The 72,089-nt window shown below is 44.7% G+C and overlaps 2 protein-coding genes across 4 annotated transcripts; one reads left to right on the top strand and one right to left on the bottom strand.

Annotated features, from left to right (window-relative positions):
* Positions 1-6,472: 6,472 nt before the first annotated feature.
* On the top strand, positions 6,473-9,261 carry LOC106580877 (frizzled-9). Its single transcript, XM_014162401.2, has one exon. It carries the CDS (start codon positions 7,007-7,009, stop codon positions 8,759-8,761), a length of 1,755 nt encoding a protein of 584 aa, XP_014017876.1. The 5' UTR covers positions 6,473-7,006; the 3' UTR covers positions 8,762-9,261.
* Positions 9,262-35,150: 25,889 nt separating this feature from the next.
* Positions 35,151-70,723, bottom strand: LOC106580871 (tyrosine-protein kinase BAZ1B). 3 transcript variants are annotated; one of them, XM_014162387.2, is made up of 21 exons: positions 70,471-70,723; positions 68,694-68,813; positions 67,162-67,278; positions 66,160-66,304; positions 65,744-65,960; positions 63,618-63,739; positions 63,151-63,348; positions 61,449-61,625; positions 59,651-61,223; positions 58,470-58,608; positions 58,096-58,241; positions 48,482-48,596; positions 48,222-48,320; positions 47,888-48,068; positions 47,460-47,645; positions 46,641-46,788; positions 42,219-42,366; positions 41,767-41,885; positions 38,274-38,410; positions 38,036-38,142; positions 35,151-37,741 (listed from the first exon to the last, which is right to left on the bottom strand). In XM_014162387.2, the coding sequence occupies exons 2-21, from the start codon at positions 68,810-68,812 to the stop codon at positions 37,132-37,134; spliced, it is 4,803 nt and encodes a 1,600-aa protein (XP_014017862.1). In that variant the 5' UTR covers position 68,813; positions 70,471-70,723; the 3' UTR covers positions 35,151-37,131. The 3 variants fall into 3 exon arrangements, with proteins under 3 accessions (XP_014017862.1, XP_014017860.1, XP_014017861.1); XM_014162385.2 differs by lacking the exon at positions 70,471-70,723 and adding an exon at positions 69,359-69,749; XM_014162386.2 differs by lacking the exon at positions 70,471-70,723 and having other exon boundaries at positions 68,694-69,748.
* Positions 70,724-72,089: the final 1,366 nt, after the last annotated feature.

Below are 72,089 nucleotides of genomic sequence, written 5' to 3'. Positions count from 1 at the left end.
AAAATTGCAAAGCAATTAACTTCTTGTCCTGAGTACAAAGCGTTATGTTTGGGGCAAATCCAATACAACACATTAGTAATCGCTGCCAAAGGTGATTCGAGCATGTGAATATTTTTGTATTTCATTTTGTAAAATCATGTTTTCATTTTGTCATTATGGGGTGTTATGTGTAGATGGGTGAGAGAAAAAAATCTATTTAATTAATTTTGAATTCAGGCTGTAACACAACAAGATGTGGAATAAGTCAACAGGTATGAATAACTTTATGAATACTTTCTGAAGGCACTGTATATATTCATTAAAATAGTCTATGCTGCTCATGTGCCATTCAGTCATGCACACATATCCATGTTGATTCTCTTTCTGTTGTAATATAATAGTTGATACTCAAATAATTATCAAGGTTTAAGATATGGATTGAAACAACCCACGTTCCTCTCCGGGAGATGTTGGTGGCAGGTGCCACTACCCCCATTTATAGTGTAAGGACCTGACAGTCTAGTCCAGTATAGAAACACGTTAGCACAATACATGGGTCCCTATGTCATTTGACTCTGTAACCAACCCCTTCCTCCTGCACATGTACATGCAAACCGCCACCTCACACACATGCGTGTTAACACACACACACACACACACACACACACACACACACACACACACACACACACACACACACACACACACACACACACACACACACACACACACACACACACACACACACACACAAGCACACACAAGCACACATACAGTTTATTAATAGGCCTTGTTTGGCCAATCAAACTTGCTGGTAATTCTTAGGGGGCAGGAGTGAGAGGGGGTCTGGGTGGGGGGTCTGAGAAGAGGGTTCAAAGATAGATGCCGTCCCACCCACTGCTTGTCCTCCAGCTGATCCCTCCCTCTGCCCTCTATTCCTTTACCCCCTTGCCTCAATGTTGCCATTTTCCTCCAGCTGGAGATGGTTCTAGGCCATAGGTGATAACAACCATGAGAGATTACACAGATATAGTATCTATCTCTATGATATTGTACCTCTCTGTAAGATTAAGGGAGACACTGAGGATCTTCACAGGATCTGTGAGAACACTCTGACGGCTTTGATTGCCATGGCATAGTCTTCCAGACTTTTACACCAATAGGAAGGGAGTGGGGGCAAATTATGTCATTCAATCGCCACATGATTGGCTTGTTGACCTGTCTGTCAACCTTTCACTATATAGAAATCCTCAGATATAGTTCAAGTCCTCTGATGTCCTTTTATCTCCCCAGACATCAAAGTGGGAAAGTATGATTGAAGAAGGAGTACTGGACACATATATATTAGAGAGGCCTTGTTTTCCCCATGTGCGCTGCCAGGTTGTGATGTATAAATAGGTGGGCTGTGTCAGTGTGTGTGACCACGGCGCCGAGGGGGGTTGTGTGTGTGACATGGGGGGAGGGGGCTGGGGAGTTGTGGCAAGGGTCCGGAGGCTGGCGGTGCTCTCTTATGTGCTGAGACCCGAGAAGCCGCCCCCGGGAAGGTGGTGATGGGTGGCCAGAAGGGCACGGATTCAGAGTATTTGGGTGTTAATTGAACTTATTGGTCCGCTATTCACAGCCTTGACGTGATGGTGATTTAAGAGACTAGTGTGAGAGAGAGTGAGATAGAACAGGCTATCTGATGATCGCGGCTCCTCAGAGGTGAGTGGGGCACAGCAAGGCTGGGAGGGCGACGAAACGTAGCCTCCATTTTGTTAGCGATGAGATAAGGAAATAACTTACTTACTGCTTCATGCCACTCTGATAGTACATTGAGTGTACAAAACATTAGGAACACCTGCTCTTTCTATGACATAGACTGACCAGGTGAATTCAAGTGAATGATCCCTTATTGGTGTCACTTGTTAAATCCACTTAAATCAGTATAGATGAAGGGGAGGAGACAGGTTAAAGGATTTTTAAGCCTTGGGACAATTGAGATGGATTGAATGGGCAGAGGGTGAATGGTCAAGATATTTAAGTACCTTTGAACGGGGTATGGTAGTATGTGCCAGGCGCACTGGTTTGAGTGTGTCAAGAAATACAATGCTGCTGGGTTTTTAATGCTCAACAGTTTCCCGTGTGTATCAAGAATGATCCACCACCCAAAGGATATCCAGTCAACTTGACACAACTGTAGGAAGCATTGGAGTCAACATGGGCCAGCATCCCTGTGGAACGCTTTCAACACCTTGTAGTCAAATTGAGGCTGTTCTGGGGGCAAAAGGTGGTGAAAAACAATATTAGGAAGGTGTTCTGATTTTTTTTCTCTCAAACCCAGGTTCATTCTAAAATACAAAAGAGAGAAAGGTATTTAGAGGGGATATTAGAAACTAATGTTCATTCGAGATGTATCGTTTTTACTATGTCTGGAATTTTTAAAGCAGTGCGTGACAGGTCTTGTGAAGAGAGGTGGCAAATGCTAGTTTTACATTGATTTAGGAATATTGCTTATTACTTTATAGCTACACCTGACCTTCTTGGCTCCATTCCCTTCCAGTCCAATTTTAGTCCTTCCACCTCAGCCTTAACACTGGAGTAGTTTACTCCTGCACTCCGACCCATAGCGAAATCTAACCAAGCCTAGGATTCACTATAACGGAGAATGCCTGCTGAGAATTCATATTCCAGGAAAGCAGAATATAACATATTCTCCAGTTATACGACCTTGGCAAACAGGCATAGTTTTTCTGTTACCCGTCCACAGAAATGTGAATAATCCAAGTTTGCGAGTTGCAACAACAAACTTCCCAATATAATTTGTATGACCCCCATTGAAGAGTTATCTTTACACTCTTCCAAAGCCTTTCTAACCCCACTGTACTGCCTTACAACCACCCAGTCACTCAAAACACCCCTGTTCCCCTTTCACTAGACCTGCGACCACACAGTAGTATTGCTTTCCATTGCATTTCTCCCCCAGGACCAGTGAAAGTAGACGTGTGTATGCCCAGAAAGTTCAGCTTTTAAAAACAAGAGGGGAAAGATTAACTCTCACAAATTGAGCTATTCAACATCAGGCTTCCCTTTCCTACCTCTCTTTACTACATATATCTGTCACAGACTACACACACACCCGTACACAGGCAAACACACACATGCACGCACGCAAACACACACAAATGAATGAATGCATGGACACACACAATTAGACATGTATTGCATAACTCCGCGAACACATACACACACACGCAAACACACACACACACACACACATTCTCTCTCTTCCTTTCACTTTGGACATGGTTAAAGGATAGATGAGAGTCAGGGGTTGTGGATTGGAATCCCTGTTTGTAGAGAGATTATATTAAATCTCCTTTAGTTTTCTCTACAGTATCTGATATCACACGTATCTTGACATAATAATGTGGTTGGATGCTTTGTTTGGACCCTTTGAATGAATCCCTCATATAGGACTGAGACCCCCGTTTATTTTTGAAATCCTTCAAAAATATTTGCTTTGCTTGGCACCTCACATTCTAACCATTCTTCTGAGGAGCCTGTCTGTGCTGCCTGGGTCCCTTGACTTGGAAAAGTGCTGGGTTTTGCCTACCTCATTAAGTGCCTTGTTCCCTCCCCGCCCGCCCGATCGAGGGATATGAGAGAAGAGGACAAGGAATAGAAATCCATTCGCTCATTTTGTCTACCTGCCACCACCAGAGCTGTAAAGAACATTATCTTTCCACATCCCTGAGAGATGGAGAACACAGATGGGTTGTGATGATGAAAGAATTCATTCCTTTCAATTCTCTTACAATTCTCTTAACCAGTTAAAGAATAGCAGGACAATAACAGTCCAATACTGTTCATGAGAGTTCAAAATATTCATAGTGCAGTAGAGCAGTAGAGCGTAACAGTGGGTTAGTCACTTTTGCACTCACCCACTGCAGGAAATTAAATAACATATTTCCTGCTACTGAAATGGTTCTGAAACTAACTGAGCGCGATGCCCAAACATTCAGTGAACACTCTACCCCACCCAAACCTACAAGGGATGGCCCCTCATTCTATACGGTGAGACTAGGGTATCAGAGCAGTAGAGGATTGGGACTGGATGAGCAAAGAGTTAATTGCATGATTAACAAGCATTTCGCAACACCCGCAATAACATCTGCTGAATATGTGTATGTGACCAATAAAATGTGACTTGATTTGATCCGACCTCCAACTATATGCCATTGTGCTCCCTATCAAGAGCAGTATGGCCGTCCAGATGTAGATCTGTAACAGAGAGCTGTCTCTTATTACACCCAGAACGACCTCAGACAGCCAGTGTCTCTGGGAGAGTAATGTCAACCCAAGCGGTGCCAAGCTCTCCCATTGTTCTCCACAGTGCGTTTATGGCTTGGTGTCTGATATATGATAACCAATAAGTAAGAGGAGTAATAATTACAAGGCCCACGTTGGATCATCTGATTACTGTATGTAATACAAGATGGCGGGTTTGTTTGAAGGCTAGTTATTATAAAGACATACAAAAACCTGGCAATGGCAAGCTTTGTTATATTGCAGTGTTGGAAAAGGGGGAGTGTGTGTGTGTGTGTGTGTGTGTGTGTGTGTGTGTGTGTGTGTGTGTGTGTGTGTGTGTGTATATATATATATATATATATATATATATATATATATGAGGGATTAGAATTAACCTCAACATTTGTACTTTCTTCCAAAAAGTGGGAAATCAATTCTGGGATTAGGTGACACCCCCCACCTCTCTCATGCCTCCCTGTTTGATAGGTCATTCCAGTCACTGTGCCTTTCTAATGGCTTCCATGAACCTACAGTAGTATTTCAAATGGACTCACAACTGTTCTACGGTGTGCACTTTACCCCTTGAGAAGCTATATCTAGATAAATATATTTTTGTTAAGCCTTTTTGACTCTTAGGCCCTGTCACTTTGCCTCATGGCTTTGAAACCTGGGCCTTTTAGAAGGGCTAACACATCTGAATGCATAAGCTAAACAATGACATGAAAGAACTGTGAAGTATCATACTAGATTTACCAAAAGCATCATGCTGACGTGGAGCAAGATAACATCTCTGTGTCTGGAATGCACTTCCTCTCTGGCTAGATGAGTATCAAGCCCCAATTTGAATTTGAAGGCAAAGTGACAGCATATTTTACCAACTGCCAAATCTGATACAGCACCACATAACACCAGGGGATACGTGGTTTTATTGCCTACCTTCACCACCATTTGTCAGAAAAGAAAGCAAAATAGTAAAAGCTTTTCTTCCCTCTCTCTCTCTCTCTCTCCCTCCCTCTCTCGATTAAGAGGAGTTCAAAGACAATCCAGGCTTGGGCATTGCCTTTGATGCAGAATAAGCACTGCTGCAATGGACCAACATTCCTTCACATCTAAAATGACTTCTTGGTGAGATCTCTTTCAGATATTTGTGGCTGATTTCAGGAAACCTTTTCATAAACTCAAGTGTTGGTGAAGCTGCCTATTTAAATATTTGATGCATTTTGGCCTTGAAAGCTCAAACATCTCAGATGTAGCATCATGTGTCAGAGGTGCACCTAGTTCATGGGCCTAATGTGCACCTAGTTTTTGAGCATGTCGGATATTTTTACCAAGACCATCATTTATTATGCTGTGTGTCACTGTCATATTATAAGCTGTTGGATCATACTGTCTCTTTGATATTTTCTTGTCTCTCTTTGGCCTTTCCCAAGATAGCCTCATCAATGGGATTTTGTGCATGAGTAGTCAGCTATATCACATAGTGAATGAAAAGATCAAACACTTATTTGAGCTGTCAAAGGGGGCAATTGTAGCCTACCACTCAGCCACTAGATGGTAACAATAGTCTTTTTCCTAGGCACAAACACTGACCACATAACATGTGCTATGTTAGTGATACCAAAGAGTATAATATACATTGTGATACTGTATGATAAATAGTGACCAATTCACTAGTCACTTAAACCATTGCAGAAGCAGAAGATTTGTAGCCTCTCATAAGATGCCTTATAAACTATTTGGACATTTCAATTTAACTAGGCAAGTCAGTAAAGAAGAAATTATTGCTTATGATGGCAGCCTACCCCGCCGACGCTACGCCAATTGTGAGCTGCCCTATTGGACTCCCAATCACGACCGGATGTGATACAGCCTGGTTTCGAACCAGAGACTGCAGTGACGCTTTTTGCACTGGTATGCAGTGCCTTATACCGCTGTGCCACTCAGTAGCCGGTAGCCCAATAGAACATAGCCGATTGTAAAAAAAATACAACAGTAGCCTAAGGATTATGATCACTATTATAAGATTAACATTTATCCAAACCTCACTCACCACTTTCAAATTCCCAAATAAAGAAATGTGGAATCAATATAGTCGTGCGTGCGCTTAAAGACGCTTCTCAGGTCAGTGGTGGGCGGTGCGAGATGGAAGCGTCGCGTCATGGAAATGCCCACCCTCACAACGGGTAAGAGCCGCAGATAGAAGAGAAAGTTCAGTGTTCTCAAACGATGGATGGGGAGCGGTTGTCCGAGGTAGAGTGAAATATATCTACTGCTGCAAATAGCTGCACCGATTCAGCTTTAAACCGTTTTTATTCAAAACTAAGAAGTCAAGGATAAGGAGTAAACACTTTCTATAATGAACGTTATTTGAGCTCACCACCGTTATTTCCTTATTTCATTACGAACTTCATTTTCTAGATTGAACTGCCGTCCTCGAATTGGCTCGGAGGCTGCCTTCTAAGAACATTTAAACATCTAATTCTGGGGAAGCTTTTTAAAAAATAAAAAATTATATCATAGACTAATGTTTACCTACTGGAATTATTTTTGTTATATATTACCTGCATTTGCGTTGTGTACCAGCATGGAATGCATTTGTAACAACGGATTTTTAACGCTACTTTTTGGGGCTGTGCTTACAATGGTAAAATAATATGGAAATATCCTCTTGAATTTACATTTTTGGTCTGAACAAATACAACTATTTGTTAGACTAATCATATGACTGAAAATAAGCATGGAGGGGTCTCCTTTGAAGATACTGATTTCTCTCTGGTGTCCACTCATGATTGCTGCCTACAGTGTGGAGCTAGGAACATACGACCTAGAACGAGACAGACCAGCCAAATGCGAACCCATAGTAATTCCCATGTGCCAGGGCATTGGCTACAACATGACCAGAATGCCCAATTTTATGGACCATGAAAACCAAAAGGAGGCTGCCATCAAGCTGAATGAGTTTGCACCTCTGGTGGATTACGGCTGTGATGTGCACCTCCGTTTCTTCCTCTGCTCTCTCTACGCCCCAATGTGCACTGATAAAGTGTCTACCTCGATCCCAGCCTGCAGGCCCATGTGTGAGCAGGCCAGGCAGAAGTGCTCACCCATTATGGAGAAGTTCCACTACGCATGGCCTGACTCGCTGGATTGCTCCAGGCTCCCGACCAAGAATGACCCCAACGCGCTGTGCATGGAGGCTCCAGAGAACGACACCAAGACGGATATCAAGAAGGGAGAGGACATGCCTTTTGTTCCCCCTCGGCCCAGGCAACCGGGTAGCAGTAACGGGCGCTCCATGGGCAGTCTTGGTTCCTGCGAGAACCCAGAGAAGTTCCATTACGTGGAGAAGAGCCAGTCGTGTGCTCCTCGCTGCTCTTCTGCAGTGGACGTGTTCTGGTCCAGACGGGACAAGGACTTTGCCTTCATCTGGATGACGGTGTGGTCAACACTCTGTTTTGTCTCCACGGCCTTCACCGTTCTTACCTTCCTCCTGGACCCCCACCGCTTCCAGTACCCCGAGCGGCCCATCATCTTCCTCTCCATGTGTTACAACGTCTACTCTGTGGCCTTCATCATCCGCTCAGTGGCCGGGGCCGAGAACATCGCCTGCGACCGGGAGAATGGTGAGCTCTACATCATCCAAGAGGGGCTGGAGTCCACAGGCTGCACCATCGTCTTCCTCATCCTCTACTACTTCGGTATGGCCTCGTCCATCTGGTGGGTCATCCTCACCCTCACCTGGTTCCTGGCCGCTGGTAAGAAGTGGGGCCACGAGGCCATTGAGTCCCACAGCAACTACTTCCACATGGCCGCCTGGGGCATCCCAGCTCTGAAGACCATCGTCATCCTCACCATGAGGAAGGTGGCAGGGGATGAGCTGACGGGTCTGTGCTACGTGGGCAGCATGGACTCTGGCGCGCTCACCGGCTTTGTGCTCATCCCTCTCTCCTGCTACCTGGTCATTGGCACGTCCTTCGTCCTAACCGGCTTTGTGGCGCTATTCCACATCCGCAAGGTGATGAAAACCGAAGGCACCAACACGGAGAAGCTGGAGAAGCTGATGGTGAAAATTGGCATTTACTCCATCCTGTACACAGTGCCCGCCACCTGCGTCATCATCTGCTACTTCTACGAGAGGCTTAACATGGATTACTGGAAGTTCATAGGTCTGGAAGTCAAGTGCGTGTCGTTCCCCGGGCGCCGGAACGAGGACTGCTCCCTGGAGGCGTCGGTGCCCACCGTGGTGGTGTTCATGCTGAAGATCTTCATGTCTCTGGTGGTGGGCATCACCAGTGGTGTGTGGGTGTGGAGCTCCAAGACCCTGCAGACCTGGCAGGGCCTATGCAGCAGAAAGCTGGCATCAGACAGGACTAGCAGGAAGCCCTGTGGCAGCGTGAGCTGCAGCAGCACACACTGTCATTACAAAGCCCCTGCCGTGGTGCTCAACATGCCCAAGACAGACCCTTACTCAGACAGCCCCACACATGTCTGACGCTGACAGTCAGTATATTACCAGTATGCAGTTCATTCAATGCTCTGTCTAAACGCAAGGAGCTACTGGGGTGACATTGTAATATATAGAATGAGATTGAGAGGAAGGAGAGAAGTTATAATTCAGCTGTCCATTGTTGCTTTTCTGTGCAACTTTCCTTATTTCAGTATTGATGGGAAATGTTCAGTATTGCTCTCTATAAACACACAAGATGTGTGGACTGTATTGCATAGAGATGCTCAGCTGTAATGCAGAAAAGGACTTGCATGGACATTTTCTCCCCTGAACTGAGTATAAATAACTACATAAATATGTTTAAATGTTAAACAGTCTATTTATTGTATATATATTTAATTGAAGTTTACTTTGGTTTCTCACAAGTTTTGATTGGAGTGAACATGCATCCATTAGGCTAAAGAGTAAACTACTGAGCACCAAGGAAAATACAGTGCCTTTTATTAAGTTCTAAAGAATAATAAAATCGGGTATACATTTTCAAACTGCCTTTTAATTGTATGTTTTTGGTCATGGTTTATTTACTATTATTAAATTGAGTGTGAATCCTATACATTTTTCAATATGGCTTAGTTTCATTGGATTGATTGAGAAAATTATATTGAGAGACTTGGGAGGAAAATGCATTGCAAAAAATATTAAATTTTACATTATCTTTGATAATAATTTGGCTCTATAATAAATAAATATAACTCTTACAAAATGAGAACTTTGTTAGATTATATATGGCTATAGATATTCATGATTCTTTCATCTCATTATCCCAGGACGACCAGACTGAATCAGATGTGCTAGACTGGGTGAAGTAGACTGTAGTAGAGTTCATTCTCTTTTCGGTGAAGTAGACTGTAGTAGAGTTCATTCTCTTTTCGGTGAAGTAGACTGTAGTAGAGTTCATTCTCTTTTAGGTGAAGTAGACTGTAGTAGGGTTCATTCTCTTTTCGGTGAAGTAGACTGTAGTAGAGTTCATTCTCTTTTCGGTGAAGTAGACTGTAGTAGGGTTCATTCTCTTTTCGGTGAAGTAGACTGTAGTAGGGTTCATTCTCTTTTCGGTGAAGTAGACTGTAGTAGGGTTCATTCTCTTTTAGGTGAAGTAGACTGTAGTAGGGTTCATTCTCTTTTAGATGAAGTAGACTGTAGTAGGGTTCATTCTCTTTTCGGTGAAGTAGACTGTAGTAGGGTTCATTCTCTTTTCGGTGAAGTAGGGTTCATTCTCTTTTCGGTGAAGTAGACTGTAGTAGGGTTCATTCTCTTTTAGATGAAGTAGACTGTAGTAGGGTTCATTCTCTTTTCGGTGAAGTAGACTGTAGTAGAGTTCATTCTCTTTTGGGTGAAGTAGACTGTAGTAGGGTTCATTCTCTTTTCGGTGAAGTAGACTGTAATAGGGTTCATTCTCTTTTAGGTGAAGTAGACTGTAGTAGGGTTCATTCTCTTTTGGGTGAAGTAGACTGTAGTAGGGTTCATTCTCTTTTCGGTGAAGTAGACTGTAGTAGGGTTCATTCTCTTTTAGGTGAAGTAGACTGTAGTAGGGTTCATTCTCTTTTCGGTGAAGTAGACTGTAGTAGGGTTCATTCTCTTTTAGGTGAAGTAGACTGTAGTAGGGTGCATTCTCTTTTAGGTGAAGTAGACTGTAGTAGGGTGCATTCTCTTTTGCAAATGAAAGGTAGCCTAGTTCCTATGGTAATGCCAACATGCAAGTATCAACTGTAATCATTTGGAGAATTCTTCTCAATATAAGGATAAATGCAACAGTTTATATTCCTAACTTTTGTAGCCCAATATGCCCATTTCTTCTTACTCCAAAGTCATAGCCTCTTTGAACACATTTATCACAGGACAATAAGGCCAACATTTGTTGTTTATTTTCCCGTCGACCATTTGGTCCTTCATTTCCTATCTTGCTTTGATGCAATTTTCTACAGTGAGAATCGCGCGCCAAATGTTCAACTGCATAGGCTGCGTATAGGCTACATCCTGGAAGCAACATCGACACACTATTCCTCAAAGAAAATTGGAGATGAATAGAGTGGCAATCTATGGTAAGTAGTCTCAAGGTTCGGGTCATCATTTTTAAAGAGATACTTCATGGTTTTGACAATGAAGCCCTTTATCTACTTCCAGTCAGATGAACTCATGGATACCATTATGTCTCTGCATCCAGTATGAAAGAAGTTAGAGGCAGTTTTGCGATCCAAGGCTAACCAGCATTAGCGCAATAACTGGAAGTCTATGGTGTCTACTAGCATACTAGCAGTTACCATAGATGTCCAGCCATTGCGCTAACACTAGTTAGCAATTGCGCTAACGCTTGTTAGCAACTTTCTTCAAACTGCAGGCAGAGACATACAAATGGTAGGCCTATTCAAGAGTTCATCTGACTCTGGGGAAGTAGATATAGGTCTTCATTGCCAAAACCCTGAAGTATCCCTTTAACATGCAGGAGCTGTTCACAGAGAAATATATTTAATGGGTGTGCTAATCCTTTCCCTGAACCACTATTGTGCCCTCTCCCTCTCCTCCTCTCTGTTTGATCCCCATGCAAATACACGCACTTTGATCCAGGAGGACGAATTTGAAGTAGGCCAACTAGATCTCAGCACTAGTCCAACGCTTTACACCTAAATTGGGAGGAAATGAATTGAAGATTTGTATTTGACCAAAAAGTTTCACAAATTTCATACTACATCCTACATATTGGTCATTGGTTGCATGGGTTTGTCTCAGTTTGAATTTGGTACATTCAAGCCTTATGTTGGCAGCAACTGTTCTCAGTAGATTACACACACGCACAATTAGGGTGTCAATGTCAATTATAAGCACACACGAATATAAGACACCATTTGTTTCACAGCAGGATGCATGGTGTTGAACAGAAAATGTAATTGTTTATTGTGTCTGTGTAATTGTATTCCGTGTCAGGCAACATATGGGGTGATGGCATGGAAAGATGTTAGGACCAGGAGTTACATTTCACTTGTGGTGTCATTACATCATCAGACTACTGCTCACTTTGAGGTTTAGATTTTGTCAAGCTTTATATACGGTTGTGTTGTGGTTTTTAATTTAACCTTTGTTAGACACCATCAACTTTAAGATTACAATTTAACAAAAGCGTTTAAATTGAGAAGATTGTGGCAGGTCAAAACTAAAGGGATTTACTCATCACAGTCTTTGCAGAATCGTATTGTATTATAGTGTGTGTGTGTGTGTGTGTGTGTGTGTGTGTGTGTGTGTGTTATGTGTGTGCTCATATGTAAGGAGGGAGAGGTAGATGGGGGTTAACCTCTGTGTTTTCCTTGCTTGGCCATTATAGACATTGTCCATTGCTTAGCAGAGAGCTGAAGTCTGACATTGCCAACCACATTTAACTATTAAAAGTGAGTGTGAGTTTCCTTTGAAGCATGTCGCTGGGACACAATAACTGGAGTTAAAGCCACATGGACCAGTTCACGTACGGTTGAACGAGCTGCTGGCTTCCTCTCGGGTTTATGCTCTGTGACATGACCCAGTGAGGTGAAACACTTGCTATAAAAAAAACAGCCAGTCCCACCTGTGTTTTCTGTGATTAGATAGGAACTGCAGTCTGTTTAGGACAAGGGCTGAGTGAGGAAATATGGAGGTACTTGATGTATTTGTGTTGCTGGACAAATCCCCAAAGACAACATGCAGTGATTGGAGTAACAGAGAGCGTTTGCAACCGTTTGTTGTTTATAAACCTTGTTCAACGAGGCTTGTTCCATGCTTGAATGCTGTCCGAACATGTTAGTGCCAGTAGCTTGTGTATTTTCTAGCTGTCTCCAGAGGAAAAACTTGTTCAGACTCACAACACTACTGAACTTCTATGTAGATGGAAGGGAGTTTTGGGCTGGGCCCAGAATACCTAAAACAGTTTGTTTGAGCTGTGTGTCCTGTGGGGGCGCCATACCTGTGGTCAACAGCGTAAAACTGAATTTAAATACAAACGAAGTGGTAGCAAAAATACATTTAAATTCCTCAGAGGAATCAGGTAAAAAAAGCATCCGACGTGCCGACTGCTCTGAACTCTACTTCATATTTAGAGCAAAACACACACCTCTGGTAACACCTGCCCTTCACACACACACACACCTGAGGTCAGCACTCTAGAACCTGTGCCAGCCAATCAGCACAACCCTGGAAAGAATCCCCACAACCTTTTTTTTTTACAGAAATGCTCAATTTCAAGAGTGAGTAAGCTTGGCCTTGGTCGAAAGATTTTGCTTGACCAAGGCACTGTTTGTTTTTTTCAACCACAAGGCTCAGGGGGTTAACCTGAGTTAGTATCTTTCAATAACGGCAGTCTGAGGGACAGAACGGGTCTGTCTGTCTCTGCACCTATCTGAAAAAGTTCCAAATTAAAGGGGACTTCAACATACTGTATCTACCTTGTCTATGTCTCTAGCTACTCTATGGAATGCGACAGTGTATTGACTCAGACTGGAGAATCATGGCATAGGGATCTGTGATTGGTTTGTTTTTGCGTGGGAGAAGGTTGATTTATCAAACAGTGGAGTATTACATGAACTATTTAGTCTGGGTGAATAAGATTTATCTTCAAGGTGGGTTTATTAAAAGTTAAGGTACTACTTAGCTGACAGTGTTTATGTGATTGTCTGGGTGGGTGTGAATAGAAATCCTCCTCTATGGTCATGCGTCTGATTAGAGAGGCGATCGTTATGGCACCGAAGCCCCTCCCTCCTGGCCCTAAACCGCTGCCTACCCCTCAGGGGGTGTGGGGTGGTGGGGTGGTGGGGGGGGGGAGAAAAGAAAGCATCCTTCATTACCCTGCTGCTGTTCCCTCCTCTGCCCTCCCCCACTCCGCCGCAGCACTATCCCTTTCCTGAATCTGTTTGATGTGTAAATGAGTGTATTGAAAACCTGCAGGCCCCAAAGAGATGCTTTCCATGAAAATGCCCCAGTCTGAGAGCAGCAGCAGAGTTCACACAGCTCAGACCCTTCACTACTGGCCTCCTACTGGGCTCCCTGTCTGAGAGCAGCAGCAGAGTTCACACAGCTCAGACCCTTCACTACTGGCCTCCTACTGGGCTCCCTGTCTGAGAGCAGCAGCAGAGTTCACACAGCTCAGACCCTTCACTACCGGCCTCCTACTGGGCTCCCTGTCTGAGAGCAGCAGCAGAGTTCACACAGCTCAGACCCTTCACTACTGGCCTCCTACTGGGCTCCCTGTCTGAGAGCAGCAGCAGAGTTCACATAGCTCAGACCCTTCACTACCGGCCTCCTACTGGGCTCCCTGTCTGAGAGCAGCAGCAGAGTTCACATAGCTCAGACCCTTCACTACCGGCCTCCTACTGGGCTCCCTGTCTGAGAGCAGCAGCAGAGTTCACACAGCTCAGACCCTTCACTACTGGCCTCCTACTGGGCTCCCTGTCTGAGAGCAGCAGCAGAATTCACACAGCTTCACTACCGGCCTCCCTCTGGGTTCCCTGTCTGCCAATTCAACACCGTCTCCCTCACTCTCTCTTACCAACACACACACACACATTCGCTAACCAGCACACACACACACACACACACACACACACACACACACACACACACACACACACACACACACACACACACACACACACACACACACATATACAGATTTTCATATATACAGCACATACAACTTCGAACAAAATCCAATCGAAACTTCTGATAAAGAGACTAGTGTGAAAGAAGAACCTTACTGTAGATTGGGTTGAAAAAAGAGCAGAATTTGAGAGACAAGTCCATTGCTGAAAATTGTGATATTTACCATGTAAATGTTATTACATTTTATTAAATCAGAGGAAAACACAAAGATTTAGAGCATTCATTTTCTGCTGTATAGGGCTTTGTCCGTATTTTTTCACTGCCTTGCAATTTCAGAAACATTTCAGATAATCTTGAGCTATTTAGTAAGTAGGAAGGATATTGCTGCGCCACAGAGCTATTATCTCTGTTATAACAGATGGTTACCCAAACCATCTATGTCTTTAAAATATGATGCTGTTTTCCCAACTACACGATAGGTATGAACAATCATAACTCATTATAATGTAATGTCTTCATCTCTGTTATTTTCTGGCTTGCCAGTGATGTATCGTATCATGTGCCTTTTCACGTCTGAAAGCCCTGATCTCTTCACGTTGTTAGAAGCCTCAGTCGCAATCATCATCTCCGATCCTCATTCCTGTCATCCCAATCATCAACACTTGAGACATGCATACCAATGGAACGGTCAAATGTGATGTCAATATGAGAAATTAACTCTAGAGCCGGTAAGGATCAGCACAAAGTGCGTACAGGAACCTTTACCACAGACAGCTGTTTAGTTGGATTTGGAACAGACAACTCCATTATTATAATTAGTTGAAATTTTCCAGTTTTCCATCTTTCCAGTTTTATTTTTTGCATGTTTTTTTCACAGTCAAAAAATCAGAGACAGAACTCTAAAAGCGTCTCATCCATTTTTCTCCTGCCTCTGGACTGGTGGATGAGTCAGAGAAGATGGAGGTTCTGCCTCTCTTGCTGTGAAGCCGCATATAAGCTAACAGCATCTCTGGGATCATAATCGTCATTGCCTTCTTCTCAGAAACACTGATTTCATTGCATGTTTATTTAATTTCATTGCATGTTCATTTCATTTTAGTGTTGCTTATACTCATGCTATATTTAGATTTAAACTCATCCTTTGATACGACCCGGGGTGCAATGACTCGGGGTGGAGGCTAGCAATGGCAAGCATTTGTTTGAGGGTTAAAACATAATTTTGCCCCTTTCATCATGTTGTTGTGTTGTGCCATAGATCAGAGGCTTGGGATAATGTAGGTCAGACGTTTGAGAGAGAGAGAGCACCCCTTTTGTAGCTGCCATTTTGAATCGGTTGCTAGGCAGCACCCCTCTCTAATCGCCAGTACCATAGAGTCTCCTTTGAGAGGAGATAAAGAGAGCAGGAAGTACAAAAGACAACAAAATCAACAACAGCGACAAAGAACACAAAACCATGCTGCATTACGACCTGCTTTATAGAAACTCTGAAAAGGAGAAGGGAAGTGTAAAGGCCAGGATGTGATTCTGAGTCTAGACCCTGCAAGCCTTTCTACACTACCCTGCTTCGTTTGTCTGTCTGCACTTTACGCCTCTCTCTGTTTGTCCCCATTACTTTCAAATGCGAGAACACAACCCTGTTTGTCACACTAACTGTCTCTTACCTCCTAATCCCAGGAAACAACATGACACACCATTTCAAAATGGCTGGCAGGTGTGTGTTGACAGGTGGGTGAAGAGGATGAGAGCTGCTTGCATCTCTGTTGGCTGACAAGTGTGGCTGTCACACTGTTACCCTGTCCAAAAATGTGCTCATGTCACGCTCAGCCATCAAAGGTTCCCCCCACGGGTCTATGTTCCTCTTAGAAAGCCAGCCCAGCACAGCCTTCCTCATCTCCCCAGGGTAGACTAAACTCTTCCAAGTTCCTCTCCCTTTGAATTCACTCCACACTTTTAACTTGAACTTTTTCATTTCTGAGCATTGTTTCATATTTATGGACTCCAAAGAACATTATTTCAGTCAGAGCATTTTCAGAACCACCCGAAAAAAACACCTGAGAACTAAGGTCTACATATATTCTGACATATTTTGTAAGGTTACCTTGGCACGCTGACCCAACAGTGTCGCTAACAAACCAGAAAGAACAATGCATTGCGATTGAGTGACTGAGATGAATGAACTGCAGTGGTGTGATGTTCAGCATAGCAGTGATTTTTGGAGGACTATAGACCCATTGTGTTCTCTGGCCCATTGTGAAGCGGCTGGTAGCTTTATAGAGGGGTGTAATGAAAGCGACCTCCCTCACCTCAGCAATACCAAACCCCCAATCACTCCAACCCCAAACCTCTAACACTGGGAGGGCAGAATGGGGACTGGGGAGGTGGGGCGCCTACTTAATTAAGCACACCCCCAGGTGGAAGGAAGGTGGGGGAAGATTGTCATCCCCCTGCACCAATTTTATTTTTATTTTATTTCACCTTAATTTAACCAGGTAGGCCAGTTGAGAACAAGTTCTCATTTACAACTGCGACCTGGCCAAGATAAATCAAAGCAGTGTGACACAAACAAAACAGAGTTACGCATGGGATAAACAAACATACAGTCAATAACACAATAGAAAAATCTATATACAGTGTGTGCAAATGTAGTAAGATTAGGGAGGTAAGGCAATAGGCCATAGTGGCGAAAGCATTACAATTCAGCAATTAACACTGGAGTGATAGATGTGCAGAAGATGAATGTGCAAGCAGAGATACTGGAGTGCAAAGGAGCGAAAAAATAAATAACAATATGGGGATGAGGTAGTTGGGTGGGCTATTTACAGATGGGCTGTGTACAGGTGCAATGATCGGTAAGCTGCTCTGACAGCATGCTTAAATTTAGTGAGGGAGATAAAAACACTCCAGCTTCAGTGATTTTTGCAATTCGTTCCAGTCATTGGCAGCAGAGAATTGGAAGGAAAGGCGGCCAAAGGAAGAGTTGGCTTTGGGGATGACCAGTGAAATATACCTGCTGGAGTGCGTGCTACGGGTGGGTGCTGCTATGGTGACCAGTGAGCTGAGATAAGGCGGGGCTTTACCTAGCAAAGGCTAATAGATGACCTAGAGCCAGTGGGTTTGGCGACGAATATGAAGAGGGCCCAACTAGTCGTGACAGTACCCCCCTTGATGCGCGGCTCCAGCAGCGCGCCGACACCGGCTTCGGGGACGACCCGGAGGACGAGGCGCAGGGCGATCCGGGTGGAGACGATGAAACTCCCGCAGCAATGAAGGGTCCAGGATGTCCTCCACCGGCACCCAGCATCTCTCCTCCAGACCGTACCCCTCCCACTCCACGAGGCACTGAAGGCCTCTCGCCCGACGCCTTGAGTCCATGATGGCTCGAACAGCATACGCCAGGGCCCCCTTGATTTCCAGAGGGGGCGGAGGAACCTCCCGCACCTCAGATTCCTGGAGTGGACCAGCCACCACCAGCCTGAGGAGAGACACATGGAACGAGGGGTTAATACAGTAATCAGGGAGAGCTGTAACCTATAACAAACCTCGTTCAGTCTCCTCAGGACTTTAAATGGCCCCACAAACCGCGGACCCAGCTTCCGGCAGGGCAGGCGGAGGGGCAGGTTTCGGGTTGAGAGCCAGACCTGGTCCCCCGGTGCGAACACTGGGGCCTCACTGCGGTGGCGGTCGGCGCTCGCCTTCTGCCGCCTTATGGCCCGTTGCAGGTGCACATGGGCGGCGTTCCAGGTCTCCTCCGAGCGCCTAAACCATTCATCCACCGCAGGTGCCTCGATCTAGCTCTGATGCCACGGTGACAGAACCGGCTGATAACCTAGTACGCACTGGAAGGGAGATAGGTTAGTGGAGGAGTGGTGGAGTGAGTTTTGGGCCATCTCTGCCCAGGGGATGAAAGTCGGCAACTTCCCCGGCCGGTCCTGGCAATAGGACCGTAGAAACCTACCCACATCCTGGTGAACTCTTTCCACCCACCCGTTACTCTCGGGGTGAAAACCTGAGGTGAGGCTGACCGAGAACCCCAGACGTTCCATGAACGCCCTCCAGACCCTGGACGTGAACTGGGGACCCCGATCAGAAACTATGTCCTCAGGAACCCCGTAGTGCCGGAAGACGTGGGTGAACAGGGCCTCTGCAGTCTGTAGGGCCGTAGGGAGACCTGGCAAAGGAAGGAGACGGCAGGACTTAGAAAACCAATCCATAACGACCAGGATCGTGGTGTTTCCCTGTGACGGAGGAAGATCCGTCAAGAAATCCACCGACAGGTGTGACCACGGCTGTTGTGGAATGGGTAGGGGTTGTAATTTCCCTCTGGGCAGGTGTCTAGGTGCCTTGCACTGGCCGCACACCGAGCAGGAGGAAACATAAACCCTCACGTCCTTAGCCAAGGTGACCAACCAGTACTTCCCACTAAGACAGTGCACTGTCCGACCGATGCCAGGATGACCAGAGGAGGGTGACGTGTGGGCCCAATAGATCAAACGGTCACGGACAGCAGACGGAACGTACAGACGCCCAGCTGGACACTGGGTGGGAGTGGGCTCTGTACGTAACGCCCGCTCGATGTCCGCGTCCAGCTACCACACCACCGGTGCCACCAGGCAAGAAGCCGGAAGTATGGGAGTGGGATCCATTGGTCGCTCCTCTGTGTCATACATCTGGGACAGTGAGTCTGCCTTAGCGTTTTGGAAACCTGGTCTGTAGGATAGGGTGAAAACAAAATGGGTGAAAAACATGGCCCACCTTGCCTGGCGAGGGTTCAGTCTCCTCGTCGCTCGGATGTACTCCAGATTGCGGTGGTCGGTCCAGATGAGAAAAGGGTGTTTAGCCCCCTCAAGCCAATGCCTCCACGCCTTCAGAGCCTTTACGACAGCCAACAGCTCCCGGTCCCCCACATCATAGTTTCGCTCCGCCGAGCTGAGCTTCTTCGAAAAGAATGCACAGGGGCGGAGCTTTGGTGGCGTACCCAAGCGCTGAGACAGCACAGCTCCTATTCCAGCCTCGGACGCGTCCACCTCCACTATGAATGCCAAGGAGGGATCCGGATGAGCCAGCACGGGAGCTGAGATCACAATGTGTCTTTTGATTGTATACACATGTCTAAAATTGTAGGCACAATCAGAATGTGGACAAGATCAAGACAAAGGATGCAAGTTACAACTATGGCTGTGGCGGTCCTGAAATGTCATCAGCCAGTGATTGTCAAGCAAATAACTGCCGGTCTCACAGTAATTGACCGTTAATTTAACATAAACACATTTAGCATCGGCTGACTTCCGGACATAGCTTACAAGCCACTGAGACAGACTTTAGGAAGTAGAATAAATCCATATATATGTTTTGATTTTTAATACATTCTAAGGCTGCATGAAAAAAGTCACATGAAAGGTATGAGCTCTGCTTAGTTTTTTGTGTGCAGACTGTACACACTTCATCAGTTTCTCATTCACAATTTGACAAGCACTTGATAATGCCTCGAATGTGTTGCGTGCTCCAAAGCACCTCTCACTCACATTGCTCCGAAGCACCTCTAACGCACATGGCTCTCCAACAAGTGATCGGTTCTTTCTCACAGGCTACAAGTGAAGACAGTCACATCTGGGACACAACTGCGCGCGTCCTTATCCAATTCCAAGGTGCATATTGAAGATATTGGAAGAGCTGTCCACATTTTCTTTTCATCAGCTAACAAGATGAGTAGGGCTAATGAACAACAAAAGCACTAGCCTATGTCAATCTACTATCCTCATACTACAAAAGTTGTCCAATTATATTCTGTGTGAGAAATACATATTCCAAACAGTCTGGGACAGTTGTGGGATGCGATAGATCCCAAATTAATACAACTACTAGCATCAACAAAACATTTTTAGGCATTGAGGCTGACGCAACAGATCAGAACGTTTAGCTTGAAATATTGATAAACTATTAGGCTATTTCTTCACATTATAAGCACAGCAATGAGCACACGGCAGTGCGACTGTGCCATTAGCAGGAAAGCAATTATCAGAAGTGACCGCAAATGTGATTATGCATATAATGCTTTCATTATAAAGGTGCATTTTTATAGTGAAAATGATCTTCCCCAAACTTGAAACTCATACGCTGCCTATGTATGCCAGTTAGGCTGTTGTAAAGCGAATTAATGTGCTTAATTTTAAGAAGTTATTTGGCCACTTTAGTTGTGATACAAACCTTATCAAAACATATAGACATATGGGCTAGGCTACATGAGGTGTGCGACCATGATTTGAAAAAGTCACAAAAAAAAGGTATGCATTGTTTCTTGCCTTACGCTGGGCATCATTCAAAAGTGATTATACATAATTCACAAGTGATAGCCTAATATTGTCACCTTTGCCATAATGACAGATTTTGACACTCTTGGCATTCTCTCAACCAGCTTCATGAGGTAGTCACCTGGAATGCATTTCAATTAACAGGTGTGCCTTGTTAAAGGTTAATTTGTGGAATTTCTTCCCATCTTAATGCATTTGAGCCAATCAGTTGTGTTGTGAAAAGGTATGGGTTATATACAGAAGATAGCCCTATTTGGTAAAAGACCAAGTCCATACTATGGCAAGAACAGCTCAAATAACCACAGAGAAATGACAGTCCATCATTACTTTAAGACATGAAGGTCAGTCAATGCGGTACATTTCAAGAACTTTGAACGTTTCTTCCTGTGCAGTCGCAAAAACCATCAAGCGCTATGATGAAAATGGCTCTCATGAGGACCGCCACAGGAAAGGAAGATCCAGAGTTACCTCTGCTGCAGATGATTAAGTTAATTAGAGTAAATTGCACCTCAGACTGCAGCCCAAATAAATGCTTCACAGAGTTCATCAGACACATCTCAACATCAACTGTTCAGAGGACAGGAGCCTTCATGGTCGAATTGCTTCAAAGAAACCACTACTAAAGGACACCAATGAGAAGAAGAGACTTGCTTGGGCCAAGAAACACGAGTAATGGACATTAGACCGGTGGAAATCTGTCCTTTGGTCTGATGAGTCCAAATTAGATATTTTTGGTTTCAACCGCCATGTTTTTGTGAGACGCAGAGTAGGTGAACGGAGGATCTCCGCATGTGTTATTCCCACTGTGAAGCATGGAGGAGGAGGTGTGATGGTGTGGGGGTGCTTTGCTGGTGACACTGTCGTGATTTATTTAGTATTCAAGGCACACCTAACCAGCATGGCTACCACAGCATTCTGCAGCGATACGCCAACCCATCTGGTTTGCGCTTTGTGGGACTATCATTTGTTTTCAACAGGACAATGACCCAACACACCTCCAGGCTGAGTAAGGGCGATTTGACAAAGAAGGAGAGTGATGGAGTGCTGCATCAGATGACCTGGCCTCCATAATCACATGACCTCAACCCAATTGGGATGGTTTGGGATGAGTTGGACCACAGAGTGATGGAAAAGCAGCCAACAAGTGCTCAGCATATGTGGGAACTCGTTCAAGACTGTTAGAAAATCATTCCAGGCGAAGCTGGTTGAGAGAATGCCAAGAGTGTGCAACACCACACTCTTTTGATTACTACATGATTCCATATGTGTTATTTCATAGTTTTGATGTCTTCACTATTATTCTACAATGTAGAAAATAGTAAAAAAATAAAGAAAAACCCTTGAATGAGTAGGTGTGTCCAAAAATTGACTGGTACTGTATATTAAATACCATATGTGTGAAATGTCTGTTGATTTAGAATGGACCATTATCATGCACCTGTCTCGAAACAAGGGCAGGGGAAAAATACATGTCATCTGTGCACTTAAATAGTGAATGGAGGATGCATTTCCTATGGTTCATTTTCATTCCAGCCAGGTAGGCTGTACTTCTGTTGTAAAGAGAAGCAATGTGCTTAATATTAGGAAAGTTGAGAAATAAATATAGTAGGCCTAGCCTGCAGCATGCTGAGGGGATCCTCCTCTTTTTAATCGAGGCCACCACTCTGTTTTCTCATGAAATTGCATAGCCTATAGAAATGCTGCTCAACATGAGCTCATGTGCTCTCATGAAGTGTTTGATTACATTTTGGATTACATTTGTATTGATGTCAGAGTGATTAGAGGGACAATAGAGTGCTGAGTACCAGGCAGTTAGCAAGTTTGGTAGGCTACTAATGACCATCAGCAGCATCAGAGTTTGGAGATGCCTAATTATCGTGACTAAACAGTCACATGGAATTTGACTGCCTTCATGACTCGTGACTGCCGGTGTGACGGTAAGGGTTGGGTAGGTTACCTTCGAAATGTCATCTGTTACAGTTACTACTTACCGGTCCAAAATTGTAATCAGTAACTTTTGGATTACCCAAACTCAGTAACGTAATCTGATTACATTCCATTACTTTTAGATTACTTTCCCCATAAGAGGCATTACAAGAAGACAAAAATGTATGTTTCCAATTGAACGACATCTATTGCAGGATAAATCAGTGTTAAAGTTTACATAGCTGGCCATATAGGGATGTTACATTTTATTTTATGGGTTGGTTATGTAGGCTTTTTCTAACCCATCGATTTCTACTACATATAATACGATTAAATTATACATTTTTATTAGCTAAAATGGCGCTCGAAGAAATGGCAGCAGTTTTACGGGCACCCAACCAATTGTGCAATTATGTGTTTTTCTGCGTTATTTGTAACTTATTTTGTACATAATGTTGCTGCAACCGTATCTTATGGCAAAAAAGAGCTTCTGGATATCAGGACAGCGATCACTCACCTCAGATTAGACAAAGATTTTGTCTTCAACAAACAAGACGCACAAGACATTCTCCAAACACCCGGCAGGGCTGACATCCCCGTTATTTGCAAGAGGAAGCGACGTAGGTACAGAGGACAAAGAGCCAGATGCCTGATCAGGACCCGGAAAAGGCGAGTGGGAAAGCTGAAATGACCGTCAATACTACTCGCCAACGTGCAATCACTGGACAATAAACTAGACGAGGTACGATCATGAATATCCTCCCAACGGGACATCAAAAACTGTAATATCCTATGTTTCACGGCATCGTGGCTGAATGACGACATGGATATTCAGCTAGCGGGATACACGCTGCATCGGCAGGATAGAACAGCACACTCCGGTAAGACGAGGGGGGGCGGTCTGTGCATATTTGTAAACAACAGCTGGTGCATGAAATCTAAGGAAGTCTCTAGATTTTGCTCACCTGAAGAAGAGTATATTGTGATAAATTGCAGGCCACACTACTTGCCTAGAGAGTGTTCAGCTATATTTTTCGTGGCTGTTTATTTACCACCACAGACAGATGCTGGCACTAGGACCGCACTCAGTCAGCTGTATAAGGAAATAAGCAAACAGGAAACCACTCACCCAGAGGCGGCGCTCCTAGCGGCCGGAGACTTTAATGCAGGGAAACTTAAATCAGTTCTACCAAATCTCTATCAACATGTTAAATGTGCAACCAGAGGGAATAAAATTCTAGATCACCTGTACTCCACACACAGAGACGCATACAAAGCTCTCCCTCGCCCTCCATTTGGTAAATCTGACCACAACTCTATCCTCCTGATTCCTGCTTACAAGCAAAAATTAAAGCAGGAAGCACCAGTGACTCGGTCTATAAAAAAGTGGTCAGATGAATCAGATGCTAAACTACAGGACTGTTTTGCTATCACAGACTGGAACATGTTCCGGGATTCTTCCGATGGCATTGAGGAGTACTGGCTTTATCAATAAGTGCATCGAGGACATCGTCCCCACAGTGACTGTACATCTCCACAGTGACTACAGACCCGTAGCACTCACGTCCGTAGCCATGAAGTGCTTTAAAAGGTTGGTAATGGCTCACATCAACACCATTATCCCAGAAACCCTAGACCCACTCCAATTTGCATACCGCCCAAACAGATCCACAGATGATGCAATCTCTATTGCACTCCACACTGCCCTTTCCCACCTGGACAAAAGGAACGCTTATGTGAGAATGCTATTCATTGACTACAGCTCAGCGTTCAACACCATAGTACCCTCAAAGCTCATCACTAAGTTAAGGATCCTGGGACTAAACACCTCCCTCTGCAACTGGTTCCTGGACTTCCTGACCGGCCGCCCCCAGGTGGTGAGGTAGGTAGCAACACATCTGCCACACTGATCCTCAACACTGGAGCTCCCCAGGGGTGCGTGCTCAGTCCCCTCCTGTACTCCCTGTTCACCCACGACTGCATGGCCAGGCATGACTCCAACACCATCATTAGGTTTGCAGCCGACACAACAGTGGTAGGCCTGATCACCGACAACGACGAGACAGCCTATAGGGAGGCGGTCAGAGACCTGGCCGGGTGGTGCCAGAATAACAACCTATCCCTCAACGTAACCAAGACTAAGGAGATTATTGTGGACTGCAGGAATCGGAGGGCCGAGCACACCCCCATTCTCATCGACGGGGCTGTAGTGGAGCAGGTTGAGAGCTTCAAGTTCCTTGGTGTCCACATCAACAACTAACTAGAATGGTCCAAACACACCAAGACAGTCGTGAAGAGGGCACGACAAAGCCTATTCCCCCTCAGGAAACTAAAAGGATTTGGCATGGGTCCTGAGATCCTCAAAAGGTTCTACAGCTGCAACATCGAGAGCATCCTGACTGTTGAATCACTGCCTGGTACGGCAATTGCTCGGCCTCTGACCTCAAGGCACTACAGAGGGTAGTGCGTACAGCCCAGTACATCACTGGGGCTAAGCTGTCTGCCATCCAGGACCTCTACACCAGGCGGTGTCAGAGGAAGGCCCTAAAAATTGTCAAAGACCCCAGCCACCCCAGTCATAGACTGTTCTCTCTACTACCGCATGGCAAGCAGTACCGGAGTGCCAAGTCTAGGACAAAAAGGCTTCTCAACAGTTTTTACCCCCAAGCCATAAGACTCCTGAAGAGGTAATCAAATGGCTACCTGGACTATTTGCATTGTGTGCCCCCCCTCTCTTTTTACACTGCTGCTACTCTCTGTTTATCATATATGCATAATCACTTTGACTATACATTCATGTACATACTACCTCAATTGGGCCGACCAACCAGTGCTCCCGCACATTGGCTAACCGGCTATCTGCATTGTGTCCCACCCACCACCCGCCAACCCCTCTTTTACGCTACTGCTACTCTGTTCATCATATATGCATAGTTACTTTAACCATATGTACATACTACCTCAATCAGCCTGACTAACCGGTAGCCTCGCTACTTTTATAGCCTCGCTACTGTATATAACCTGTCTTTTTACTGTTGTTTTATTTCTTTACCTGCCTATTGTTCACCTAATACCTTTTTTGCACTATTGGTTAGAGCCTGTAAGTAAGTATTTCACTGTAAGGTCTACACCTGCTGTATTAAGTGCACGTGACAAATAAACTTTGATTTGATTGAGCAATAAACGCCCCACTTTTATTCCATAAACTGGGATCCGCACTATGCAGCTGTTACAAGAGAGCATTTTTCACTGGCTGTCCACTGGTTTGAAAAACAATGATTGATAGGCAGCTTAAACTTCTTGAATTCAACCATTATTGGGTTCAAATAGACATTTAGATTTGTGAACAGCCATCCACAACAACCACAACAAACAGTTAAATGACAGAGCAGCAGCGTGATTCACATCAATACGCTGTGTAGATATCAATAATAAGTGATATCCGTATCGCCGTAGGCTCCACCACTGCTGTCATCCTTACCTCCAAGTGTTTATTCAAATTGGATAATCTTTGAATGCCGACAGAAATCTCACAATTGGAAGACATAGCTTGGACTGTAGCCTAAAAAAGCCTATTTCTGCTCTTTTCCCGTGATCCATCAAACACATTTGGTATATCATCATAGTGGTCTCTTTTTTCAAAAGTATCTGTAATCTGATTACAATATTTTTGCTGGTAACCTAACGGATTACAGTTACCGTTTTTTTGTAAACCCTTACATGGAACGGATTACATATAATTCGTCACTCCCCAACCCTGGTGGTGGTAATATGGTCACCGTAACAGCCCTAGTTAGAACCAGGTATAGATGGGGCTATTGAGACAGTTCTTTAGGCAGTTCAGACATACTGGCTCCAATTTTTCCTATCATCAATTAAGCCCGTTCTCCGGCCAGGGGTGTTGATTTAGGCTGATCACTGTACATTAGACTGCTCAGCACTAAGAGGAACTAGCAGGCGGCCAATAGGCCACAGTCAGTCATACACACTAGACCTTTTTTGTACCGCAAATGAAAGAATGCTCAACCACCCCAAACCTAAAGAAAACAACTGTTCTTGCATGAGAGGTGTTCTTTATGTTAAGATGAACATGGTTCTCCATTGTGGCGTGTCGAACATTACATGCCAGCTCGATGTAGAACTGGAATCAACTGCCAAACAATATAGGCTTTGGAAACCGAGAGGTGGTTGGTCGGTGATGATTTTGGCGGCAGGTGATGGTTGGGTGAATTTCCAGGTCTAGCTGCAGCACTTGCGATCACTAAGTTCGATACCTCAGTCTTCATTTTTTCTGTCGTTACAATTCATCCTGCGTTGACATGAGGCATGACTTGCCTTGTTCTGGTAATAATACATTTCCTGTGTAGTTGGTCTGCTCTGCATCTGGCCTTGTTTACAGGCCAGAGAAGAGCCTCATTAAGGCTGTCACACCGCTGGGCGGATATGTCCATAAAGTCCCTATTAGTGGCTCCAGACTGCAGGCCAGAGCCACAGTCACACTGGGCCAGGTGCTCATCAACACTGGTTGGCCTCTAGCTCTATTACACCATGCCAGGCCCTTCAGCACCAACAGGGAACCAACAGGGAACATGGCTAATATTGTTGTCCAGCTGCAGGGTGTCAGGGATAGGGCTGCATTTCTCTTGTTAGGTCAAGCGTGTGTGGGTGTGTGTGTGTGTGTGTGTGTGTGTGTGTGTGTGTGTGTGTGTGTGTGTGGAGAGAGAGAGAGAGATTTCCGAATGATACCCTGAGAAAGAGAGATAGAGAGGGCACTCTGAGACCAAGCCCTCATTGAAGCCTGTGAGATGAATTCCACAAGTGTTTTCAGTTTGAAGTGTCACAAAATAGTTCCTTGGACGGGAGACAGAAGGGAAGGAGGGATTAGCAGTATCCCCTGCGCTCTCACGAGCTGCGGTCCTGCTCTCACACACACACACACACACACACACACACACACACACACAGTAATCGACAGCACTATCTAACACTCTCCGTGTGTGACACGCAACACAACCAAACACTCCTCCAGGGGCTCTGCTACTAAAACAAATGGCCACGGGGAGCCGGGAACTCTGCAGCCACAGAATGCTGCAGCAGAGGTGGAAGTGATCCCCACGTTTGACTCTTAACACAGGGGCCCCCCAGGGGTGTGTCCTCAGCCCTCTGTTGTTCACCCACGACTGCATGGCTTTAAAAAACACCAACTCCATAATCAAATTTGCTGATGACACCACGGTTGTAGACCTGATAACCAACAACGACGAGTCAGTCTTTCGGAAGGAGGTAATTGAACTGGCATTGTGGTGCCAGGACAACAACCTCTCCATCAACTTCAGCAAAACAAAGTAGTTGACTTCAGGAAGCTGAGTAGGGAACATGCCCAGATCCACATCAATGGGACTGCATTAGAGAGAGACAGCCGTTTTAAGTTCCTCTGCGTCCACACCGAGGACTTGACGTGGACCAAGAACTCCACCACTCTTGTTAAGAGGACACAACATCGTCTCTACTTCTTAAGGCGGCTGATGAAATTCAGCATACCACCCTGGGTCCTCTCCAAATACTACTGCTGCACCATCGAGGGCTTCCTGACCGGTTGCATCTCGGCCTGGTACAGGAAATGCTCCGTCCACGGCCGCAAGGCCCTCCAACATGTGGTTAAGACAGCCCAATACATCACTCGGACTGTGCTCCCACCCATCCAGTACATCTACTAGAAACGCTGCCTGAGGGAGGCCCGCAGCATCATCAAGGACTTCTCACACCCCAGCCATGAGCTGTTCACTCCCTTATCGTTGGGCAGACAGTATTGGAGCATGAGGTCTGATAACAACAGGTTTAATGTTTAAGAGACAGTTTCTATCTATAGGCCGTTAGACTGCTGAACACTTGAACTGGACCTGCTCTGATCCTGCACACCTTAGCACATACAGTATGCACTCACTCATGTACACACCCACACAGACATATACATTTATGCTACACACACATCACAACTGCTGCTACCAGACACTTATTATGATGGCTAAATACTGGACAATTTAAACACTTGCTCCCCAATCCCTCCTTCCCCAAAAACACGTGTTATACTTACGTAAAAATGTTTATTCTATTCTACTGAGACATTTACTTTATATTCGTATTCTTATCTTTTAGTATTTCTTATGGTTGTTGTATTGTCGAGAAGGAACCTGCACGTAAGCATTCCATTGGATGCTGTGTACCATGTATATCCCGTAAATACAACTAATAAAACTTGAAACTTGAAGTGAGGGGAGGCTGAGGCCTGGGGTGTTTACACAGAGCGGTTAGAGAGAGAGAGTGGGAAATGCCACGGGAACACAATCCCCATGTTTGCCTTACCCTCGTTAATCCGACAAACGACACAGCGAGCAGATTGCCTTACAGAGAAAGCTAGCACTTGGATATTTATCCGAACTAAGGCGAACATCTGGCCTACCGGCTCCACTTTCTCCATGAGGCAGGAATGAGGGGGCAGTGGGGTGGCGATCCGCTCGGCCAAATTTATTTTGGGTGTTAAGTTTTAATTCAAAGTGATGCCCGCTGGGTCCCATCTGTGTGGAGGGACAGTGGGGCATGAGGAGAAGTTTGTGTGTGTGTGTGTGCATGCGTGTGTGGTAAGGGACGTGGGGACGGTAATTACACGGAAGGTGCTGATGGTGTGAAACTTCTCTCCTGGTTGTTTGTTTTCATTATCGGTCAGGCGAGGCGGAACATCTTGGGTCACAGACCAGGCACAATAACGTCTCCCTCTCCCCTCCCCCTCACTGGGAGTAGGATATGTTACTATCGTGTTAAATAGGAACTATAGCCCCCCATTCTAACCTCATCCTTCATAGGTTTGATCTGTAACTGAACATTTTACTAGAGATATCTTCACAAGAGTGAGACCTGTAATATTACTACTGATGTATCGTATTTCACTGATTGTCCCATATTTCACTGCTTTTCCAAATCAAAGGAATCACAGGATTAAAATAACTTCAGTCTGTTTGTACTTCGTAAGCAAAGGTAGTTGTACAGTACAGCCAGTGTTTATTGTACTCTAGTCAGAGGTGTTTGAATCATCTGTCTCTCCTGTGATCACCTGGCCAGTGGCCCTATTGACAGATGAAAGTGTGTGAGAGGGAACAGCGTTCAGGTTATGGTGTTCTCAGATGATCTTACCTGGCCATGTCGCCTTCGCGTAAGCGGCTCAGGTCAGACGGCGAACGTATTGTGTGTAACCTGGCCATGCTAATGACATGAGAGCATGTTAATTGTCCAAAAGGCGCCGTCCTAGCCCCCGCTGGCATCAAAGCCAGGAGATGTGGCATAAAGCCTGCATAAAGCTCAGACCTCCAGACTCGGTGGGTCCAGAGAACCAGAGTGTTTGCCCGCCATCTGGCTGCCTCCCCTGGACAGGGCTCCTGTCGCCTGGCGGCAGAAGGCCACTCAACCTAGGCAGATATTCTTTCCTCCACATCTGCTGTGCATTAGCCAGTGCCTCGCCATTCAAAGGGTCCTTTATGGAACCGTCAGCAGCACCTCTGACCGCTTCCTATTAAAACACACACACAAGCACACACACACACACCAGAAGGGCTCTGTTGCACATGCTCACACCTCTGTAAAAGCCCTCCCTTTTCTTTTACAGGAATCTGTCAGGATCCAACAGCTGCAGCCTGTTTTTTTAATGAATCACCAGTGTTTGGTTCTGCTGTGTAGGAGGTGAGAGTCCTGGGGTGGTTGTTATGCTGTTGCACGCTTTAATGGTTTTCTTTCTGATTGAAGTCTTCTATCTGCCGAGAGCACACTCAGGATTAGTTTAACTCAGGACTTAGCGGAACTAAATCCGCAGACAAATAAGATGAAGACTATGTTGAAGACTAGATGTGTTTCTCGTGACACATGTACTGTCATATGAGTGAAACACTAGGAAAATGTTGAAGAACAGAAACCATTTGACAAGTGAAGAGACTGGTCTAAAAACTGTATTGAAACTTTTGTCATTTGTTTTCACACCTTAGACAGACTTTCAATAGCAACCTGAACTGCTATTCTAATCCTGCCAACACAACAGCTGCAACATGTAACATGTCTAAAAAGCCCCGCCAAATGATCAAAGTGCCAGGATGTAACATGCAAAACCAGTAAACACCACAGCACATCCAGGACAGGAGTGTAACCACTTCTCCGTTCAACTTTTCAAATGGAATGCGAAATGGATTCAGCCAGTAAGCTGGCCAAGACTGTTTGAGCTGATGAGGGCTGTTTATTGTCTGTCACTTTATTCTTAGTTCTATGTACATATCTACCTCAACTACGTCGTGCCCCATGAATATAGCCAAGTTTTCATTACTCAGTGTATTTATTCCTCGTGTTATTTTTCTATTATTTCTCTCTGCATTGTGGGTAAGTAAGCATTTCACTGTTAGTCTACACCTGTTAACGAAGCATGTTACAAATACAAATTTGATTTTATATTATTGTCCATTTCCAGATCCAGCCGCAGCAGTGCATATATCAGTGATGTAAATTCTGGGTGAGTTTGAACTAGTCTGGGATGAGGGAGGGAAGGAGGAACATTTCAGAGGAGAGCAGAGACTCCCATCGGGATGATCTCCCTGTCTTTCCCCAGGAGGAAGCTCAGCCTCAGAACTTCTCTATTTCTGCATTCTGCTTTCTTTTTTTCCTTTTTTACTTCGTTTTTTATCATCAAAGGGAGAGAAGGACGTACTTTTGTCGAGAAATTTGGGGTGAAGGAGTATGTTTTGTGAATAATGCATTAGTACTCCTCTGAGCTCGCGTTGAAAGGGAGAAGAGGATTCAATTGGGTGCATTGATGTTGCTGATACAGAGGTCAGGGGAGTTGGTTCGGTCTCTCGTTTTCAGGTCCTTTTTGTCCCTCTGTATGGTTCTATGGTTCTGTGGCTCAGTCTGGCTTCAGTCTGCATAGTCAGGCTGTCAAGATTTTTCTTGTCTGTTTATTTTGTTCCAAAGCAAACGTTTCATCACCAGCCCTTACATGAAGATTTATACCCACCAAACCACAGCCACATGACGCACAGACACAAACATACACACACAATCCCCTGTGGATTCACCTATGAAATATTTTTGGTTTGCTGCTGCCTAATGCCCTCCGCACTGAGCAGGACCTTGGACAGAAGTTGTGGGTCAATATTTGCTGAGCGCCACACTGCCCCCCACACGCACAGTCTGCGGCTCGCTCACTCCAATTGGCAGGTTGCACAAGGCATGGTTGGTCAAAGGTGACTCGGCGCGTGGCGAGTGTTTACTTGTCGATGGCGATATCAAATCAAACTTTGTCACATGCGCCAAATACAACAAGTGTAGACCTTACCGTGAAATGCTTACTTACAAGCCCTTAACCAACAGTGCAGTTCAAGAAGAGTTAAGAAAATATTTACCAAATAAACTAAAGTAAAAAATAAAAATAATAAAAAGTACCTGCCACAAATTAAACCTAGTTATTGTTCATTAACTATTAAGAAACACATTTTCTCTTTCCGTTGCAAAATGTTAAAACATTTTCCGTTGAGTGCCCTAATGAACACAACTTGCTGTGTAAAACTTCAGATTTCATGATGTCTTCAGCTTGAAGTCCTGCTAGTGTGTTTCCATGACTGTACTTTATAAGGGGGTCACGTTGATGTAATGAAGATAACATTGACATCGATTATCAGTTTAATAACACCCTGTGGAGAGTAAAACCTCAACCGACACAATATCCCAACAGGGCAAACACCTGGTCATTAGAACGTTATGCGGAGTCTGGCCACAGCAAAACATATGGCCTGGAGTGACCTAACACAGGAAAAACTCTGGGCTCTATTCTAGTTATATAGCCTGTAACATTAGAGCCTAAAGTTTTTCCTGGTCAGGTCACATCAAGGTCAACCTACCTAAAGGCCTGTAACCAGAGCTGTAAACAGGTTTGTTTGCTCCGTCCTCTCATTACTGGAAGATGTCTGTAGACACTGGGTTTAGAAATGAGCATGCTGTCTGAGGATACACTTTTCCAAATTTCATCTAAGCGAATTTACATAAAAAAACTAGAGTGTATTCAGGTACAGTACATTCCATCTGAGTTTGATCAGTTTGGCTGTTCTGAGGAATCACAGGGCTTGTCGTCATACCAAGATGCTCAGAAGACGTGTAGAGCAGGTCCACACCCACGCAAGTGAGCAGACTCAAGTGTACACCGATTGGTCTGACCTGACCAGACAGAGTATAGTCTCTCTAGACAGACGGGTTGCCTTCTACAATATGCTGTTTCCCTATGTCTGGGGTTTCCGAGATTAGAGTGAATATGGCTGAAGGTATTCCATGGCTGAACCACAGTACTGGATGAGGCCAGAGGAATGCTCTTACCTTTGTAAGGGAGTTTCAGATCAACTGACACATCCCAAAGGTTTTGGGGTGGTTGGACAACCCATCTTGAATATAAACAGAAGCCATGATGAGCCATACCAGATATAGAACACGAAGTATATCAACAGTGGCTTTCATAAGCCCCCGGACAGTCAGGTCAAATAATGTGTACTGGCAATACAATCAAACAATCTGGATTTAGTATCAATGAGTACAAAATTACCTTGTCTGGATAATTCCCTGTATGGTTAAACATTCTTGACTCTCCAACTAGAAACTTGGGAGCTATCACTTCCTTAACCACATTATCCACTCCATAGCAGCCCCTCTCCCCACCATCCCCCCTCTCTGCCACAGGCCCTCGTCCCACCAACCCCCCCTCTCTGCCACAGGCCCTCGTCCCACCACCCCCACTCTCTGCCACAGGCCCTCTACTCACCATCCCCCCCCTCTGCCACAGGCCCTCTACTCACCATCCCCCCCCTCTGCCACGGGCCCTCTGCCCACCATCCCCCCTCTCTGCCACGGGCCCTCTGCCCACCATCCCCCCCCTCTGCCACAGGCCCCTCGCCCCACAGGCCCTCTGATCACCATCCCCCCCCCGCACTCTTCCACAGGCCCTCGCCCCACCACCCCCCCTCTCTGCCACGGGCCCTCTGCCCACCATCCCTCCCCTCTCCGCCACGGGCCCTCTGCCCACCATCCCTCCCTCCCTCTCCGCCACGGGCCCTCTGCCCACCATCCCTCCCTCCCCTCTCCGCCACGGGCCCTCTCCCCACCATCCCTCCCTCCCTCTCCGCCACGGGCCCTCTTCACCCCCCCCCCCACCGGCCCTCGTCACCCCCCCCACCACAGGCCCTCGCCCCCCCGCAGACCCTCGTCACCCCCCCCCACCGGCCCCTCGTCACCCCCCCCACCACCCCCCACCACCACAGGCCCTCGTCACCCCCCACCACAGGCCCTCTGCCCACCATCCCTCCCTCTCCCCACCATCCCTCCCTCTCCCCACCACCCTCCTCCTCTCCGCCACAGGCCCTCTGCCCACCATCCCTCTCCGCCACGGGCCCTCTGCCCACCATCACCCCCCTCCCGCCACCGGCCCTCTTCACCCCCCCCACCACCCCCCACCACCACAGGCCCTCGTCACCCCCCCACCACAGGCCCTCTGCCCACCATCCCTCCCTCTCCCCACCATCCCTCCCTCTCCCCACCACCCTCCTCTCCGCCACAGGCCCTCTGCCCACCATCCCTCTCCGCCACGGGCCCTCTGCCCACCATCACCCCCTCCCGCCACCGGCCCTCGCCCCCCACCCCACCACAGGCCCTCGCCCCCCCCACCGGCCCACATCACCCCCCACCACCACAGGCCCTCTGCCCACCATCCCTCCCTCTCCCCACCATCCCTCCCTCTCCCCACCACCCTCCTCTCCGCCACAGGCCCTCACCCTACCACCCCCCCTCTCTGCCACAGGCCCTCACCCTACCACCCCCCCTCTCTGCCACAGGCCCTCGCCCTACCACCCCCCCCTCTCTGCCACAGGCCCTCACCCTAGCACACCCCCCCCCTCTCTGCAACAGGCCCTCGCCCTACCACCCCCCCCTCTGCCACAGGCTCTCGTCCCACCACCCCCCCTCTCTGCCACAGGCCCTCTCCCTCCATGCAGCAGTGGAAAGTCTGGAGCATGTGTGCCTCACGAGTGACTAGGGATAATTACCTGGTGCCTCTGGAGAGGTCCAAGAACAACACAAGTGTCTGTAACTAAAAGAATGGCATGCTTCTCTGGGTGAGAGAGTGCAAGCCTAGTGAGACCGGACCAGAGAGCCCGACTGCAGACAGACTGATGAAGCCCCACGTCAGTGTTCCAGCCGCCCCGACGAGGCAATGAAACCCTACAAACCTGAGACAAGAGTTTCACTTGACTCCACAAAAGCTGCCTTAATAGGACAGTCTTTCAGGTAAAGTCTTGTCCCCCCTCAGATGACTAGAAGCAGTTTTAATTCTGCAAGAGATCTTCAAACTAAGCATACATGTACTGGGTTGTAACCATCTTTCACAATGCATAGGACCTTTATCAACATTTACATTTCAGTCATTAAGCAGACAACTTAGAATCAGTGCATTCAACCAAGGAAGCTAAACCAACCAAAGTATAAAGACAGAAATAAGCAAGACACTAGAAAAGCGATACCATTGTATGATGTTTTATTAAAATGTAAAGAAAACATACGTCAGCCTGGCTAACTCCTCCCCACAGGCAATGATGGATCAGAAGGTGTACCATTGGCAGTGATGGCTAGGGGAAGATTATTTACCTAAAAAAAATAAAGAAGAAAGGGGAGATCTAAACTCCCATAGCCTTTATTGGGAATTCTTTACGTGAGCCCCACACCTGTCCAACCAATCCCGACCCCAGTTGAGACTATTAATATAAAACAAACAACAAAAAGTGTAAAATACTTTTTTAGTTCCTCCAGAAAGAAAGCATTTACAACAGACAGGCATCCTACTGAGGGCAGTCACTTTTGCAGTCATTTAGATTTGCACTTCCATCTATATACTCAATGTAATTGAACAGCCAACAATGAAATCCCAATCATCTCAGATACAGGAATTGAGTAGTACAAACAAAAACCTCAAAGCACTTTATAAAACTGGCCAAATTATAAAAAACAAAATGAAATCAGATCGTAGGATTGAGGATTCAATGACAGTGTTGGAAAACCTAACGTACTGCATAGAACAGCACATAACTGCATATACAGAACAGGGCATAGTCAAGACATCTGCATTGTAGATCACTACCTAACCTGCGACCTGTACATAGATACCCCAACACACCATCTGAGAATTACTATAAGGATCTTAGCCCCTTTCCAAGGTGTCAGTATGGTACACACTCTAGTGATAGTAGAATGTGCATGAGGTTGTTAAGGAAAGGGATACGAACAAGACAAGAGGTTCTCACGAGACCATGGCTTGCACTATGCTGGTTAAACGTGCAGGAGTATAGCGCCACCTGGTGCTAATGAATGGAAACAGACAAAGGAATTTGAAGCACAGGCAACCTGCTGCTGAAGAATGTGAACCTAACAACTCGTCCCATGGTCCACGAAGATGACCACTGACAAATCTTTGTGAAGGAGGAAGTGGTTACAGCTCACAAGTATTTCTCATACACTGCGTTTGAATCAAATTCAGCCAGATGTGCAACAAAACAAACACTGGACATGAAAATTACATTTAAAATCAACAAGCACGTTTCCATGCATCAACAAGCACATTTCCATGGTTATCCTTGTATGTGGTTTAAACAGTGGTTTCAAATAATAAAAGCCTATAATGTCAATGAGACAGTAGACATGTGAAAATAAAGGCAGGCATAGTTTTACAAGGAGAGAACTCCAGGGCTGAGTTGAAGGAGAATCAACTACTCAACCTGAGGACATTATGAAGGTGAAAGGTACCGCGGTGGACCAGGAATGAGACACTGCAGATCAACATGTGTTTCTGCATCCAGAACAGAGCCATCTGGAGAAAGAGGGGACTAAAATGTACTGTTGTTTTTACAATAGGTCCTTTCATTGTCAATAACACTGGAAACTGAATTGCATATGTAAAAACCTGGATTATCTGGTTCAATGCTTAGGCAGAGTGATGGCTAGGCAGTGTGAGTGTGTGTGTGGCCTGAAGAAAGAATTCAGACGTATACGCCAAGGGCTTTGGTGGCCTCACACTGCTGGGTTGCCCAAAGGCCAGTGTTAAGTCACGTCAAAAAAAGCAAAACCAGAGAATGATGACTGTACATCGACATAAATTAGTTCTATCCTGGACAACGGTTACCAGCCCATCTCTCACAGCCCAAGACACAACTTTAAACCTGGGAGGAAGACCACAATGTAAGGTGTGGGGGTGGTTTGGGGGGGGGCTCTGACAACTCCTCTCGTCTTAAATGTAAATTTCTTGGTTTGAAAAATGTCAAATATTAAATCGCATTACAAATATAAATCAGTTTCTTTTTTTTACTAAAAAATATGAACAAAACCAAAATCACAAAAAACTCCATCTGAGAAGTTGAGCCCCATTTCCTCAGAATTGGGAGGTGGGTTCTGCTTCATTTAGGGGCAGAAATTTGAAAAGACAAAACAGAAAAAGCACCCTGGACTTCATTATGAGCGTTTTTGCCGCTTGGAATGTCGGTGGCCGGCCCTGTTCTCCTCGTCACTATCCCCGCCATCAGCCCCCCGCTGCAGAGTTCTCCCGTTGTTGCACTCCTCGCCATCGCTCTCCTGCTCCCGGTAGTCCCTCCGGCAGGAAGAGGCCCGCTTGCTCTTCCTCTTCGCGCTTCCCTCTTCCTCGCTCTCCTCCTCCTCTCTCCTCCTTTGCTCCACTACTGCTTTCCTGGGCCGACCCACCTTGCCTTTCCCATTCGGCATCTTCCGAACCTTCGGCATCTCCTCTTCCTCCTCCTCATCCTCTGAGACCTGGGGGGTCCGACTAACTCTCTTCCGCTGGCGGCGGCGCAGGTAGCTGAGGCCGGGCAACAGCTTGTGGAGCAGCTCGGTGAAGCTCTGCTCCGTCTTGGCCATGCAGGAGAGCACCGAGCTGCCCGGCTGGTTGTACTCCTCGGCGTTGGAGAACACCAGCTTGACGTCCTCCAGGAAGTCCTGGGCGTGCCGATACTGGCCCTCGCTGAACTTGGCCTGCATGGTCTGGAAGTCCATGGGGCTGGAGATGATGTCAAAGTAGTCCTCCGCCTCCTCTACTGACACCGGCTCTCTGGAGAGAGGACAGAGAGGTTAGGGGTCAGGTCTACCGTCTCAGATCTAGTTAGCTTGTTACCATTGCCATGGAATTCACATGGACACCTACATTGAAAATCTAAAATCAACTGTCTGATATCTATATAGTTAATTTCAATGTACGTTGTTACATTGAGATAGGAGTATAAGTCGAAAGTAGGTTGTACCAGTCAAGCCATAGTTTAAACACTTTCAGGAGGCATTTCCCAGCTTCACAAATGTTTCACTGCATGCCGGTCTAACTAACAGACTAGTAGTGCATCAGTCTCACCTGAACGGCCAGCTGTAGCGGAATTTGACCAGCTTCTGCAGAATTTCCTCGCTCCTCTCCAGCTCCAGGGCTTGCCGACGCACACCTGTCTTTGAACTCTGACGTACCTGCAGCAAACCAAACACACCATAGTGTTGGGAAGGGGTCAAATGATCTGCATAGAAGCTGGCTTGCACCAGCGCGTCAGAGTCACCAGACCAAAGTCTTTATAATCATGAGCAATAGGGTGTGTTCTCACCAGCTCGTCGAGGTCTGCAGGGCTGCTATGGGCAGCCCTCTGTTTCTTGGGTTTACTGGGGGGAGAGTGCTTCTTAGATCCACCCTTAATGGACGCCTTCGATGCTTTAGAGTGCTTGGTCTTCTTCCTTGATCTCACTGAGAAGAAGGAGTCTAGTTAAACACACACACTACCAGGAAAACATTTCAGTCAGCCCCATTTGTTGTACCTGTATGAACTGTAAGAATAGGGTTGAAGATATAAATCAAAAGTTAAAATGGTCAAACATAATTCTTTTTTTTTATATATATCTTTCAATAGACATCCTAAAAACAGATGTCCTCTGGTCTAATAGGCTCATCAACGAGTCCAACTTCTCAGAGGGAGGGAGCTGTGTCTAGTCAAGAGACCTCAAAATGCACGAGGCCGTATCCTCTCTGTTTGGTTTGCAATGTTATTGCAGCACTATAACCACCAACCACCCCTGTCTTCCAAACCCAGTTGTGTATGGTTGCCTTACGTGCATGCCTAAACTCAGAGGATCCCTCTGCCACATACTGTCAGCCAAGCCGGGGGTGAACAGCCCGCCAGATCAAAAGGGGGTGGGGGACGACGACAACACTCAGACAATGAAGAGGGAAGAGAATGGGCTCAGAATACTGCACCACATTCCTGTCATTCCCATCTCTCTGGACACGCGAAACGGAAACGTGTCCATTGTTCGGGCTGTTCAGAGTTTTCCCTGGTCTCCTGGTCAGGATAGGAGACACTCTGGGCCCTAGTATTTATGTAAAACCACTGCTCCACAACAGGCCCTTCCCACCCAGTCTTAGACCCCTAGTCCACAGTTTTTCACTTCAGAGTTTATGGGCTTCCTGCCTTGGATTTTTTCACATTTTGTTGAGTTACAAGGAGGGATTGAAATAGATTTAATTGTGAATTTGTCATTAATCTACATAAAATAGTGCGTAATGTCAAAGTGAAAATAATTCTAAAAATGAATACAAATTAAATAATTTAAAAAAATAAACCCCTTTGCTTAGGCAAGCCCAAATTAGTTCATGGGCTCACTGTGTGAAATAGAGGTTGACAGGATTACTGAATGACCAACCCTTCCTCTATCCCTACCCCATACATAGTGCCTTCAGAAAGTATTCATACCACTTGACTTATTCCACATTGTGTTACAGCCTTAACTGAAAATGTATTAAACCCCCCCCCCACATCTACCCACAATATCCCAAAATGACAACGTGAAAACATGTTTTTAGAAATTGTTGCAAACTTAATGAAAATTAAATCCAGGAATATCTCATTTACATAAGTATTTACACCCCCTCCGAGTCAATAAATTGGCAGCGATTACAGCTCTTCCTGGGTAGGTCTCTAAGCGTTTTCCACACCTGGACTGTGCAATACTTGCCCATTATTCTTTAAAAAAATTCTTTAAGCTGTAAAATTGGTTGTTGATCAATGCTAGACAAGAATTTTCAGGTCTTGCCACAGACTTTCAAGTAGGTTTAAGTCAACAAAATAAATAAACAAATACAATAAATAGGCCACTCAAGAACATTCACCATATTCTTGGTAAGCATCTCCAGTGTATATTTGGCCTTGTGTTTTAGGTTATTGTCCTGCTGAAAGGTGAATTCATCTCCCAGTGTCTTGTGAAAAGCAGACTGAACCAGGTTGTCATCTAGAATTTTGCCTGTGCTTAGCTCTATTCGATTTATTTTTTTTATCCTGAAAAACTCCCCAGTCCTTAACGATTAAAAGCATACCCATAACATGATGCAGCCACCAATATGTTAAAAAATATGAAGTGGTACCCCGTAATGTGTTGTATTTGCCACAAACATAACACTTTGTATTCAGGACAAAAAGTTAATTGCTTTGACATTTTTTGCAGTATTACTTTAGTGCCTTGTTGCAAAAAGGATGCATAAAAAAAAGAAATTTAAAAAATGTATTCCTTATTTTCCCTCTCAATTAGGTTAGTATTGTTGAGTAACTACAATGTTGATCCATCCTCAGTTCTCTCCCATCACAGCCATTAAACAAACTTTTAAAGTCACCATTGATTGGCATGAGCGGTTTCCTTCCTCTCCGGCAACTGAGTTAGGAAGGACACCTGTATCTTTGTGGTAATTGGGTGTATTGATACAACATCCAAAGTATAATTAATAACTTCACCATGCACAAAAAGATATTCAATGTCTACTTTTGTTTTTACCCACCTACCAATAGGTGCCCTTCTTTGCGAGGTGTTGGAAAATCTACCTGGTCTTTGTGGTTGAAATTCACTGCTCGACTGGGAGACCTTACAGACAATTGTATGTGTGGGGTACAGAGATGAGGTAGTCATTCAAAAATCATGTTAAACACTTATTGCACACAGAGTGAGTCCATGCAACTTATTAACCACATTTTTACTCCTGAACTTATTTAGGCTTGCCATAACAAAAGGGATGAATACTTATTGACTTGAGTCATTTCAGATTTTCCTTTGTAAAAATGTCTAAAAACATAATTCCACTGACAAATCTAAATTTAATCCATTTTAAATTCAGGCTGTTACAACAAAATGTGCAAGTCAAGGAGTGTGAATCAAATATTGAATTTCAAGCACAGATTCAACTACAAAGACCACAGAGTTTTTCAGAAGCCTCAAAGATGGGCAGTGATTGGTAAGTAAGATGGGTAACAATAAAAATCAGACATTAAATATCTATATTAAGCATTGTCAAGTTAATAATTATGCTGTGGATGATGTATTAAACCACCCAGCCACAAAGATAGTCATCCTTCTGAACTGAAGGACAAGAAGGAAACTGCTCAGGCATGTCACCAAGAGGCAGTAGGTGATGGGAGAAAACTGGAGATGGATCAACAACATTGTAGTGACTCCACAATGACCTACATGACAGAGTGAAAAGAATACAAATATACATAATACAAATGCTTCCTTTTATCACAGCAAGGGAATACACTGTTTGGTCTAAATGAAAAGCCTCATGTTTGGGACAAATCAAACACATCACTGAGTAACTGCCTCCTTATTGTCAAGCATGGTGGTGACTGCATCATGGTATGGGTATGCTTGACATCCGCAAAGACTGGGGAGTTTTTCCAGATAAAAATTAACGGGATGGAGCTAAGACCAGGCAAAATCCTAGAGGAAAACCTTCTTCAGTCTGCTTTACACCAGACACTGGGAGAGAAATTCACCTTTCAGCAGGACAATAACCTATAACACAAAGCCAAATCTACACCAGAGTTTCTTACCAAGACAGAATATTCCTTATTGGCCAAGTTACAGTTTTTTGTCAAGACTCCCACTAAAATGTAATAATACAAATTTAAAAAAGAAATCACCAAGGGGGTGAATACTTATGATAGGCAATGTAGCTAGGTTGGAAAATAACCCTGCACATGATAGCCACCCTGCTCTCGTTAGTACTGTTACATTGGGTTATGATAAGTTAGGCTCCTCACAAGGGTCAATAATACTCACAGCTGTGGCCCACGGCCTTGTAATCAGCATCCCCCACGTCATCTTCATCAGAGTCCTCCGATTCAGACTCCTCTTCTTCCTCTTCATCCTCCTCTTCCTCAGTGTCCTCGTTGTAGTTTCTGGAACAACAAGTAGCCACCAGCATTCTATGTTAAAGAGCATTCATCCAATTGGTACCCAACAACCACCCAACCAGCAAAAACAGGCTTCTTTCTTTACAGGCTTTAGCTTTGGAAGAACATCTGAAACTAGGAACAGAATTGTATGATTTTGGGGGGCTCATCAGTGGAGTCAAAATAATAAAACAAGTATTTTCCAAGTGGCCTATACAGTACCATCTTCAGATTGAAATGGCTTGCTTGTCGTGTTTGACGAGGAACAAGAAGATTTAGACACAGCTAAGTCTTTAATCCTCCAGTGAAGTGATGTGTTTTATTGTGTGACCCCCCTACCTTCCGCGGGAGCAGCGTCTTTGCACGGCAGGCTGGCAGGCGGGGCACAGCCACTCCCCCTGGGGGATGCGGTAGAGGGCGGGGCGCAGACAGAACAGGTGGAAGGCCTTGTTGCACTCGTCACACAGGATGAGCTTGTCATCCTCACCTGAAGACAAGAGAGATTATCATCACAAACAGACTCAGTAAAGAGTCATTAACTCAAGACAATGAAATGTGTATACATAAAGTCATTCATATGAAATAAGGAGAAGCCTCTGTACGGAGTGCGTGTGCAAAAGCTCCAACTGAGCAAACAAAAAATACCCGCGCTGCATCCCTCACAGCCCAGGACTCACACCTACAAGTTAGGGCCAGAGGTGGTTACTGATTAGAGGTGGAGGAACTATTTGACAGGGACAGGTGTGACAAAATAAATCTGAGTGGTACACAAAAAGGGCTAGGGAGTAGGGGATGATATGGAATTGGGCCAAGAAGATGCCCCAAGACATCCAGGGTCATTTGGCTAGGGCTCAGTTTGCAATGAGACAGGTGGTCAAACCCCCAGGGAGAAGGGGCCCAGAGTGACTTTTGTTTCACTCATTAGCTCTACCAAAACAAGCATTCACCATAATCATTTGTAACCTATATAAAATCAGTCTCATTTCCAAATATTTGCAGTTTAAGATAAGGCAACAAGTCATGGCTAACCTGAAATCACTGGGTAGGTTTCCACTACACCAACTCTGCTAATGTCAGATCAGCAACATGGATAGGAGGGAGCGGTGTATTTTCATACAGGGCCTTGAGTATTGTACTTCTACTTACAGTAATTGGTGCTTATATTACATCATTACTTACATTGCCTTATACTGTAGTATCCTACTGCTAGTTCACTGTTAGTGACACTACCCTGTCCCTGCTCTGGGCTCATCCCCCTGCCCTGCCTGGGACTGGGGCTAACTATGTCCCGCAGCACGAGGACTGGAGGTATCAGCCCTGTCCCTGGAGAGAGTACAGGTTGTTATTGGAAGAGAGAATGTGTTCCAATAAGATAACTGGTTAAATCAAGGTAATATATTTACTAGAGCAAAGGTCAACACTTAGCTGATGATAAATTCTCTTCTGTCATTCAAAGACTCCATATATTAGTTCCTCATGTCTTTCTGCCTGTTCGAGGTCTGACTCCAAGGCCGAAATGTGAAAGATATTGTCCTCAATCCTAGAGGTCGATAGATTAATCGGAATGGCTGATTAATTAGGGACGATTTCAAGTTTTCATAACAATCGGTATTTTTGGACACCGATTTGCCAATTTTTTTTCTTCCTTTTTTTCTTTAACTAGGCAAGTCAGTTAAGAACACATTCTTATTTTCAATGATGGCCTAGGAACGGTGGGTTAACTGCCTTGTTCAGGGGCAGAACGACAGATTTGTACATTGTTAGCTCGGGGATTTGTTTTTGCAACCTTCCGGTTACTAGCCCAACGCTCTAACCGCCTGCCTTACATTGCACTCCACGAGGAGACTGCGAGGAGGACGACTACCTGTTACCTTGGCTTCTTGCTGCCCTCGCGTAAGTTGCTAGCTAGCATTAAACTTACCTTAAAAAAAACAATCAATCTTAACATAATCACTAGTTAACTACACATGGTTGATGATATTACTAGTTTATCTAGCGTGTCCTGCATTGCATATAATCGATGCGGTGCCTGTTAATTTCTCATTGAGTCACAGCCTACTTTGACAAACGGGTGATGCTTTAACAAGCGCATTTGCGAAAAAAAGCACTGTCGTTGCACCAATGTACCCAACCATAAACATCAATGCCTTTCTTTAAAATCAATACACAAGTACATATTTTTAAAACGTGCATATTTAGTTAATATTGCCTGCTAACATGAATTTCTTATAACTAGGGAAATTGTATCACTTCTCTTGCATTCCGTGCAAGCAGTCAGGGTATATGGAGCAGTTTGGACCGCCTGGCTCGTTGCGAACAGTGTGAAGTCCATTTATTCCTAACAAAGGCTGTAATTAATTTGCCAGAATTGTACATAATTATGACATAACATTGAAGGTTGTACAACGTAGCAGCAATATTTAGACTTAGGGATGCCATCTGTTAGATAAAATACAGAACGGTTCCGTATTTCACTGAAAGAATAAACGTTTTGTTTTCGAAATGATAGTTTCCGGATTCGACCATTTTAATGACCAAAGGCTCGTATTTCTGTGTGTTATGTTATAATTAAGTCTATGATTTGATAGAGCAGTCTGACTGAGCGATGGTAGGCACCAGCACGCTCGTAAGCATTCATTCAAACAGCACTTTTGTGCGTTTGCCAGCAGCTCTTCACAATGCTTCAAGCATTGTGCTGTTCATGACTTCAAGCCTATCAACTCCCGAGATTAGGCTGGTGTAACCGATGTGAAATAGCTAGCTAGTTAGCGGGGTGCGCGCTAATAGCGTTTCAAACGTCACTCGCTCTGAGACTTGGAGTAGTTGTTCCCCTTGCTCTGCATGGGTAACGCTGCTTCGAGGGTGGCTGTTGTCGATGTGTTCCTGGTTTGAGCCCAGGTAGGAGCGAGGAGAGGGACGGAAGCTATACTGTTACACTGGCAATACTAAAGTGCCTATAAGAACATCCAATAGTCAAAGGTATATGAAATACAAATCGTATAGAGAGAAATAGTCCTATAATAACTACAACCTAAAACTTGTTACCTGGGAATATTGAAGACTCATGTTAAAAGGAACCACCAGCTTTCATATGTTCTCATGTTCTGAGCAAGGAACTTAAATGTTAGCTTTCTTACATGGCACATATTGCACTTTTACTTTCTTCTCCAACACTTTGTTTTTGCATTATTTAAACCAAATTGAACATGTTTCATTATTTATTTGAGGCTTAATTGATTTTATTGATGTATTATATTAAGTTAAAATAAGTGTTCAATCAGTATTGTTGTAATTGTCATTATGACAAATAATACATAGAAAAAAATTGGGGGAAAAAGAAATCAGCCGATTAAATCGGCATCGGCATTTTTTGGTCCTCCAATAATCGGTATCGGCGTTGAAAAATCATAATCTGTCGACCTCTACCCCACTTTTGGATTTTTCTATGCTACCCGACTGTCTAACTTTCATTCGATGACTGTAGCAAGCTTCAGAGTAAAACACATTTCACTGTAGCGGGTGTATGTGACAAAAAATATATATTTTTAAAGAGACTAAATCTAGGTCATTATTTTATTTATTTATTTTAACCCCTTATTCCTCCCCAATTTTGTGTTTTCCAATTGGTAGTTAGTCTCGTCTCAATGCTGCAACTCCCGTACAGACTCAGAGAGGCAAAGGTCGAGAGCCGTGCGTCCTCCGAAATACAACCCAACCAAGCAGCACTGCTTGTTGACATAATGCCCACTGAACCCGGAAGCCAGCTGCACCAACGAGTCGGAGGAAACACCGTACACCTGGCAACCGTGTCAGCGGGCACTGTGTCCGGCCCGCCACAGGAGTCGCAAGTGCACAATGGGACAAGAATATCCCTGCCGCCAAACCCTCCCCTAACCCGGAAAACGCTGGGCCAATTGTGCGCCGCCCCATGGGTCTCCCGGTCGCGGCCCGACTGCGTCAGAGCCTGGACTCGAACCCACAACCTCTAGTGGCACAGCTAGCACTGCGATGCAGTGTCTTAGATCACTGCGCCACCCGGGAGGCCCAGGTCATTATTTCTACAGTCTCCATTTACTTCTAGTAATTTCAATGTCGATTGAGATTGTATTTCCCCTGAAATGTTTGTTTATACATTTTTTTACTCAAACTACCTCGCGGGACAGATTGAAATGGGCTCGTGGGCCTTGTTGGACACCCCTGCTTTAGTGGGTAGTTGTTTGGATGCAAGGTGATTTGTGGATCGCCAAGTCTTCACAGGACCTTGCTCAGGCAGATCATCTCCAACAGGCAGGAAATGACAGTCAAATGCTGTAGTGTAGATCAGGGTTTCCCAAACTGTCCCTGGGTGTCTGTTTTGGTTTTTGCCCTAACACTACACAGACGATTGAAAGAACCAACTCCCCATCAAGCATAGATCATTTGAATCAGTTGTGTAGTGTTAGGACAAAAAACAAAACTTGCATCAAGGGGGGACCCCAGGACCATGGTTGGGAAACCCGGGTGTAGATGACTCAATACTGTGAAAAGTGTTCTTGACGAGACGTTGGGGCATGGTGCTCTACCGCCACCTAACGATAGATTTCAGCACTACATACATACTTCCCCCCCCCCCGTCTGATTGACTTTAGTGTTCAAATTAGATCCACTTTTAGGATACCATCTTCAATTGTTTCTTAATAATTGGAATGCCCTTTTTCCATTGACACCATTTAAAATTCCTCGTTCAGTTCAGACAGCTCCAGGACATTGAGGATCACCCACCTTTCCTGCGGCACACCTTGCAGCGTGCGTTCTCCGCCGACATGTCCCACTTGATGCAGGCGTCCAGCATGCCCAGCAGCACGTGCATCCGGGAAAAGGTCTGAGCCTCGCGGATCGCCGTCTTCCATTTCTCTACTGCCGTCGCCACCTGCACAGCAGACAAATGACTATTATTGACTTTGTTTATTTAATCTCTTTTATTTTATCGATTTTCACAGAAAGTGTGTTTAAAACGCACTTTAAATAAACAGCAATTTGATTTGAAAGGACAGTCCTCCTTAAGCTCAAATACAGCTTGGGGGTAGAAGCAGCCCTTTAAAACCAGATCAAGGAACATATTACCCTAGCTTCAATCCTATCCTTAACCATTAGCAGGATGAAGAAACATCGGATTCTGGATTAGTCGTTAGGAATACCCCTTTCATATACAGATACAAATCACACTTTACCATACCATCTTCTTTATACCATCTTTTGCTTATGAAAGAGGTAAGAGGTAAAAATAAAATAAAAACATTCTAGATTTACAACCCACCTCGAGACCTAGGTCATGAAACCTGTATTTTCAGACCCTGTAACCCAAAAAAATGGTAATTGCTCTGTGAGAATAGAGCTGTTTTACGCGGGTAAATTCAATAACACTATTGTTTAATACCTTCGGAATATGAATTGCAAACAGGCCCCATGGTTTAACCCCCCACCATACAAATTGCCAGTTACGCACTGATATGTATAAAAGGGGTTACACTTGAAAGGGGGTTGCCTTGGTTTTAATTACAGGTAACATACCATGTTATGTCTAAAATAGGTATTACTCACCCTGGCCTCCTCTGCCAGCTTCTTCTCCTCATCCACCTCCTCAGTCTTCCTGCTCTCCTCCCCTTCCTGCTTCCTCTTCTTCTTCTGCTTGGGGGCCATGAAGCCCTGCAGGAACTTCTTGATGACACAAGCCTGGAGAGTGATGACACACTCCCCAAAGTCCTTCAGGTTCTCCAGGTCACGCACCTGAACACACACAAATAGAAAGAGGTCAGAGGGGAATGGTAAAGTTCAGAGGTCATATTTTGCTGAATGTGCAAGGCACAAAGTCAAATACAGGTAAATGGGCATTGAGGAAGATCTTGATAAAGTCAGTGGATACACATTTTGTATGCCCATTAGAGTTTCCTGACCATACGACCTGACAAGTGATCAGGATAAAGTCCTGATTCCAAACATGTCAATTGATTGTATGAATAAATAGTTACCTTCTTCTCAAACTCATCCATGCTGTCGTCCATGTAGCCCAGGCCGCCCTTCTGGAGGCGCGAGGCCACCTCGATAACGTCGCTGCGCATGTACTTGAGCAGCTCCTGGTGGCCGTCGCAGCTTCTCAGCCCCGGGTTCCCCTTGCGGGCCAGGTTGATAGAGTGGAGGATGTCCTGGTACCTGTCAGCGTACAACACCCAGTCAGTTAGTCAGACTAACTCACACACATATACCTGATCCATGTGACCTAACCAGGAAAAACTCTGGGCTATTTGCATAAATAGGACAAGATAAAAAAAGGGAATGTAGAATGTAACGCTCATGTCTCCTCACCTGACTTGCAGCTTGGTCTTCAGCTCGCTTTCTCTCACACCCTGTGCATGGAGGCTCTCCACCAGGTCATCAAGGTCCCGTGGAGCATCACACACAAACCTTCAACACAACACAAGCTTGGTATAATCACATAGTATGTCCTAAAACAAATATAATCATCTGCTCTCTGGTGTAAGTATCGTTTCAACATTGTTGTTGAAAGACAAATCTTTTTAGTTATCAAGTCAACCAACGACCATCTCTGCCAGTGAGTTTCTTACCAGAGGTTCTGTCCCTGGTTGGGAGTGGTGGTCTCTATGCAGACGGCGGCTGGCGCCCCCTGGTGGGCTCCCTCGCTCAGAGCACCATCTAGACTGCCACCGTCCTCCTCAACATCTGCAGGACCATCAACAGAATAGGGTCATTTTCAGTAGGCACAAAACCAAACTTGATCAATAGGAATAGCTTATTTTTCTAGTTTTTCTACAGTGTGCCCTAATGTATATGACCCAGGTTTAACGCTGCAACTACTACAAGATCATCTACTACAACTAATAATATCACTCAATTATATTTAGGGGTTCACAGCTTTGCTGTGAAACATTGTTATTCTCTGAATTCAAATAATTTTTTGGGGACATGGTCAAATAACAAAGCATAGATTGGTAACATTTCTAAGTTGGCACACAGAAACTACAGGACAACGAGTAATTTAGTCAAAAAGAATGCCACTGATTGGCCTACAAGTGGCACTGTTATAAGCAGAGACTACTTTGTATGTAGGCGTCTTTTACATGCTGAACAAATTTGCCTCAAGGGCCCATAATCCTCTATTTTGGAAATTTGGGGAAAGAAAATCAAATTCGGTACGTAGGCCTCTCTTAACTTCAGGGTTCATACACATTGACAGATGGAATTTCATGACTTTCAACCAAATTTCCATGACCAACCGTTAGCGACGTCTCTATATGGGCATGTAACAAAAGTATGCTTAATGTGGTATTGACACAGAGGCTACTCTCTGATCCCATGTACCATCTCCTGTCGTTGTGGAAGGCACTTAACCCCCAACAAAAGTAGAATACCAGTTAGGCAGCTGTATAAAACACGTGTATAAAATCTTTTTATTCAGCTGAAGCAAGCACACAAGTATTCTTCAGTAAAATGTACCTTTTTAGTTTAGTCATATTTATCTTAGTGCTTACTTTGCAGGCTGACTAGAATCTATTGAGTTGCAATGTCCCATACATTGGATGCCTAAATCAACTGGAAGTATCGACAAAAGTTTTGAAGCCACATAATCCAAAAGAAAGGATACATCTAATATTTTTTCCCACCTAATATTACTGTTTCCAATTCACATTATTTTGAGTCACATTCGACTCATCGCGATTGAACCAAATCCAAATTAATACAATGGCGAAGTGAAACGCTTGTTGTAAAAAATAACAGTTTAAAATGAATCAACTTTGTATGGCCTTATTCACCAGTGTCGATGGAAAGTTTTTTGGGACATGCTGACAACATATGATAATAATAGCTAAAAAGTTTGAACGATATGTTTTGAATTGGCTACCTAGCTATTTGATTGTTCTTTATCATATTCTATAGGCTATCAAGTGCCTTCGGAAAGTATTCAGACCCCTTGACTCACCACATTATTACGTTACAGCCTTATTCTAAAAATGTATTATTATTTTTTTTAAATCCTCAGCAATCTACACACAGTAGCCCATTATGACAAAGTGAAAACAGGTTTAGACATTTTTGCTAATTTATAAAAAATAAAGCTGAAATACCTTATTTACATAAGTAATCAAACCCTTTGCTTTGAGACGAAATTGAGCCCAGGTGAATCCTGTTTAAATTGATCATCCTTGAGATGTATCTACAACTTGATTGGAGTCCATCTGTGGTAAATGAAATTGATTGGACATGATTTGGAAAGGCACACCTGTCTAGATAAGGTCCCACAGTCGGCAGTGCATGTCAGAGCAAAACCCAAGCCATGAGGGCGAAGGAATTGTCCGTAGAGCTCCGAGACAGGATTGTGTCGAGGCACAGATCTGGGGAAGGGTACCAAAACAATTCTGCCGCATTGAAGGTCCCCAAGAACACAGTGGCCGTCATCATTCTTAAATTGAAGAAATTTGGAACCACCAAGACTCTTCCTAGATTTGGCTGCCCAGCCAAACTGAGCAATCAGGAGAGAAGGGCCTTGGTCAGGGAGGTGAACAAGAACCCAATGGTCACAGACAGAGCTCTTGAGTTCCTCTGTGGAGAAGGGAGAACCTTCCAGAAGGACAAACATCTCTGCAGCACACCACCAATCAGGACTTTATAGTAGAGTGGCCAGACAGAAGCCACGCCTCAATAAAAAGCTTATGACAGCCTGCTTGGAGTTTGCCAAAAGGCACCTAAAGAATCTATGACCATGAGAAACAAGATTCTCTGGTCTGATGATACCAAGATTGAAGTCTTTGGCCTGAATGCAAAGTGTCACTTCTGGAGGAAACCTGGCACTATCCCTACGGTGAAGCATGGTGGTGGCAGCATCATGCTGTGGGGATGTTTTTCAGTGGTAGGGTGTCTGGGAGACTAGTCAGGATCGAGGCAAAGATGAACAGAGCAAAGTAGAGAGAGATCCTTGATGAAAATTCTGCTCCAGAGCGCTCAGGACCTCAAACTGGGGTGAAGGTTCACCTTCCAAGAGGACAACGACCCTAAGCACACAGCCAAGACAACACAGGAGTCTCTGAATGTTCTTGAGTGGCCCAGCCAGAACCCAATCGAACATCTCGGGAGACGTGAAAAGAGCTCCCCATCCAACCTGACAGAGCTTGAGAGGATCTGCAAACAAGAATGATAGAAACTCCCCAAATACAGGTGCGCCAAGCTTGTAGCTGCATACCCAAGAAGACTTGAGGCTGTAATCGCTACCAAAGGTGCTTCAACTAAGTACTGAGTAAAGGGTCTGAATACTTATGTAAGTGTGATATTTCTGCTTTGTCATTATGGGGTATTGTGTGCAGATTGATGAGGAAAAATAATTTAATCCATTTTAGATTAAGGCTGTAACCTAACAAAATGTGGAAAAAGTCAAGGGGTCTGAATACTTTCCGAAGGCACTGTATATAGGCCTACCTGCAACGTCTGACTGTCTCTCGTTCCTTGAGCAACGGACCACTCGTCTCGCATGCAAGTGATGCACGCAAACAGACACGCTAAAGTGTTATTCTGATCCTGGTTTATATGTTGATTTTTATTTGATAAAATATGTAACCGTGCCTAAATAAATGACCTTAAGAGATGGCGGGCAGGCCTCTGTACTCTAGTTATGAATGGATCTCCTTCTGCACTGTATAATATATGCAACTGGCAACACAAAAGCCGAGCACAGAAGTCAGAGATATAATGCAGAAGGTAACTTCGATTCTAAACTACAACCACTGCGCGCACACCTGTTTGCAAACTATGTGGAGGTATGGGATCAGAGCATGACTATGTTCCATTTCATCCCGAGGCTTGGTGGTTATCAAGAGGGAGTGTTTAAATTTTTCATATTGAGAGAGGAACTGTTGTCTTTCACAATGGGTATAAAAAAAATGAGACTTTATGTAATGAAAAGAAAATGTGTCCTTGCTTATGTAACAGATATGGGAAACTCAACACAAGCATGCAAGTGTTTTGGTTCGTCGCAAAGGGAATACCCTGCAGTCTCCCTCCAAGCATTAATGCCATGTTGAAAACACCTGGGAACATGAAAATAAATTTTAAAAAAGAGCTTGAACGGTCATCAACTCAGAATTCCAACTTGAGAAGTCGGGCCTCTTTCTAGACCTCAGACTTGCTGACCTGAAGATCACAGACGTCATGATTTGACCTCATGTTTTTCCCGAGTTCCCAGTTGTCTTGTAGCACCATCAAACTCATGTGTGAAGCTGGGTTAAGTGCGCTCGTCTGCATTAAAACCAAAAACGTATCCAGGTTGGATTTGAGAGCAGAGATGCACACTGTCGACTACACTCCATGGTTTTCAGAAGCTCCGATGCGACATGCAGATAATGTGTCTTATGTCAGACTAATTTGCTACTGACTGTCATAGCCGCACGTTAAAAGTATGTGATGGTGAGTTGACTGCCATAAACATTGGCTGTTAATAATTACATACTTTTCCCCCCCACATGGTTGGAGTCGCAAACATTTTCAGATATCAAAATGGGGTAGTTGGCCAAAAAGTTTAGGAACCCCTAGGTTAAGAGATAAATAAGGAAAGTAGATTTTACGTGTCCATTAAAATCCTTTGTAAATCCACTCCACAATGGCTTATCAATGCCAAAGTCTCAAGTTGATATGCTAAAAAAATAAGGAAACTATTAACAATTTACTTTGGCTATGTAACGCTAATGCTCAGACTAATCATGGACTAAATCTCAGATTTACTCAAAATGTCTGGTCGACTACAGGTCGACCGATTATGATTATTCAACGCCGATACCGATTATTGGAGGACCCAGCAAAGCTGATACCGATTAATCGGCTGAATTTTGTTGTTGTTGTAATAATGACAATTACAACAATACTGAATTACCACTTATTTTTTACTTAATATAATACATCAATAAAATCAATTTAGCCTCAAATAATGAAACATGTTCAATTTGGTTTAAATAATGCAAAACAAAAGTGTTGGAGAAGAAAGTAAAAGTGCAATATGTGCCACGTAAAAAAAGCTAACATTTAAGTTCCTTGCTCAGAACATGAGAACATATGAAAGCTGGTGGTTCCTATTAACATGAGTCTTCAATATTCCCAGGTAAGAAGTTTTAGGTTGTAGTTATTATAGGACTATTTCTCTCTATACGATTTGTATTTCATATACCTTTGACTATTGAATGTTCTAAAAGGCACTTTAGTATTGCCAGTGTAACAGTATAGCTTCCGTCCCTCTCCTCGCTCCTACCTGGGCTCGAACCAGGAACACATCGACAACAGCCACCCTCGAAGCAGCGTTACCCATGCAGAGCAAGGGGAACAACTACTCCAAGTCTCAGAGCGAGTGACGTTTGAAACGCTATTAGCGCGCACCCCGCTAACTAGCTAGCTATTTCACATCGGTTACACCAGCCTAATCTCGGGAGTTGATAGGCTTGAAGTCATGAACAGCACAATGCTTGAAGCATTGCGAAGAGCTGCTGGCAAAACGCACGAAAGTGCTGTTTGAATGAATGCTTACGAGCCTGCTGGTGCCTACCATCGCTCAGTCAGACTGCTCTATGAAATCATAGACTTAATTATAACATAACACAGAAAAACGAGCCTTTGGTCATTAAAATGGTTGAATCCGGAAACTGTCATTTCCAAGAAAAAAAAAACGTTTATTCTTTCAGTGAAATACGGAACCGTTCTGTATTTTATCTAACAGATGGCATCCCAAAGTCTAAATATTGCTGTTACGTTGTACAACCTTCAATGTTATATCATAATTATGTACAATTCTGGAAAATTAATTATGGCCTTTGTTAGGAATAAATGGACTTCACACAGTTCACAACGAGCCAGGCGGCCCAAACTGCTGCATATACCCTGACTGCTTGCACGGAACGCAAGTGAAGTGACAATTTCCCTTGTTATAAGAAATTCATGTTAGCAGGCAATATTAACTAAATATGCAGGTTTAAAAATATACAGCTCAAAAAAATAAAGGGAACACTTAAACAACAATGTAACTCCAAGTCAATCACACTTCTGTGAAATCAAACTGTCCACTTAGGAAGCAACACTGATTGACAATACATTTCACATGCTGTTGTGCAAATGGAATAGACAACAGGTGGAAATTATATGCAATTAGCAAGACACCCCCAATAAAAGAGTGGTTCTGCAGGTGGTGACCACAGACCACTTCTCAGTTCCTATGCTTCCTGGCTGATGTTTTGGTCACTTTTGAATGCTGGTGGTGCTTTCACTCTAGTGGTAGCATGAGACGGAGTCTACAACCCACACAAGTGGCTCAGGTAGTGCAGCTCATCCAGGATGGCACATCAATGTGAGCTGTGGCAAGAAGGTTTGCCGTGTCTGTCAGCATAGTGTCCAGAGCATGGAGGCACTACCAGGAGACAGGCCAGTACATCAGGAGACGTGGAGGAGGCCGTAGGAGGGCAACAACCCAACAGCAGGACCGCTACCTCCGCCTTTGTGCAAGGAGGAGCACTGCCAGAGCCCTGCAAAATGACCTCCAGCAGGCCACAAATGTGCATGTGTCTGCTCAAACGGTCAGAAACAGACTCCATGAGGGTGGTATGAGGGCCCGACGTCCACAGGTGGGGGTTGTGCTTACAGCCCAACACCGTGCAGGACGTTTGGCATTTGCCAGAGAACACCAAGATTGACAAATTTGCCACTGGCGCCCTGTGCTCTTCACAGATGAAATCAGGTTCACACTGAGCACGTGACAGACGTGACAGAGTCTGGAGACGCCGTGGAGAACGTTCTGCTGCCTGCAACATCCTCCAGCATGACCGGTTTGGCGGTGGGTCAGTCATGGTGTGGGGTGGCATTTCTTTGGGGGGCCGCACAGCCCTCCACGTGCTCGCCAGAGGTAGCCTGACTGCCATTAGGTACCGAGATGAGATCCTCAGACCCCTTGTGAGACCGTATGCTGGTGCGGTTGGCCCTGGGTTCCTCCTAATGCAAGACAATGCTAGACCTCATGTGGCTGGAGTGTGTCAGCAGTTCCTGCAAGAGGAAGGCATTGATGCTATGGACTGGCCCGCCCGTTCCCCAGACCTGAATCCAATTGAGCACATCTGGGACATCATGTCTCGCTCCATCCACCAACGCCACGTTGCACCACAGACTGTCCAGGAGTTGGCGGATGCTTTAGTCCAGGTTTGGGAGGAGATCCCTCAGGAGACCATCCGCCACCTCATCAGGAGCATGCCCAGGCGTTGTAGGGAGGCCATACAGGCACGTGGAGGCCACACACACACTACCGAGCCTCATTTTGACTTGTTTTAAGGACATTACATCAAAGTTGGATCAGCCTGTAGTGTGGTTTTCCACTTTCATTTTGAGTGTGACTCCAAATCCAGACGTTCATGGGTTGATAAATTGGATTTCCATTGATTCTTTTTGTGGGATTTTGTTGTCAGCACATTAAACTATGTAAAGAAAAAAGTATTTAATAAGATTATTTCATTCATTCAGATCTAGGATGTGTTATTTTAGTGTTCCCTTTATTTTTTTAAGCAGTGTATATACTTGTGTATTGATTTTAAAGAAAGGCATTGATGTTTATGGTTAGGTACATTGGTGCAACGACAGTGCTTTTTTCGCAAATGCGCTTGTTAAAGCATCACCCGTTTGTCGAAGTAGGCTGCGATTCAATGAGAAATTAACAGGCACCGCATCGATTATATGCAACGCAGGACACGCTAGATAAACTAGTAATATCATCAAGCATGTGTAGTTAACTAGTGATTATGTTAAGATTGATTGTTTTTATAAGATAAGTTTAATGCTACCTAGCAACTTACCTTGGCTTCTTACTGCCCTCGCGTAACAGGTAGTCAGCCTGCCACGCAGGCTCCTCATGGAGTGCAATGTAAGGCAGGTGGTTAGAGCGTTGGACTAGTAGCCGGAAGGTTGCAAAAACGAATCCCCGAGCTGACAAGGTAGAAATCTGTCGTTCTGCCCCTGAACAAGGCAGTTAACCCACCGTTCCTAGGCCATCACTGAAAATAAGAATGTGTTCTTAACCTGTGTGGGCTAGGGGGCAGTATTTTCACGGCCGGAAGAAAAACATACCCAATTTAAACAGGTTACTACTCTGGCCCAGAAACTAGAATATGCATATTATTAGTAGATTTGGATAGGAAACACTGAAGTTTCTAAAACTGTTTGAATGGTGTCTGTGAGTATAACAGATGGCAGTCAAAAACCTGAGAAAAAGTCAACCAGGAAATGGAGGATCTGAGAATTGTAGTTCTTTCTAGTCCCTTTCAAAACTACAGTATCCGTGGGGTTACGTTGCACTTCCTAAGTCTTCCATTGGCTGTCTAAAGCCTTCAGAAAGTGCTTTGAGCCTTCTCCTGTCACTGGGCAGAGTATAGGAGCTCAGTTTCTGAGTGGACTGCCTGGCAACAAAGGGATTGGATATGTGCGGTCACGCTGTTCCTTCTTTTTCTCCTTGAATGAATACGCGATTGTCCGGTTGGAATATTATCGCAATTTTACGTTAAAAATACCATAAAGATTGATTTTAAACAGCGTTTGACATGCTTCTAAGTACGGTAATGGAACATTTTGACTTTTCATCTCTGGTTCCGCTCTCGCACGTTATGCCTTTGGATAAGTGATCTGTACGCACGAACAAAACGGAGGTATTTGGACATAAATATGGATTATTTGGAACAAAAACAACATTTCTTGTGGAAGTAGCAGTCCTGGGAGTGCATTCTGACGAAGATCAGCAAAGGTAAGAGAATATTTCTAATACTAATTCTGAGTTTAGGTTGCCCCGAACTTGGCGGGTGTCTGAATAGCTCGTCGTGATGGCTGAGCTATGTACTCAGAATATTGAAAAATGTGCTTTCTCTGTAAAGCTATTTTAAAATCTGACAAAGCGGTTGCATCCAGGGGTAGTCTATCTATAATTCTTTAAATAATTGTTATATATTTTGTCAACGTTTATGATGAGTATTTTTGTAAATTGATGTGTACATTCACCGGACATTTTGGTGGGAATACATTTTCTGAACATCACGTGCCAATGTAAAATGCTGTTTTTGGATATAAATATGAACTTTATCGAACAAAACATACATGTATTGTGTAACATAATGCCCTAGGAGTGTCATCTGATGAAGATCGTCAAAAGTTAGTGCTTCATTTAGCTGTGTTTTGGGTTTTATTGACATGTCCTTGTTTGGAAAATGGCTGTGTGATTTTTTTTGTCTATGTACTCTCCTAACATAATCTAATGTTTTGCTTTCGCTGTAAAGCCTTTCTGAAATCGGACAATGTGGTTACATCAAGGAGAAGAGTATCTTTAAAATGGTGTAAAATAGTTGTGTTTGAGAAAGTTGGATTATGACATTGTTGTTTTTGAATTTGCCGCCCTGATATTTCACTGGCTGTGTCCCGCAGGTCTAGCGTCCCACCAAGCCCATAGAAGTTAACTGACTTGCCTAGTTAAATGTAATATATATTTTTTAAATAAATAAATAAATAAATAAATATATATATATATAAAAAAATTCAGCAAATCGCTGCCCAAAAATACCGATTGTTATGAAAACTTGAAAATCGGCCCTAATTAAATCGCCCATTCCAATTAATCGGTCGACCTCTACTTTGTACTCATCACAATAGCCCCTAAAGAGTTTAAGAAAATAACACTGACGTATTCAAAGATTGTCACACTACACCAAGACGCATATTAGCTCATACACTAATATGCTAAAAATACTTTGAAAATCAACGCATGAACCATATGACACGTAGGCCCATGGTTCAAGACTTACCTACGTTTTAAAAAAAGAAAAGGGATTGGTCAAAAGATGGCTGAGTTATTGACAAATCAGATGTGTCCATTTAAACCACTGTAAATCCATCCCACAGTGGACTATTAACTTGAAACTTGTCGTTGCTATCATGGACATCCCAAAGAAAAACCACACCGAATTTGGTATTGATATCTAAAACAAGGAAACTATAAGCAACTTCTTTGCACATGTAACGCTAATGCTCAAAATCATCTGCAATACGTCATTGCTGCTCACAGCTATATTTATTAATTATATTGCTTTACGCTTCTGGGACATGAGGCACTAAACATAGTACAGCTTCTGGTTTGCAGACTCTCAGATGTGATGACAGTGTAATAACTCACCGTTAGTCTCCTCTTTGGTGGCCTCCTCGTCTTCAGGCTCGGCTGTAGCCTCTTCCAGGGTGAGGGTGTAGCTATAGTCAATGCTGTCATGCACCCAGCCCTTCTCTATGTACAGGCCAGGCACCACATCAGAAAACAGCCAGTACCTAAGACAGACCCAAAGAGCTGAAAGGTCAATACCGACGGTAATATAAACCAACAGTGACATTAAATTAGTTTACATTTGACATAGTTGTTGATTCCTAATATATCCAATGTCTTGGGACCGTTGAGGATGCATGCACTAAGCCATATCAGTGATGTGCACGTATCAAGAGTACACGGTAAATGAAACACCTGAACCTGTTGTGCACCATTGAAGTGTGCGTGCTGACCTGTTATGGTTTCGATCAGTTCCCAGTGGGATTCTCCTCAGCACCAGTTTGGCTTTGGCGATGCCGTCCTGGAAGGCCCTCTCTGCTGCAGCCTTCTGCTTGCGGACACGCTCCTCCTCGGCCTCCTTCTCCATGCGCTCTGAGGGGAGAGAAACGGCATTATTTGAGCCGGTGACACTTAAAGGCACATAACAGAGCATTCCCATTGCATAAATCACCTATGCAACCATGATCTCAGCATTGTTTGGCTCAAATTCAACCATAGTTCTCATCTTTTCTAATTGTCCTCCATGACAAAATCGGGGCGAGGACTTTGGATCTGTTTCCGTCTGTTAGTACGTTAGTCACACGCGACCTCAGACCATATTGGCCCCATTTTGACGAAACTTGTGTGAATGATGAGTCTTACTATAGAGATCTGGAATTTACAAAATTACACTGATTGGTCAGATGGTGGCGCTGTAACAAGAGATTGAAAATGATAACTTTGAAAGGTCAAACTCCTCACCCTGTTTGACTTAGACAAAGAACATAATTGCCTCAGGGACTCATAAGATCTGTCATGATGGAAATTCCACCATTATGAATTTGCGAAAAACACTTCAACACTATTCTTCTGGCACAGACTGACCGATCTACACGAAACTTGATGTGGCATCTATGGACAAAGGTCTCTCAATGCAGTATTTTCAAGACTAACGACCAATAAACATTCACGTTGTCTGATACAAATGCATATAAATCAGTCAAAGGACATTCATATTGTAACAATATTTGGTACACATGTTGGAAACACTGTCAAGACATAACATATGCAAGAACATTCCTATCGACCACATGGTGGCGATATAACAGACACGTTTAGCTCTCTTAAATTGTTTGACTCAGAGTGATGATATTTGGCACACATGCTCAGGGATATGAGTCTAGCTAACCCACGAGATCTCAAACACCAACGGCCCGATTTTGACTAAACGTGAACGAATGATGCGTCTTGCCATAGAGATCTGGCATTACACTGATTGGCTCATGGGAAGCGCCTCATCATTCATGGGGGACAACATGTTTACATGTTTAATATTTTTCCACGACTAGTGATTGGAGTATTTCCTTACCACGTGACCTGAACAGGAAAAAAATAGCCCAGTCTAATGACCTACAATACTCCCAGCTGCCCTTACCCTTGTTCTGTTTGTCCTGCTCCTCCTTTTCCTTCTTGGCCTGGATGGACATCAGCCTCCTACTCTTCACCGTACTGATCATGTCTTCCGGCTCCGTGGCCACCGGCTTCGTGGCCACCGGCTCTGCTTTCACCTTCTTCACCTCTTTCTTGGCGCTACCCTCTTTCTTCTTCTCCACCTTGGCGGTGGCTGATGGCGTGTCGCCGGCGGTGGCTGATGGTGTGTCGCCACTGGCAGCCTCCTCGCCTTTGACCTCGGCTTGTTCCTTACGCCGCTGCTTCTCAGCCCGCTTGCGGTCGTTGACCTCCTTGAGCGAGGCCAGCCTCTCCTTCCACAGCTCGGCCGAGCGCTGCTGCATGGAGTCCACGTGGTCCTCCACCGAGTAGGTCATGAGGATGCGGTGACACAGTGCTACCAGCAGGCTGGCCTTCTCCGTCGATGTCAGCTCAAACACCTCCACTGCCTCCAGCTGCTCGAGGAACTCGCCGCTTACCACCTGGTCGAATCCCCCTAGGGGGCCCCAGTCATCCCCCCCGGAGCCCTGGCCTGAGTCATCACCGTGGGCGTCACACGGCCGCAGGCACAGGCGCACCAGCTCCGAGACAGAGTGGAGGGTGAGGGGGATCTCCGACAGGGGCATGTCCAGCTCGCTGTAGCCCTCAGCCAGCTCATCCTGCAGCAGAGTCTGCAGCAGCACCACCAGCACACGGTTCAGGTATAGGAAACCTGCCTTCTCCCCGGCCAGAGCCTCCATGAGGGCCAATGCCGTCACCGGGTACTGGTCATCGGGCATCAGCAGGCCCGCGTAGCAGTTGAGGAAGTCCGCTACCATGGCCACGTCTCCGAACAGGGAGTTGGGCAGGCCCTCTGGCATGTCAACCAGCTTGAAGACAGGAAGTGCCTTGCCGCCCTCAATCTCCAGGTCTTCATAGCGGCGCTGCTGCTCACGGCGCACCTGCAGCTCCTTCTCCCGCCGCTCCTTGGTCTTCTCCCGGAGTTTCTCCCTGATCTCCTCACGCCTCTTCCTCATCACGTCCTGCTTCTCCTCCTCGCTCATGGCCGCCCATTTCTTCTTCTGCTCCAGCAGCTCCCAGCGCTTCAGGACCAAGTCTTGGAGCTCCTCTGGCAGCCGGCCTCGATCCTCAGGCGAGAGGGCCTTGGCCGCCTTGGATATGAGACAGGACATGGCGTTCCTCTTGTCCTCCTTGCCCTTGTGCTCCTTGTAATAGCGCAGCAGGTGCAGGGCCATGGGGTGCAGGGGCTTGCCCAGTTTGGGGGTCCCTGGGCCAGTGCTCCGGGCTCTCTTCTTGGGGCTTCCAGCGGAGGGAGGGTTCTTGGCCAAGTCCAACAGGGTCATCTGCTTCATCTTGGGCTTCTTGGCGCCTCCACCCTTTTCATCCTTTTTGGAGGATATCTTCTGACCGCTCTTGCCGGGGGTCTTTTTGCCAGCAGCTGATTTCTTATCTCTGGGTTTTTTGCTGGATTTTGGAGAGGAGAGGACAGAGGCCCCACCATCTCTTTTCTTGGGGGTTCCAGAATTCTTTACCTTCAGAGGCGAGCCATTCATTTTCATCTACAATATAAATGGATGCATTATTGATTCAATCCAATACAACAGATTAAATCTGCAAATTCTATTGAACATTTAAATTCTCAATGGTCAAATAAGGAAAACAAACCCTGTGTTTATCTACCAACAGTCATATTCCAGGTCTACTAAGGTTCTTTATAAAACCACTAAGCCAGCTAAAAATATCTGCAAATCAGATTACATCAGCATGTATAAAATTTGACAAACCTGCATGTGTCCCCAGATTGTGGGGCTCAGGGGCATGCCAAGAGAATCCTTTTTTTTCTTCTCGTTCCCTGAATTCACTCCTCCCGGGGTGTTCGAGGACTTCAGCTTCTTACTGGGTTTGCCCTCCATTGAGCTCAGGCTCCTGCGCTTGGTTGAGATTGGATTCTCTGCGAAAAACTAGAAGGCAAAAAAACTATTAGTCACATAATTAAAAACAAAATGTTACATAAAAACATACATACAATGCCTCCAGAAAGTATTCACACTGCTTTACTTAAGTCGCATGGACTCACTGTGTGCAATAACGGTGTTGATTTTTTTTTATGACCGCCTCATCCCTGTACCCAACACATTCAGATAATTATACGGTCCCTCAGTCGAGCAGTGAATTTCAAACAGATTAAACCACAAAGACCAGGGAGTTTTTCAAAATCCTCAAAGAAGGGCACCAATTGGTAGATGGGTAAAAGAAATAGCAGACAATGAATACCCCCTTTGAGCATGGTGAAGTTATTAAATCACACTTTGGATGGTGTATCAATACGTCCAGTCACTACAAAGACACAGGCATCTTTCCAAACTCAGTTGCCGAAGAGGAAGGAAACCGGGTCCGGGATTTCACCATAAGGCCAAACAATGGGGACTTTAAAACAGTTACAGCGTTGAATGGCTGTGATAGGAAAAAACTGAGGATGGATCAAGAACATTGTAGTTACTCCACAATACTAACCTAATTGACAGAGTGAAAAGGAAGCCTGTACAAAATACAAATATTCCAAAACATGCATCCTGTTTGCAACAAGGCACTGAAGTAATATAGCAAAAAATGTGGCAAAGCAATTAACCTTTTCTCCTGAATCCAAAGTGTTCTGTTCAGGGCAAATCCAACACAACACATTACTGAGTACCACTCTCCATATTTTCAAGCATAGTAGAGGCTGCATCATGTTGTGTATGCTTTTTCCGGAAGAAAAAGACACAGAATGGACCTAAGCACAGGCAAAATTCTAGAGGAAAACCTGGTTCAGTCTACTTTCCACCAGACACTGGGAGATGAATTCACCTTTCAGGAGGACAATCACCTAAAACACAAGGCCAAACCTATACTGGAGTTGCTTACCACGAAGACAGCGAATGTTCCTGAGTGGCTGAGTTAGTTTTGACTTAATCTACTTAAAATCTATGGCAAGACCTGAAAATAGTTGTATAGCAATGATCAACAACCAATTTGACAGAGCTTGAAGATATTATATTACAATGCAAATGTTGCACAATCCAGGTGTGAAATAGTTTTATAGACGTACCCAGAAAGACTCACAGCTGTAATCGCTGCCAAAGGTGCTTCTACAAAGTATTGACTCACGAGTGTGAATACTAATTTAAATGAAATATATTTCTGTATTTAATTTTCAATAAATTAGCAACATTTAAACAAAAAAAAAACATGTTTTCACTATCATTATGGGGCATTGTGTGTAGACAGATGAGATTTTTATTATTATTTTGAATTCAGGCTGTAAGAACAAAATGTGGAATAATTCAAGGGGTATGAATACTTTCTGAAAGGCAATTTATTTTTCAGTTTCGTCTTACTGTTGTATTCTATCACATAATCCAGAGCGCCTACATCAACAGGAATATATGTGGAGGTTTTTGGACAAACAAACAAAAAGTACAAAACACCATATAAATCCAGGTTTACCTTGTGTGGATCCAGGAGGAAGTCGCTGAATTTGCTGGGTAGGTTGAACTTCTTCACCAGTTCATCCTCCACCACCCAGGGGGCCGTCTCTCCCATCCCAAGCCGGAGTGCATAGTGGCGGATGAAGTAGCGCATGATCTCCTTGGTTGGAGGGCGCTCAGTCCGGAAAAGGCTGTCCACTGGGACATCACTGATGACCTGTTGGCGTAGGGTTTAAACATTTATATAAATTACATAAGATGCCAGTGTTGTGTTCATTAGAGTATGCAATGGAAAATGTTTTACATCAATTTGGTAACAGAAAACAAAAATGTGTGTCTCTTATTCAACAAGTTCAGGCAGCCCCTTTGTTTAAATCCATTTTGTTCCATTTTGTAACCAATGAACACGACCCAGTTACATAAAACGTGCACTTGATGGTCAGAGGTGAACAATAGACATTTTAAAACAGTGAAGAGGACACCAACCTTGTCCTCGCTGATCAGCTTCACATCGTACTTGTGTGGCAGGAACTTTGGCATCACCCATCTCTTCTTCTCTTCCTTCATAGCGGTGGGAGTTTTCCTGGGGGAGCGCCGTGCTCGATCACCTAATGGCAAACAAGCACACAGTATACTTTAACACTCATGTCAACAGATCAGACCTGTGTGGATTGTATTCTATTTTTACATGTACATTTGAATAAAAAAGATTAATCCAGCTTTGTCCAATAGACATCAAATCTCTTTAATATGTGAAAACAGTCTCTGAACTAGCCCACATGTCTGAAAGCTCCATGTGCTGTGTTGTAGGGATGTGACCGAAAAAATAAATAATGGGTGTCAAACTCATTCCATGGAGGGCCTAATGCAGGGGTGGGCAAACTTTTTGGCTTGAGGGCCAAGTCGGGATTTTGAAATTCAACGGGAGGAACGTATTTTTTAGAGGACCAATTGTTTGTTAAAATCAATTTGAGGGTGCCTCCCGAGTGGCGCAGTGGTCTAAGGCACTGCATCACAGTGCTTGAGGCATCACTATAGACCCGGGTACGATTCCAGACCGTATCACAGCTGGCCGTGACTGGGAGGCCCATGAGGCGGCTCAATTGCCCAGCGTCGTCTGGGTTAGGAGAGTGTTTGGCAGGCCGAGATTTTCTTGTCCCATCGTGCTCTATCGACTCCTGTGGCAAGCCGGGCAGGTGGACACGGTCGCCAGGGGTTCGGTGTTTCCTCCGACACGTTGGTGCAGTTGGCTTCTGGGTTAAGAGGGCATTGTGTCAAGAAGCAGTGTGGCTTGGCTGGGTCGTGTTTCGGAGGACGCACAGCTCTCGACCTTCACCTCTCCCGAGTCTATACGGGAGTTGCAGCAATGGGACACGACTAACTACCAATTGGATACCTTGAAATTGGGGAGAGAAAAAAAGGGGCCGTACTTTGCCCCCCCCCCCCCCCGGCCTAATGTCCGCTGGTTTTTGGTTTCAATTAAGACCAAGACAACCAGGTGAGGGGAGTTCCTTACTAATTAGTTACCTTAATTCATCAATCAAGTACAAGGGAGGAGCGAAAACCCACAGACACTCGGCCTTCCATGGAACGAGTTTGACACGTTGTTTAAACTGACAATCACATTTTTTTGGGGCGGTTTTCTGTTTAAAACCATGAAAAAAAAAATCATACATTTCACAATGAAGAAGCTGTGCTGCTGCCAGCAATGGCTTGGGTCTCACTGTGCATCCCTTTCAGATGGTTAAGCATTGCACCTGAACCACCATTACCGTACCTCAATTCTACATTTCCTTCTCATTTAACTTTTCAACGTATTGCCATAGACGACTACGCTGCCGTCGCTTGCCTCTGCCATTTTTTCCAACTTAACGACAATTCCTTGCACGTTGACTCACATTTCGCAGTGTCAAGATTAGATTCCGCTAGGAATTGACTCCTAAGATTCAGTATTTTTGGAACGGAGGAGACAGAGGGGAGGGGCACAGTATAGGCAGGTCAGGCACCAGGCAGGCAGAGTCAGAACCATGCACTATGCCTAACTACCGGCAATCAAAATCTGGATCTCGCAACGGAATGCTGTAGTTCACAATTTCTTGGCTTGCAATATCTCGCAACTTCCATAATACAGGGCCTATCAATGAATAGGCTAGGATAGAGATGAGCACAATGCAACATGTTGCCCTCAGTCACTGCACATGGGCTCGATTCACGCTGTTCACAGCATGGTAGCCAGGGCACCAAAACAGCAGAGAAGTAGTCTTAGACAACAACTAAGAGCGTTGAAGTGCAAGTTGACCCACTATGTTGTTTCCTTTCTGCATTCACTTCATATCGCTGAGTCTACCTTTAAAAAAATGTTCCCCAGGCCTTTATAGCCTAACGTCTAGTTAAGGCTATAACACAGAAAATAATATGTTTTGTGATAAGTGCACTGTCATAAAAATGTTGTAGGGACATTGTTTTAGCTGTTAGGGATTTTTCTTAACGTTAAGGCTCCCAATTTCGTTTAAACGTTTACACCCCTACTATGTTAGAATTTTGGTGCAGGTTATCCAAAATCAAATAATATAATTTGTTAGCACAACATGACCCAAATGTGTTGTACTCACTGAGGCTCTCTCGCCTGCTTTCCCTGGTCTCCCTGGGGCTCTCCTCTCTGGGCAGCTGTTGTTCCTTCTTCTGGTTCTCCTGGCTGGCATTCTCCTTGTCGCTGGAAGGAGAGTCGCAGGCTCCCTCTAGCTTCTTCTCCGACGTCTCCCCCTCAGCGTTCCCTTCAAGGGGGTGTATCTTCACGACCTTAACGCGCAAACTCTTTTCCTTCCCCACCTAAAAACCACAGAAGGAATTGGGGAAGGGGGGTAAAAAGAGTTTTCAGATCAATAACGTGCAAAAATGTGTACAATTGGGCGTTTTTTTAATCAACATATTTTCCATGAAAAGCATTTCTTCCACCTTCATTGACTACTATCTCACTACATGAAAACAAACATTCACAGCATTCGACCAAAATAAAAAATAACCTCACCAGAAAGTCGCACTCTTCATCTACGGCATACTTGGTGAGGATCTCCACCCAGGCCTGGTCCACCAGCTTGTCCAGGGAGACCGTGTTGTGATGAACCATCTCCAGGACGGGCTTCTCAAACCATAGTGGGTATTCCTCCTGAAGCCTGGACATAAGACACTCATGTCAAACATCTCATTTATCTAAAACTCAATTGAAAATGGCAGCAATAAACAGTCTTCTTATGCTAACTGATTTGGGTTTATTGGTACACATTCATGCAATTCATTTTGACAGATGGTGGCTTTGTATGGCTATTGCCATTTGCACTATTCGGGTCACCTGCAAATGCTTTCTGTAATTCATAAACATGCACGCAGCAGTCCGAGCCGAGGAATAAATACAAATGGTAACACCTCAATGAAGTGGAATGCTGGAACCACCAATGCCCATCCTATCTGTACACAGTGTACACAACCACTTCTCCAGCAGGGGAAGCAAATTCAAACCCAGGCTTCCCTGCATAGTATAAATAGACATCTTTAAATATGGTTGCTGATCCTGCATGGCTTGCGCCGAGGGTGCTGGTGGAGCACTGGCTGTGGCACTGCGGTCATTTGTGTACACACGGAACTCAACTTTCACTCCCTCCCACAGTACAGCCAACCTGGACACAGTGTCCTGAAACTTATCAAACGAGAGAACCTAGACCTTGTCTATAAACATTCCCTAATCCAAACCCTTCAGATGGACACAAGTGCCTAGGGGGCGTTAAGTGCTAAGGGCTGTTTCTGGACCAGGCCACAGACTTATTTTGCACCCTCTTTTCATTAAATAAAATGAAGGCATTCTCGCCATCACTGGATTCAAGGATGACTCAATCACGTGACCTTCAACCGGAGACAGTGAGCAGTGTGTGTTACAGATCTTTTTAGCCTCTGTATGTAATGACAATTTATATTTATTTTGAAACAGAGCATTTCTGTTGTAATGTCACTCAAGCTAGACTTGCTTGTTACTCACAGTTCAGTGACTTCTTGCTCCTCCTCCCAGGCCTCCTTGTGTGTGAGCTGGTTGCTGCCGGTACTCTTGCATGTCCAGATGCGTTCGGCGTACCTCTGCAGGCGCGCCTCATACTCTCTGTAGCCATCTCATCAGGATAACAACATATATTACCTTAAAATTATCATAGTCTCATAGTATGAGTACTAGGATACAGGATAGGAACATCCGCTTAGTCACTTGACTCAGTTAGCTCTACAGTAAACCCAGAGACCCCTGACTCATAATTAATTAATCATGTTAGCAGCAATTGATCTCAATAATTAAAAGTCTGAGTGTGACGCATATATTCAGGATCCTTTCATAACAGAGCCAAAGTGCAGGGTAATACCCAGAAACACTGTACTCCAGCTGAAACTAAATCTAACCATGTTCCTGTCTGTAGAGGCTAAGCAATGTGTTAAGTCATGTCCCGATATCATTATGACTTTGGCATCATTAACCCCAATGGCTATAGGCTAGCTAGATGTTAAGCAGTACAAACTTCACCCATTATATTACACTTACTGACAAAATGCAGAGCACAAACGTTTTGGATTGATGATGCTGTACACTGGGATAGTAGTATTAGGTTTTGCTTATAGATGGCTCAATTTGCTGCTTAACAAATAAGGTTATTGTACTGTACCTTTAGACTTGAGACACAAAAAGTGGTGATGGCCTACTGAGTTATGCAGCCTCCAGGAGCAATACATTATCTCGAACTCACACGTGGGGTACCAAAAAACTTCTGTAACTATTGGTAGTAGGGCTAGGGGACCTCAAAACAATGCATTGAACTGCATTGTTACTACACAGTTGAGCAACCTGAACGATGCATGTTTAATATCAATCGGGCATGCCAGGCAGCCTACACCGGCTACACTTGATTGGAAAGTGATTCATGGCACAAAGACGTTTGCTTTTTCTTACATTCATAACAACCGTTGTATTTCCAACAAGTCAAACTTGCCAATTGTATCTGCATGTCAAAATCCGACCGATTTGATCATGAGCTAGTGTCAGAACCGACGTGATGTAATCTGTGACGTTTTCTGTCTGTAGTTAGTTGCTTGCTCTTCGGTCTACTCTGTAAAGTTAGCTATCTATGCTAACAAACGCGCCATAACAAACTTAAACAGATCTTGCGAATTACCCAAACCAGTTAGGCATAAATCAGCTCGATAGATAGCTGGATAGTACTATTCTCAAATAAAAGTAGTAGTTCACTTAGCTACTGGTTGTCTAGTTAGCTAATTTTAAAAAGAGAGCACAACTTTGGCTACGACATAACACCGTGTGTTCATATTACGACAAAGACAGGGACAACAATCCCAAAAGAAGCACAACAAATCCAACATAGCTACAGTATTTAGTTATTAAACATCAGAAGGTGAATAACATTTTAAAACACTGACAAAACGCGATGTCCCAATTAGTGTGCATAATGGTTGTGCTTTGATAGTCAGCTAGCTGGCGAACTGAGTCGGCTTTGCCATATTGTGAAAGGATACTCTTTGTTCCTGAAGGCCTCCTTGGTGTGTTCGATGATGTAGACGTCCTCCTCTGGGCCTGGCGGCTCGGCTAGCGGCTTAATCAGCGGGTAGGGTTTCCGGCCCAGCAGTGGTGCCATCCTGAGTACGAAACGGCAGCGATGACGTCTTTTAAAATAAAACTCCTAGTACAAAACTACGCAAAATATGACAATATGGCCTTAGCATGTAGTCAAGTATCCAAAAATATTCCAGGAGCATTCAACGTGTAGCAAGCTAACTAGCTAGTCGGCTAAATCCTCGTTACAAAACAATAACACAGCACTTCTTGCTAGCAGTCAAATCGCATCCTTGTTCTGTTCGCTGGTAGTTGTGTCATTGTTTATCAACACGAACTCGTCAAAAACAGCTGTTTAAAAGTGTGAACTGATAATGGACTCTTCGGGTAGGCTATACGGATAAACTTATGCTAGCTAGTCCTAAAGGAGGATGGAGAGGCGAGCTGACAGGATTCTCGAACTCGCGGCAACAGCGGAGGTTCCCTCTACACTCCGTTCTCCAAAGACTAGGCCGCTTCTAAAGGAGCGATTTTTTTGACTCGCAGTTTCCGTCCTTGAAAGTTGAAGTTGTTACAATAATAGTAAAGGGTTGTAACAACTTAATAGAAATATGCAAGAGGTTAACACCTGGGTTGAAAAAATGGCGGGAGTTCCCGCCCGGCAAAATTCTGCACAACCCCAAAACTCAGTTTCCCCGGCAGCAAATAGCGTCGTATAGATTTATCCCGCCCCTCTCTCTTTCGATTGGTCTCACAAAGAGCGATCCTATTGGCGTGTTCTAGCATGTGTTTGCATATTTCCGTAACTCACTTCGCCCTTGCACTCCTTCTAAACAACGCCATTTTTTGAATAAACTTTGGCAAAGGGTCAAATCTACTAAACCTAGTCCACTCTGTTCGTAACATATTTTAGTTTTGGCCATAGAAAACTGTATTGAGATTAGATGTTTCATCGGTGAGAAAATTAACATAATGTCGGCCAAAATCCATCCCGCCCCATCTTCTCCAGTGGAAACGCCAACCGGATGCTTCACACTCGGTGAAATATCTGTCGCCTTGTTCTATCTGTGACTACAAACTGGCGAGTTCTATCACAAATAGAACAAGGAGGCAGATATTTCACCGGATGTATAAATGTGAAGCATCCGCTTGCGTTGGTTAGAAGGAGTACAAAGGCGAATTGAGTTATTGCGCACTTGCACATCACTGAGTAGGCGTTGATTCCCAGAAATATGCAAACGAAACTACAACGCGCCAATAGGATCTCTAGATCGTGCCCACCTTGCTTGTTCTTCACACTATGACTCATTTGTTCCCGTTTGAAACGACAGGCTGTGGTCTGTCTTGGTTTATTCATAACAATCTTTGAAATACGGTTGGAAACAATAGAGACAACATGGTACCCTCCTCCGGAATGAAACGTCATGGAGCCAGTTTCATAATTATTTCAAATGACAAGTCATTTTGGACACGCGATTTATTGATTTTAATTGTTAATTTGTCACTACCTGACCGAGCACTTATATCCTATTAGGGGCGGGGTTTAGCAACGTGGGCTGCAAGAAAATGAAATGGTCAAGCAGTGAGTAATCTCGCTAGCTCGTGCTTGGCTCTGCCCTCCTCTTTGCTTGTTCTGCCCACTATGAATCATTTGTTTCAATTTGAAACGTCAGGCTGTGGTCTATCTTGGGTTAGTTATTTTAAAAAATCGTTGTAGTCCTAAACCCGGAAATGATTTACCTTTGGTTTGTTCAGCCAACATTCGGGAACTCTAGCGATGAAGACTCGGCAGACCGGGGTTTAGGGAATGAGTGAAGTGGAAAATCATTCCTTAGTTGTTAATTTTCTTGAAATGTAAAGGCACAATGCCTTAAGTAGCTGAACATGTTATTACTCCCACCTCGTGAAAGTGACAAACTAACAAGTTTTAATTTTCGGCAAAAACAACGTCATATTAGAAGAGTCTTTGATTTGACGGCCTGCACATGCGCAGTTTGGCGCGATACGAACGTTACATCCGATGACGTGTTTCTGCGCATGAGCTTAGCAAGCCAACATCGCCATGACATCGCCTACAAGCGTGAATAGGGATTTATATTGGAGAAGCAGTTTCTACATATCTTTATACTAAACCATCTTTGGTTCAGCCATCCCTATGGGAAAAATGAATGGTGAAAAAAATGGAATAAATACGAAAATGATGTCTGAGGTTAACACAGGTTTCAAATGAAATCAAATTGTATTAGTCACATGCGCCGAATACAACAGGTGTAGACCTTACAGGGGAATTCTTACTTATGAGCCCCTAACCAACAATACAGTTTTAAAAAATACAAATAACAATAAGAAATAAAAGTAACAAGTAATTAGAGAGCAACAATAGCGAGACTATATACAGGGGGTACTGGTACAGAGTCAATGTGCGAGGGGCACTGGTTAGTTGTGGTAATATGTACATGTACGTGAATATGCGTAGATAATAACAACAGAGAGTAGCAGTGGTGTAAACGGGGCTGGGGGTGGGCAATGCAAATAGTCTGGGTAGCCATTTGATTAGGTGTTCAGGAGTCTTATGGCATGGGGGTAAAAGCAGTTTAGAAGCCTCTTGGACCTAGACTCCGGTACTGCTTTCCGTGCGGTAGCAGAGAGAACAGTCTATAACTAGGTTGGCTGGAGTCTTTGACAATTTTTAGAGCCTTCCTCTGACACCGGCTGGTATAGTGGTCCTGGATGGCAGGAAGCTTGGCCCCAGTGATGTACTGGGCCGTTCGCATTACCCTCTATAGTGCCTTGCGGTCGGAGGCCAAGCAGTTGCCATACAGTGATGCAACCAGTCAGGATGCTCTCGATTGTGCTGCTGAGGATCTGAGGACCCATGCCAAATCTTTTCAGTCTCCTGAGAGGGAATAGGTTTTGTTGTTATCAGGGCACAAGGCGAGACCCAGACGCAGGAGGCAGATGGTTGGAGTCTTAGATGTTTATAGATCCAAAAAGGGGTAGGCAATTGAATGCTCGTGGAGAGGCAAAAGGTCAAAACCAGTTCAGAATCCAGGAGGTACAGAGTGGCAGGCATGCTCGAGGTCAAGGCAGGCAGAATGGTCAGGCAGGTGGGTACAGAGTCCAGAAAAAGGCACGGGTCAAAACCGGGAGGACTAGCAAAAAGAGAATAGAAAAGGCAGGAGCACGGGAAAAACATGCTGGTTGACCCGGACATACAAGACAAACTGGCACAGAGAGACAGGGAACACAGGGAAAAATACACGGGGGAAAACAAGCGACACCTGGAAGGGGTGGAGACAATCACAAGGACAGGTGAAAGAGATCAGGGTGTGACAGTCGGGCCCTCTTCATAACTGTCT

The sequence above is a fragment of the Salmo salar genome, chromosome ssa20 (assembly GCF_905237065.1).
Source record: "Salmo salar chromosome ssa20, Ssal_v3.1, whole genome shotgun sequence".
In the NCBI taxonomy this organism is placed as follows: domain Eukaryota; kingdom Metazoa; phylum Chordata; class Actinopteri; order Salmoniformes; family Salmonidae; genus Salmo; species Salmo salar.
Note: the sequence above shows the minus strand (reverse complement) of the source record. Positions and strands in the feature narration are given on the sequence as shown.

Bases quoted from the DNA above. Each gene is read 5' to 3' on its own strand.
- LOC106580877 (XM_014162401.2), top strand. From the start codon at position 7,007: ATGGAGGGGTCTCCTTTGAAGATACTGATTTCTCTCTGGTGTCCACTC.
- LOC106580871 (XM_014162385.2), bottom strand. From the start codon at position 69,516: ATGCTAGAACACGCCAATAGGATCGCTCTTTGTGAGACCAATCGAAAG. The intron at 61,224-61,448 runs GTTTGTCAAATT...TTTATATTGTAG, and splicing joins CAATCTGGGGACACATGCAG to ATGAAAATGAATGGCTCGCC. The intron at 41,886-42,218 runs GTAGGGGGGTCA...TTGTTGTTCCAG, and splicing joins AGACGCTGCTCCCGCGGAAG to AAACTACAACGAGGACACTG.